Source organism: Camellia sinensis, chromosome 2, assembly GCF_055761805.1.
Source record: "Camellia sinensis isolate YWXY chromosome 2, ASM5576180v1, whole genome shotgun sequence".
Taxonomy (NCBI): domain Eukaryota; kingdom Viridiplantae; phylum Streptophyta; class Magnoliopsida; order Ericales; family Theaceae; genus Camellia; species Camellia sinensis.
This window is the reverse complement of record NC_138962.1, coordinates 205,045,724-205,117,812: the sequence shown is the minus strand read 5'-3', so window position 1 is coordinate 205,117,812 and position 72,089 is coordinate 205,045,724. Positions and strand designations below refer to the sequence as shown.

General features: G+C 35.9%; 5 protein-coding genes across 8 annotated transcripts; 3 read left to right on the top strand and 2 right to left on the bottom strand.

Moving 5' to 3' along the window:
- Positions 1-9,596: 9,596 nt before the first annotated feature.
- LOC114310679 (2-methylene-furan-3-one reductase) lies at positions 9,597-11,882 on the bottom strand. 2 transcript variants are annotated; one of them, XM_082916631.1, is made up of 3 exons: positions 11,725-11,882; positions 10,565-11,051; positions 9,597-10,073 (listed from the first exon to the last, which is right to left on the bottom strand). In XM_082916631.1, exons 2-3 carry the CDS (start codon positions 11,031-11,033, stop codon positions 9,730-9,732), a joined length of 813 nt encoding a protein of 270 aa, XP_082772757.1. In that variant the 5' UTR covers positions 11,034-11,051; positions 11,725-11,882; the 3' UTR covers positions 9,597-9,729. The 2 variants fall into 2 exon arrangements, with proteins under 2 accessions (XP_082772757.1, XP_028112558.2); XM_028256757.2 differs by lacking the exon at positions 11,725-11,882 and having other exon boundaries at positions 10,565-11,260.
- Positions 11,883-25,053: 13,171 nt separating this feature from the next.
- LOC114314805 (AAA-type ATPase family protein) lies at positions 25,054-36,912 on the top strand. Of its 2 annotated transcripts, none has more exons than XM_028261294.2 (14): positions 25,054-25,238; positions 25,327-25,642; positions 27,308-27,399; positions 27,532-27,551; positions 28,263-28,503; positions 28,610-28,705; positions 29,795-29,910; positions 30,015-30,095; positions 31,526-31,649; positions 32,434-32,483; positions 33,424-33,514; positions 35,505-35,540; positions 35,718-35,815; positions 36,518-36,912. In XM_028261294.2, exons 2-14 carry the CDS (start codon positions 25,329-25,331, stop codon positions 36,632-36,634), a joined length of 1,476 nt encoding a protein of 491 aa, XP_028117095.2. In that variant the 5' UTR covers positions 25,054-25,238; positions 25,327-25,328; the 3' UTR covers positions 36,635-36,912. The 2 variants fall into 2 exon arrangements, with proteins under 2 accessions (XP_028117095.2, XP_028117096.2); XM_028261295.2 differs by having other exon boundaries at positions 25,080-25,238; positions 25,399-25,642.
- A 2,297-nt stretch (positions 36,913-39,209) lies between these two features.
- AUR3 (ataurora3) lies at positions 39,210-47,145 on the top strand. Of its 2 annotated transcripts, XR_014362367.1 has the most exons (7): positions 39,216-39,494; positions 39,571-39,813; positions 44,434-44,529; positions 45,228-45,442; positions 45,898-46,006; positions 46,659-46,731; positions 46,837-46,899. XR_014362367.1 is itself a non-coding variant. In XM_082916630.1 (6 exons), exons 1-6 carry the CDS (start codon positions 39,366-39,368, stop codon positions 46,945-46,947), a joined length of 867 nt encoding a protein of 288 aa, XP_082772756.1. In that variant the 5' UTR covers positions 39,210-39,365; the 3' UTR covers positions 46,948-47,145. The 2 variants fall into 2 exon arrangements, 1 of the variants encoding a protein (XP_082772756.1); XM_082916630.1 differs by lacking the exon at positions 45,898-46,006 and having other exon boundaries at positions 39,210-39,494; positions 46,837-47,145.
- A 418-nt stretch (positions 47,146-47,563) lies between these two features.
- LOC114314811 (retrovirus-related Pol polyprotein from transposon TNT 1-94) lies at positions 47,564-59,545 on the bottom strand. Its single transcript, XM_082913369.1, has 5 exons — positions 59,411-59,545; positions 53,957-57,833; positions 49,134-49,656; positions 48,151-48,170; positions 47,564-47,801 (listed from the first exon to the last, which is right to left on the bottom strand). Exons 2-5 carry the CDS (start codon positions 57,829-57,831, stop codon positions 47,564-47,566), a joined length of 4,656 nt encoding a protein of 1,551 aa, XP_082769495.1. The 5' UTR covers positions 57,832-57,833; positions 59,411-59,545.
- Positions 59,546-68,211: 8,666 nt separating this feature from the next.
- LOC114314801 (fasciclin-like arabinogalactan protein 10) lies at positions 68,212-69,724 on the top strand. The gene has a single exon (XM_028261284.2). The coding sequence runs from the start codon at positions 68,247-68,249 to the stop codon at positions 69,540-69,542; it is 1,296 nt and encodes a 431-aa protein (XP_028117085.2). The 5' UTR covers positions 68,212-68,246; the 3' UTR covers positions 69,543-69,724.
- The last annotated feature ends 2,365 nt before the right edge of the window (positions 69,725-72,089 follow it).

Genomic DNA, 72,089 nt, shown 5'->3' with positions numbered 1-72,089 from the left:
GGGTAGACACCCTATCCAAGTTAGAACACTTCAGGCAGGAGTTTGACATCCCGGCCGACATTCATCTGAGGTTGGTCGGGGAAAACGACTCCATCATGCCCGATGAAAACCTCATGCCTTTCTCTGTTGTTGCCTTTATAGAATGTGGACTTAGGTTTCCTTTAGACATCCTTTTTCCGAGAAGTTCTTCATTACTACAAATTGAACCCGATGCAGCTTGCCATTAACTCTTACCGAGTTATCAATGGTATAATAGCCTTAGCCAAACAAGAGAATGCTTGGGTAACCTTAGTCGATATCCAATACTGCTACACCATGTGTGGCCTCAAGTTAGAGAGAGGCTACATTTACTACCTCAAATTCAGGTCCACAAAGTATAAAATCGTTGCCGACCTCCCAGACTCCAACAAGGGAGCCGAGGACGATTACTTCATTGTCTCGGTGAATTGGGAGTTCGCTCCAGATGATGACCTCCACCTCTACCCTCTTAGCCAAACAGTTTTTGTAGAGGGTAATAGTCAGAGCCAAGTTTTACACAGACTTACTTTTCAAGCCGTTTAAAACTTATTCTTTCTGTATGTTCTAACGTCTGTGTTCTTTCGTGCAGCTCTTCCACAGCCACCAAAGGATTTTCGCAAGTCCTTTTTTTCGAGCAAAGGCTTGAAAAAGCTGTTAGACCTACGAGTTCACAAGCGGAGAGCCCCCCTACTACTCAACTTCATCCCGACCTACAAGTTGGTTTTCCCGACATTCCGAAGAAAAAGAAGAGCAAGTTTCCTCCGTCTGCCACTACACATCCGACAACTTCATCATCTCGGCCAGATCAGGGGTCAACCTCTGATCCAGCAGAGCAGCCATCTTTCTCGGCCCCATAAATGATCTCACCATCCCAACGCCGACGACAATGCCGAACTGCAATCGCCGCTGAGATGGGCCGCAAAAAGGCAGTCACAGAGGATCTTTTGGCCGACATCCCTACCACTATTGACGCTCAACCAACACCATCTCAGCCTCAACCAAAGCCCAAACAAAAAAGGCTGAAGAAGGCTCAACCAAAAGCAACGGTGACTCATATTGATACTGAGGACACCTTGCCAATTTCAAAACTAGCTGAGAGTGAAAAGACCCCTTCCGCCGCCGAGAAGAGGCCCGCCGAGGCTAAACCATCCCAGTCCACACGGTCAAAAAGGCCAAGGTCTAAGTCGGCCACAACCTCGGGGCCAATGAAACCAGATGCCCCTTGGGCCCCTCCGATCACTATCGAGGACAAGCCGGTCAGAGCTGGCGACAGTGCGACTGACCTTGAAGTCGACGTCGCCCTATCTACGGCTTTGCTCCTTCCAAACAATCTTAACCGAAACGTCGAGATGAATGAGTATGAAAACTTCGCTTTGATGCTCCAGCATTCCGTTCAAGTAAGTCTTTCACACTTGGTATTTTCCTTTCTCTATTCTTTCATACTCAGAGAATTTTACTAACTTTTGTTCTGTTCATTTTCTTTCAGGCGATCTAGCACGCCCACTCCTTCTCAATGCAAGTTTTTGAAGTGAGGAAGGAGTTGGCCGACAAGATTAGGGAGGTCAACACTTTGCAAAAGTCCTTCAACAAGGCCAAGGACAAGATGAAGACCTTGGCAGATCAGGCCAAGGCAGCCATTAAAGCTAAAGACGAGGCCGAAGAAAAAGCTGACGCTACCGAAGCTATCGCCAAGGTCCTCATGGCCAAAAAGAAAGAGGCTGAGGCAAAGATGGTCGAGGCCCAAAAAGAACTACAAAATGCCCTGGCCACAAAAGATGCTGAGATCAAGGCCGTAGATGAAAAGCCATACGCTGAGGGGGTGGCCGATGTCACGGCAGACTACAAGAGTCAAGTGAAGCAGGCATGCAACAAGGGTTTCACCCTTGGTTGGATGGCTGCTCTCAAAAAGCTTGACGTCGCTGAGGATTCCCCCCTCAAGAATGCCGATGTCCTTTCCCTGCCATTCCCCCCAACTCCAAGCCAATCCGATGACGATTCTGAGTCTGAGGAGGAGGCTTTGGTGAGGAAAACAAATGAAGCTGTTGGGGCCAAGTCCCCTACTCTGAATGAGCAAGTCGTAGACTTGTCTCAGGATAAGAAGGGTGAGGTCTCTAAAGATGCCTCCTCTCAGAAGACAGACCCCGAGGTGCCAATTGCCGAGAAGAGCCTCGATCAAACTCTTTAGGAGATTGATGCTGAGCTCGTGGCTGAGAAGGCTGCTGAGAAGTCTTCCCAACTGTCTTCTGGGGGTGAGACACAACCTGGCGCCGATGCTGAGTAGTTTATTCTGATGTTTCCTTTTTTACTTTTATACCTTGTACTTTACCCTTCTTTTTGGAACAATGTAAGCTTTAAGTTGGCCGACATGCCCCTTTTGCAGTCTGAACAATTACTTTTCAATGTTAGGCTGAAGTGCCTTCTTTCTTCCCTGAATGCATTCTCTAATCTCTTCTTTAAATGTTTGTCTTCAAAGTACACCTTGACTGTGTAATCTTCTCGGGCTGATGTACCTCGGTTATACAAAGCAACGCTTTTATCTCGGCAAGTACATAAGTACTTCTTTTAATATAACTTTGGTCTTAACTTGTAAATTTTTTCTAAAAAATTTCAACAAGTGTTTAGACCAATCTTCTTTTAGTCATGACCTCGGTTTAACTTCAACTTGCAAATTTTTCACAAATTTCAACAAGTGTTAAACATGACCTCGGTTTAACTTCAACTTGTAAATTTTTCACAAATTTCAACAAGTGTTAAACATGACCTCGGTTTAACTTCAACTTGTAAATTTTTTGTAAATTTTAACAAGTGTTAAACATGACCTCAGTTTAACTTCAACTTGTAAATTTTTCACAAATTTCAACAAATGTTAAACATGACCTCAATTTAACTTCAACTGATAAATTTTTCACAAATTTCAACAAGTGTTAAACGTGTTTCCAATTTCAATTCTCAAGCATCATTCTCCAACCCTTTGCCCCCTAATGTAAACTTAAGTTCCACTTGGGTTCTCATTAAGCCTGTGGCTTGTGAAATTATTGCCGAGGTCAGATTCGAACAAAGTCTGGTCGAGGTGATCATCCTTGGTCTCTTTGTTAATTTGACTGACATGTACTGAGTTCCAGTCTGTGTTTGAATCTACCGATATGTTAAGTCTGTATTAATCTAGCTTAGTTCAACTCTATTATATGCAAGTATAATTCAACTCTTCCATATAATAAGTCTAAGTTATTCGCCATATTTTAATTAGAAACATCGTCTTGGTATTATACAGATTTAAAATCGAACAATCGAGCTAAAATTTTATTAATTACTTCGACTAAAAACTTAAAAAACAAGAAAATCTAATGATAAAAGAACTTCAGGTTGCAAGTATTCCAGGATCTTGGCAACTCTTTGCTATCACTGTCTTCAAGCCGATATGCCCCATTGCGTAATACCAAAGATAATTCTGTATGGTCCCTCCCAATTTGGGCCAAGCTTGCCCTCTCTGAGATCCTTCTTGTTGCCAACGACCTTTCTCAGGACGAGGTCCCCAACCTGGAACTCTCTTGGGTTGACCTTTTTATTGTAGGCTCTAGCAAGCTGTTATTGGTATGCCCCCAGCTGAATTGTTGCTTTCTCCCTTCTTTTCTCTAAAAGATCTAGATTTCGGGCTAAGAATGCCTCATTGGTCCCATTTTCCACTCCCTGGGTTCTAACCCCTAGGATGCCGACCTCCAGTGGAATGACTGCTTCTGTACCATAAGTCATGGCGAATGGGGACTCTCCAGTTGATCTTCTCGGCGTAGTCTGATATGCCTAAAGAACATTGGGCAATTCTTCCACCCACCTTCCCCTTGCTGCTTCCAGCCTTTTCTTGACTCCATCCAATATAACCATATCGGAGGCTTTGACCTGACCATTACTCTGGGGGAAGCTTGGGGTAGAGTAATAGTTCTTGATTTTGTACTTTGCACAGAAGCTCTTAATTAGCTTACTGTCAAACTGTGTACCATTATCAGCTATTATTGCTCTTGGGATCCCAAACCTAGTGATGATGTTCTTCCAGATGAAGCTCTTTACATCAACGTCTCGAATTTTTGCAAGGGGTTCAGCTTTTACCTACTTGGTGAAGTAGTCAATTGCTGCTAGCAGGTACTTCCTTTATCTAGTTACTTGAGGCAGTTGCCCGACAAAATCCATGCCCCACTGGGCAAATGGCCAGGGACTGGATACTGGGTTCAAGTCAGCTGCTGGTTGGTGTATCAAAAGTGCAAACCTCTAACACTTTTCACACTTCTTGACATAGGCTTTGGCATCTTTCTGCATATAGGGCCACCAGTACCCCTAAGTAATGACCCTGTGAGCAAGTGATCTGCCCCCAGCGTGGCTTCCACATACTCCTTCATGTATTTCATACAAAAATCTTCAACTTGTGAAGGATGTACACACCTCAAAAGGGGCCCATTGAAGGATCTTTTGTAGAGATGTCCCTCTGCTGTCAGATTGAATCTTGCCGACTTCAGTCTGATCTTGTGTGCCTCCTTGTGATCGTTTGGCAGTTTTCCTTCTTTCAGGAATGCTATTATTGCATCCATCGTTGCTTCACGTTCTGGGTCAGTGGTTCGATGCTCAAGCCCGACAAGTAGTCAACCATTATCGTCCTTGCCTTTCCAGGTTGTATTGCACTAGCAAGGTTGGCCAGGGCATCAGCATGACTGTTATCATCTCGGTTAACCTGCTGTAGTCGGCAATTCTAAAACCAGGCCACCAATCTGCCGACCTCCTTTACATAGGTCGACATCCTTTCGTCTCGGGCTGCGAACTCGCCTGTTGCCTGGTTGACTATAAGCTGAGAGTCACAGAAGACTATCACCTCGTCTGCTTCTACTGTTACTGCCAGTTTCAGTTCTGCAATCAGTGCTTTTTACTCTGCTTCACTATTTGAGGCCTTGAACCCCAAACGAATGGATTGTTCTAGTATCTGTCCATCTGGAGATACTAGTACTACTCCTGCCTCCACTCCTTGTCGGTTTGAACTCATATCAACAAACAGTCGAAAGGAGTCGCCGATGTAAATGCTGCAGGGCCTGAGTTTTTCTTCCTTCCTTTGTTCTGTTGCCCTCGGCTGGGCTCCTCTTTGCTCACTTGGACATCGTTCACCTCGGCTCAACGGAGCCCGATGTATAATGGATCCTAGTGTGAACTCGGCCACGAAGTCAGCCAAAACTTGGCCTTTGATTGCTATTCTGGGTTTGAATTCCAGGTCACACTGGCCCAAAGCCACTGCCCATCTGGCTATTCTACCTGTCAGATCTCCCTCCTGCAACAGGGACTTCAAAAGATGTTCAGTTAGCACCACAATTTTGTGGGCTTGAAAGTAATGGTTCAGTTTCTTTAAAGCCATTACTAAAGCCAGTGTTAACTTCTCCAAGGGTAAATACCTGGTTTCTGCATCAGCTAGGGTTTTGCTTACATAGTAAACAGTTCTTTGTTCTCCTTTTTCTTCTCGGATTACCACTACACTTACCGCATGTTCCGAAACTGCCAAGTACAGGAACAGCTCCTCTCCAGGTTCTAGATTTGAGAGAACTGGAGCCGTGGTCAGACACTTCTTCAAGTCGGCCAAGGCGACTGCACTCTTCTGTCCATAAGAAGTCTGTGGCCTTCTTCACTAAGCTGAAGAAGGGTTTACATTTGTCAGAGCTTCTGCTTATGAACCTATTCAGGGCTGCAGCCCTTCCAATCAACATATGCACTTGCTTCGCCGATGTTGGGCTTTTCAACTCTAAAATGGCCTTAATCTGATCTGGGCTAGCCTCAATGCCCCTTCTGGTGACCAAATATCCTAAGAACTTACCAGACCCTACTCCAAAAGCACACTTCGATGCATTGAGTCGGAGCCAATATGTTCTAAGGATGTCAAAAACTGCCCTCAAGTCTTCTAGATAATTCTCAGGCTCCTTGGATTTCACGACCATGTCATCTATGTACACCTCCACTGTTTTGCCAATTAGATGTTTGAACATTTTGGTTACCAATCTCTGGTAAGTTGTTCCTATATTTTTCAACCCAAAAGCATTACTCTATAGCAATACAACCCTTTCGGGGTGATGAATGCAGTCTTCTCCTCATCTGGGGGGTACATGGCTATCTGATGGTACCGCCTGTATGTATCAAGAAAGCTCATCCTTCCATACCCTGAAGTGGCATCTGTCAGTTGGTCTATCTTGGGTAATGGGAAGCTGTCTTTGGGACAAGCCTTATTCAGGTTGGTGAAGTCCACACAGACCCTCCACTTCTCATTTTTCTTCTTCACAACTACCGTGTTTGATAACCAGGTTGGTAGTTTACTTCCCGAATGGCTCTTGCCTTCAGAAGTTTGACGACTTCTTTCTCTACTACTTCGACATGTATTAACATCGGCCTCCTTGCTCACTGGATGACAGGTTTAGCCGACCTATCCACGTTCAGTCTGTGGCAAATGACCTCGCGATCAATGCCAGGCATCTTGTACGGCATTCAGGTAAACACCTCAAGGTTTGTCCTCAAGAACGCCTCTAACTCTTTTTCTTCCTTATCAGCCAACCCCGAGCCGAGAATAAAGAAGCGCTCCTTATCCCCTTGCTGGACAAGTATTTTCTTTAGTGCCTCCTCACTCTTCTCGGCTGGTTCTTTGCCGACGTCCTCCAGGACTTCCATGTCCTCTTCCTCAACCTCTGTTGTTTCTGGTTCTCGTATGTTGCAGGTGGTTTTCATTGCTGCCATGGAGCAATTTTTTGCTTGTACCTGGTCCCCTCTGACTTCTTCAATTCCATGCTCTGTTGGGAATCGCAACAGCTTGTGCAACGTTGAGGGAACAGCCCCTATTGCATGCAGCCATGGCCTCTCCAGAATGGCGTTGTAAGGGAAGGGGGTGTCGATTATGGTGATCTATGTTTTCACCTTTTTGGTGCCAGCCTGCACCTCCAAACTTGCTACCTCCAAGGGCCATGTTGGTGTTCCATTGAATCCAACCATTGGGCCATTAGATTGCTCTAGGTCCTCCTGATGACGACCAAGCTCCTTGTAACACCTAACATACATGATGTCACAAGAGCTGCCTTGGTCAATTGAGATGCGCTTCACTTGACACTCCTCAATCTGGAGGGATACTACCAAGGCATCGTTGTGTGGATGTTGCACCATCTCAAGGTTGACTTCAGTAAAGGATACTACTGGTCCATGGCACTCCTCGGCCCGAGGTCTTTTCTGCCGGACCTAGTACACATGCTGCAAGTATTTTACCTTGTGGGTCTCCCCCTGTGTTTCGTTTTCATTGACCTTCGAGTGAATTACATTAATTACCTGAAGTCCGCCTGCCTGCGGTTATTGTGCTGTGGGAGGTGGAGCTACTGGTGCCTGAGGCAGTCTTGCCTGCTCTTCCCTTGTCCTGGTCTCATCTACAAGGTCCCTTAAATAGCCTTGCCTTACCAGGTCTTCCAGATATGCCTTCAGGGCTCTGCAATCCTGAGTCAGATGCCCATCTTCATTGTGGTAAGCGCAATGTTTACCAAGGCCTCTTCCCATAAACTCTCCTGGTACCCTTGCTGGTGTTCTGAAATAGGGCTGGGTTCGGATTTTATCCAGGACTTTGTGAACTGGGATTCGGAATATAGTTGTGACTGCCTGTACAGCCCTCAGTCCTATCTCTTGCTTGTTGGATTCATTGTTACCTCGGCCTCGCTTCGACGAGCCGTTTCCTTTCTCTTGCTTTGCCACCTTAGTCCCTGGCGTGTCTTCCTCGGCTCTGGCATATTTCTCAATTCTGGCCATGAGCTCCTCCATGCTTTTTGGCAATGTCTTTGCCAATGACTTTCGTAGTGGGCAATCATCTTTTAGGCTGTTCTTGAAAGACACGACCGCCACCTCTTGGTTGCACTCGGGTATTCGGTTGAACACCTCATAATACCTTTTAGCGTAGGCCTTAAGGCCTTCATCCTCACTGATTCTCAGAGCCATCAGGGAGTCTACCCTCAATGGCTGTAATTTGTTCGTTGCAAATCTGGCCACGAACATCTCAGTCAGGACCTCCCAGGTCTTCACGGTTCCTTTCGACAATTTGTGAAACCAGTCTGATGCAATCTCCCCAAAGGACGAGGGGAACACCTTGCAGAGCAACGGCTCATTCCCGGTGTACAATACCATCGAGTTCAGGTATAAACCGACGCGAAAGTTGCGGTCCGACTTACCATCGTATATCTAGAACCTCAGCATACTGAATCTTTTCGGGGCCTCAAATTTGTCCAACTCTACCGAGAACGGTGTTCTCGGCTTAACCGGAGAATTAACCTCGGCATCTTTCCGCTTCCTTTGGAGGTAATCCCTCAGATCTTCCTTTGTCCGTCCAGGAGCTCGGCTATCTCCAGATTTCAGCCTTTTTGGTGCACTGCTTCCAGTGTCATTGTAAGTCCTTTTGGGATTTTCTCCATTAGTTGCATCGAAGTACAACTCCTGTCCTTGAACATACCGGCGTTCTTTGGGGTCGGCTTCCTTAGTGCGATGTGTCCTCCTCGATTCTTCCCTTCTTGACTCTCCTCGCCCAACCTCCCTTGAAGGCCGGTGAGAGTGTTTTTCGGTCCTGGTGTGCTGGGGGACTGTAGGGACTATTTTCTGCCCCTCTTTTCGAGCATCCTTCTTTGCCGTTGGAACCAGCGTATCTTGTATTGGGAACGATGGCTGCATGACGTTATTCTACATCATGAAATTGACCACTGTTTGTAGGTCCACCAATTTGTTTACCATGGCATTTACCTCATCATCCCTCCGTAGGCATCTTTCTTTTCATACCTGGAGGTCGCCTCGTTGTAATACCCGCTTCGGTCCGTTTTCTTTGGTGCGTCGCCCTCCTGGCCGACATCCTTTCCTTCGTGATTCTTCTCGTGAGTCTCTTTGTGGCAGTTGTCCTCTTCGACGTTAAGGTCTACAGGTTTCCCACCCCCAGTAGAAGTGTCGTCCCCAACCTTCTCTTTCTGTCTGTCGTTGGCCATCTATTCTCATTTCATTCGCACAGACGACGCCAAATTGTGTGTGTTGATTTCCGACCACACTGTCAACCAAGTACTCAGCTGGAGAACACTGGCAGAATAGATTAAGCCCGAAGGACCTACAACAGAAAGAAGAGATTCTAGCGGTGGTTCGTCCACCCGGGGGCACTCCGACGATCAAGTCAGTTATCTCTCAAAGATAGCAAAAGTGTTTAACTCACTATTTAGAATATAAATTGCGTACCTTAGACCTACGAAGGTGCCTCTCTTTTATAGCCAACATAAACCTAGTCCAACTAGAAGCCTAGCTCCAATGGACTTAGGATTACTGCTAATCTTGGACTCCCAGTAGGATTGGGATAAACTCTCTAAGAGTCTTATCTTTATCCAAACTGAAGTCTTCTCCCATTCTAGGACTCTTGTCTCTTATCCGCTTATCCCAAATTCTGGTATCTTCGCAAATAACCTCAACCTAGCTGAGATTACCTCGGCGTCATGACCAGGACACACTTTGGCGACACATTGGCCACGTGTTGTCATTCAAAAATTATGCCCCTACACTTCAAAAGAAAGTTACCAAACAAGCCCTTAAGAATCTTATATCCAAATGACATACAGTAGATGATTACAAATTTACAATTACTGGATAAAAAGACAATTCATACAATGCTACTCTTGCACTCAAAAAAAATAAAAGGGTTTCATTCTAATATGCAACCTGGGAAACTACTTGAAATGTAGCATCATTCTGGGTAATGCAGGAAGAAGAGGGAAAATACTGGGCGGGGAAGGGAGAAATTACCACCTTACCCCTGGCTCTTCCAGTTTCCAAATATCGAAAAGCTTCAATAACATCAGAAAAATGATATGGACCAGTTGGATCAATCACTGCCTTGAGTTTTCCACTCTCCAAATATTGCCTAAGCTTCTCCAAGTTATCCCCAGAAATTGTCAAGCCTGAATAAGTAGCTTTTGGATTTGATGGAGGCCACGTTATGTCGATGATTGGTGCATCATCCTTAGCCACCACAAATGAATTTTCAGTGTCACCTGAAGATTTTCGAATAACATTTAACGAGTAACATAATTTCATATATACAAATTTTTGTACTAAAACTAAAATAAGAATTATGAGTCAAGTAGGATATTTTGGAGAAGTGTTCTTTTGCGTAGTCCAACCCTGCTTTAACAGGAATCTCGTGAATTTGTCGCTCTGTTATTCTGTTAAATATAGCCCTTCTTCCCGGAGAGGACCTAATAAATTCTTTCACCTGAATCAAATTACCCATTTGACCCTTACGCTTCGTTTGGTGATTAGGAAAGCAAAGGAACCGAAAAGTGAAAAATTAGACAAATTTAGAATTCGGAATTTTCTCTCTTCCTTTGATTTTCCTCCATTTTCCTTGGAAAAAAGAAACAGAGGCTTTGTATTAGTGTCATTCAATTCCCAATTCCCTTATTCATATGCCTCTCTCACTCTCCAGTTAAAGTCATCAGAGTGCAAAGGTATGATAAACACGGTCTAAAAGTGAGAAATTTACCAATTGTGTCATAAAGGAGATCAAATTTCTCCTCAACCTCTTCATATCTAGTCTTCCTGTAGTCAACAACCTTATCGGCTCCCAAGTTCTTCACAAACTCCACCTTCGGTGTGCTAGTTGTTGCCACGACATGTGAAGCCTGGTAAAATTGTTTCGCCAGTTGAACTGCCAATGTTCCAACGCCACCGGCCCAACCAACAATAAAAACCGTCTGTTCCTCTTTAAAATTTGCAGTCTTGAACCCTTCCATTGCAGTTTGAACCGCTAAAGGTAAGCTAGCTGACTCCTCAAATGAAACGTTTTCTGGCTTCATCGCCACCAAATTCTCCTCCACTACGATGAACTCTGCTAGTGTCCCGAACTGCTTTAGCTTTTCATCCACATTGCTATCTTGGATGTTTCCATAAACCTTGTCACCTATCTCGAATTTTGAAACGCCGCTGCCTTTAGAAACCACAACACCAGCCATGTCGCAGCCCGGTACCACCTGCATTGAGATTTTATATACATTTAATAATAGATGAAATTATGTGATTTCAACATCTGTTTACAGGAAAATTTTACAACCCACATTTTAATAAACACTAAAAAGTTGTTTTTGCACAAACAAAAAAAAAAAAGAAAGCAATATTGGAAGCGATGGATGTATTCGAATTTTTCTTTATTTTTGTTTCCAAAAACACAAAATTAAAAATAAAGAAAATGAAAACACAACGAAAGATATCGATATCCTTTATTTTTCTTTTTTTTTCTTTATTTTTCTTTATTTTAGGTTGATATCCTTTAACAATAATGTTAAAAATTATCCAGTAGTCTTGAAACAGCACGGTAGTACACACACATTGTGCCATGCTACCGATCAATGAAGCTGCGAAAAAAGGGATGGATGGGGTCAAACTTTATTTCCCACTCAACCAACCAAGGTAGTTAGTGTTAAGAATTGATACACTTAACCAAAATTTGTGAAACACGAAAGACAAACAAGAATAAAAGAATAATATAAATCAAGCACATAAGAATTTAAAAATTTACGTGATTTACTTCAGAATAAGGTTGCGTCCACAATTAGTTTCACTATAATCTAAAAGAGTTACAATAAAGTTCAGAAAAACATGATACTTATTAAGATAACATGGCAAAACTATAAAATATCGAAATACCTTTGATTCAAAATTCACGATCGAGTACTTAGTGTTCACTACTTAATCAGAATCCACTATATCCATATTGACATTTTCCTTCTAGTGATGGAGGATGATTTCAAGGTTACCAATGGGTAAGATTAAATGATGAGTTTGATTTGGAAAATGCCAATCCAAGTGGTGCCCATATGGGTTCATGTGCTACCAACAGCATCAATTTGTCCAAAAAAAGCACACCACACATCACGAGGTCATCATCCCAACAAACGAATAATCTAGGCCTAGATATCTTCCTAACAGCAATGTCAAGAAATAATGACCATGAAAGAAATAATGCAGTGATTGACAACATCTATGATAGATGAGTTTTTCAAAGACAAAAAAACCATTTAAGAGTCATGAATTCAAATCTCATAAAGCGTTTGACCCCTTCTTTCTTTCTTTCTTCTCTTTTTTTTTTTTTTTTTTTTTTTTTTTTGATAACTTAGGCATCTCCAACCCTTTAATTTTAAAGGAAGTCAGGACTAATCCCGAGAAATATGTAGCCGGTGGGAAGCCGAACACCTTTTTACAAACTGCTGCAGACACTCACCTAATGGGGAATCGAACCTGGGTCATGCGCCTTACCCACAAAATCCAAACAACACCCTAACCGCTGTGGCAACCTGCCCCACCAAAGCGTTTGACCCCTTAGGACTATTCCAAGGTTTGTAATTACTTGGGATGACTACATGTGCCCAGGACCAGTCGGGAGATATTCATAATACCCTCGTTATAAAAAATAAATGAAGGTAAAGCACAAACACAATTTTAGGATTGTTTGGTAAATTTTTTATCAGTGAAAGTTAATAATTATAAAGTAAAATTAAAAGCATTTCTTTCACATCTTCTCAACATTTATTTTTTTTAATTTATTTAAATTATCTTTACCTAATAAACGATGAATAAGGATGCACCAAATAGGCACAAATTTTTGAAGTAGCAGTCTCAACGACTCAAAAGAAAAAAAGAAAAAAAATTGCAATTTCACCCCACAATAATAATGTAGTAGATAAGTGTTAATTTCTAATTTATCACCTATTCAACTATATAAAATTTAACTCCCTTGTTTTATGCAAGTTTAAATTATAGGTAGCGTTTCTGTAATGTTATATTTAGCTCATGAATTTAAAAATAAAAAAAAAAATGCTTAAAATATAAAAATGTATCATTAATATTTCAACCTATTTTTTTACGTTCACTTTCCAAATCTACTACCAAATATATGAACAAAACAAAATAGGTATATAAATTGGATTTCCAAACATCAGGCAACCAAAATCAAATTGGAAAAATGTTGATTTCCCCTGTAGCATGAAGTATGCCCACAGGTTTGAATCCAAAAAAAAAACAAAGAAGTATGCCCACAGGTGTCTCTGCTGCAACTGGTCCAGACATGGAGATGGAGGAGGAAGAGCAATTGATGAAAAAGAAGCACCCCCCAAATCACAAACCCAACCCATATCTATCGCATCCATTACAATAATGCAAGTTCAAGATCCTCCTAACCGAGTCAACTCGGTATCGATAGAGGGGCAATCATTGCTAAATTCGGTGGTTATGAGAAGCCGAGTTGACTCGTTGACGCTATGCTCCAATAAAATCGGCGAAATTAGCACAAGAGAGAAGGATTGGAAAATCGGCGCGGTGCTTTTTTTGGCGAGGTGGAAACTAGACTAAAAATTAAAGGCAAATTTCATTTCACCTCTGTGATTTAGATTATGTGCGAGTTATCTTAATATTTGTAAATGATCACATAATTTTCACGTAATTTATGAATTAAAGTGTATCATTTCGTCTAATTTAATAGAAAGTTTGAAATATATGACAGACATAAAAGAATTATATATTAATTTTAAATTTTGATAAATCACACAATAAGAATAAAGTACATGGGTTAAATTGCATATAAAATAAAGTACGATAGGTTAAAGTGTACTTTGTCTTACAAACAAATGGCAAAAATATGCGGGTATTTTAGTATTTTTTATTAAATCATTAATAGATCTAACGATGCACATCAATTCACAAATCACAAAAGAATTATGTGCTTATTTCTAAACGTTATAGAGTAAATCGCACATGACCAAAACCATAAGGAAGTAAAGGGAAATGTGCCCAAAAACAACTGTAATTCTAATAAAGTCCATCCTAATTATAATAAAATTTCACTTTGATTTTCATAATTCTCATAATTATAATTTGAATAATTTAAAACTTATATTTTTAAAGGATCTCCTTCCATAAATTCATTTTATGGACTTAAAAGCCAATAAATACACGCGATTTTTGTTTGGGTTCATAAGGACAGCTGGAGGCCATAGATTCATGCTTTTCTATCTGTTCAAATTATAAGACAAATTCAAAATTACTATTACATGTCATCTATTCAAATTGATGTGTCGATATGTCCAAATTATAGGACAAATTCAAAATTAATATTATGTATTATTTGTTCAAACTGACGTGTCTATTTGTCCAAATTATAAGACAAATAATAAGTTAAAATAATTTGTACAGATAAGCAAAAATACTAAGATAAATAGATTCAATTTGGACAGATAAGCTGCTCAAATCAACTTGTCTATCTGTCCAAATATGAAACAAATAAGTTTTAAAAAATTGTACAAATAAACAAAAAAAATAATGATAGGTAGATTTAATTTGGACAGACAAGCAAAAATATTAGGACAGATAGATTTGATTTTGACAAATAAGCAAAAATACTAGGATTAATAGATTAAAATAATTTTGACAGATAGATAAAAAAAATATTAAAATAATTTGGATAGGTAGATTAAAAGTATAAAAAAAATAAAAATAGCATAGATGGGTTAAAAAAATATTAAACTAATTTGGATAGGTAGATCAATTTAATGTTTAATTTAATAATGATTGGTTATGGTAATTTATGTGATGGTTTATATAAAATTACCTTAAATCATGAGTTTGCACAATCATTAGTAACTCTACATTCGAATATTGGTTTAAAATGTGGTCTAATTAATGAAAAATTATCAATTTTGTGGCATAGATGGTTGGAGCATATCTCTAGAAATAGAGTTGAAAATTTGGTAAAGAATGGGATTTTAGAAAACCTAGACTTCACTGACTTTGATATATGTGTGGATTACATCAAAGGAAAGCAAACTAAACATACCAAGAAAGGTGCCACAAGAAGTAATGAGATTCTTGAGATAATTCATACAAATATTTGCAGGCCACTCAATATCCCATGTCTTAGTGGTGAAAAATATTTCATCACATTTATAAATGATTTCTCACGTTATGGATATGTGTATCTAATTCATGAAAAGTTTCAAGCTGTTGACATCCTTGAGGTGTACATAACTGAAGTCAAGAGACAATTAGATAGTGAGATTAGACAGGGGTAGTGAGTATTATGGTAAATATTACGAGTCAGGTCAAAATCCTGGTCCATTTGCCAAATTCTTAAAAAATAAAGGCATTTGTGCTCAATATACAATGTCTGGTACGCCACAGCAGAATGGAGTTGCTGAAAGGTGTAATCGCACACTTAAAGATATGGTTAAAAGTATGTTAAGTTACTCAATTGTACCCATTTCACTGTGGGGTAACGTTTTAAAGACTGCAATGTATATCTTAAATAGGGTTCCTAGTAAGGCGGTCCCAACAACTCATTTTGAGTTGTAGACTGATAGAAAACCTAGTTTGAAATACTTACATATTTGGGGTTATCCAGCAAAGGCAATAATCTTCAACCCACAAGAGAAAAAGTTGGACTCAAGAACAATATCTGGATATTTCATTGGTCATCCAGACAAGTCTAAAGGGTATAAATTTTATTATCCTAATCACAGTACGAGGATAGTGGAGACTGGTAATGCTAGATTTCTAGAGAATTGTGAAATTAGTGGAAGTGAGAAAACACGAGTGGTGAATTTTGAGGAAATTATGGTGGATATGCCAACATTTGACCCTTATCGAAAATTGTTGTTCCTCAGACTATTCCACAAGCTGAGGGAAACGAACAACATAATGAAAATCATTCACTGCCTTATGTTTCACCACTTCATGAAGATACCACTATTGAAAATATTGTAGAACCACCACAACCAGCAATTCTAAGAAGATCTCAGAGGAAAAGAAAGTCTACCATTCCAAATGATTACATGGTGTATCTACAAGAATCTAATTTTGATATTGGGATTAACAAACATCTAGTCTCATTTTCACAAGCCATGAATAGTGATGATTCTACTAAATGGGTCAATGCTATAAATGAAGAGTTAAAATCCATGGAACAGATGGTGTTTAGGATCTCATCAAATTGCCTAATAATTGTAAAAAGGTCAGGTGTAAATGGGTCTTCAAGACCAAGCGCCACACAAAAGGTAGTATCGAACGATTTAAAACCAGACTTGTTGCCAAGGGTTTTACTCCAAAAGAAGGCATAGACTATAAAGAGACCTTCTCTACAGTATCTAAGATGGACTCACTTAGAATCATCTTAACATTGGTAGCTCATTTTGACTTAGAGTTGCATCAAATGAATGTGAAAACTGCTTTTCTAAATGGAAATTTAGATGAAGAAATTTATATGGAACAACCAAAAAGATTTGCAAATAAAGGTAAAGAACATTTAGTTTGCAAATTAAAGAAATCCATATATGGCCTTAAACAAGCTTCCAAGCAATGGTATTTAAGATTTAATGATATCATTACCTCCTTCGAATTTAAGAAAAATGCAATTGATTAGTGCATATATCTAAAGGTTAGTGGGAGTAAGTTCAGTATTTTGGTACTATATGTGGATGACATTTTGTTAGCTAGTAATGACCTTGGCTTATTGCATGAAATCAATGAATATCTCTCCAAGAACTTTAAAATGGTCAATATGGATGAGACAAACTATGTTATTGGCATAGAGATCTTCAGAGATCGATCTCGAGGATTGCTAGGACTAACTCAGAAAGAATATATTGGTCGTGTTTTAGAGAGATTCAATATGCAGTTTTGTTCAGCCGGTGATGCACTCATCACGAAGGGTGATAAATTAAGTGAAAAACAGTATCCAAGGAATGACTTGGAAAGAAAACAAATGAAGAGCATTCCATATGCATCAAGAGTAGGGTGCTTGATGTATGCCCATAGATGTACCAGGCCAGATATTAGTTTTGCAGTTGGAATGTTGGGAAGATTCCAAAGTAATCCTAGAATGGAACATTGGAAAGTAGTAAAGAAGGTTATAAGATATCTTTAGGGAACAAATGACTATATGCTTACCTATAGGAGATCAGAACAATTGGAAGTGACCGGATACTCAGACTTAGATTTTGCTGGTTGCCTTGACTGTAGAAAATCTACATCAGGTTTTGTTTTCTACTAGCTAGTGGAGCAATTTCATGGAAGAGTGTGAAGTAGTCCACTATTACTTCATTTACTATGGAGGCTGAGTTTATGGCATGCTTTGAGGCTACAAATCATGCTTTATGGTTGCAAAATTTCATCTCAATACTTGGTGTTGTTGACTCAATTGCCATGCCACTGAAGATTTATTGTGTACCACAACAATTTTCTTCTCTAAGAATGAAAAGTGCTCCAATGGTTCCAAACACATGGAAGTAAAAGTACTTAGTCGTTAGAGAAATAATCTAGAAACAACAAGTGCTAATTGAAAACTTAAGCACCTCTCTTATGATTGCTGATCCATTCACAAAGGGATTACCCCCAAAGACATACAAAGAGCATGTTATCAGGATGGGTCTTTTAAGCAACCAATGATGTGTATGGTTAATCTTGAATGCTTATTTTTATTTGACACTATTTGCACAACAATAATTTTGTTTCTATTTTTCCTGTTCTAAAAGTGTATGTACACATTAATTTGAATATTGATAAACACAAAATGTCTTAGCAAGACAAATTACAGAGGTCTTTCAGGTAAATAATTACATATCCCGATAATAGACTGGGTTATTAAAGGTTATCGATAGTGTAGTGCATAGAAGAAAATATGACATAAATGTTATGTAACCGCTATGACTCACATTGGTGATCTGAAGTAATCACGGTATTATAGTTTCTAATATATCTGAACTTATTGACTATTTTTAAAATTCGTGATCATGTGTCAAAGTTTTTAGTATGGAATCCAATGTGTCAATTTTTTTTTTTAAATTGCATATTTTGAATAAAAAAAAAAAAAAAAACCTCATAATTGCATCATAATCGACTTAATGGCCCAAGTGAGAGAATGTTGGATTTATTTTCTGGTGTGGCCCAATAGCCTATATATGTTTTACATGCTTTATTTTATTTGGACTCCACAATTAGATAAAGCCAATATTTGAGATAAAGTTTAGTAATTAGAATTTTAATATAATTACTCTTCTATAATAAGAATGGAACCTTGATGGATTGGAATTCTTCTGATAAAATTTATCTGGACCTCTTCTCTCTTCTATATAAGGATGGATGACTCCCCTTTCATGAAATAAGTATTTTTCCATAGTCATCCCAATTAAGAGAGACAGAGAGAAGAAGGTGAGCCAAGAATTCAAGGTTCGGTTATTAAGGGTAATTTCTCAACTTCTCTAATTCAATAGTTGATAAAGGTATGTTCGTTTTATTCTTGAGTTGTATTGAATTCAAAATCCTGTAAAGTTTAATTCCGCATTATTACTATGGTTACATGTACATTAATTACTTACACAGATAGGTTAAAAATATTGTAAGATATATGTCAAAATAATTTTAATAGGTTAAGATACATAGGTTAAAAATATTGAAAAATATAAATTAAAATAATTTGGATAGAGAGGTTCAAAAAATTAAAAGTTTAACATGGACAGATTAACATACCTAAGCTACTAAATCTGTCAAATCCTTGTACCATGACCTTGGGGCTTTTCCTAAATCAAGGCAAAATAGCAACCTATTTCCCAAACTAGGCCTAGTTTGGACGGAATTCCCAAACTAAGCTAAAACGCTATTACAAACCACGCTTTCACCGTTTTTGTGGTCCTCCCGCGGAAAATTTGTAAAATCGTAAAAGCGTGGTTACAAACCACACTTTTAATTAAGAAAGCGTGGTTACAAACCACGCGTTTAAGGAAATTTGATTTATACATAAAGCGTTGTTAGAAATCACGCTTTTAAGTAAAATTTTGTTTTTTTTCAAAAAACGTGGTTGCGAACCACACTTTTACTGTTGCTATTAGCGTTGTTAGGTCACAATGTAAAAGCGTGTTTTCAAAACACGTTTTCAATAAATAAAAAAATCAAACCTAGCACTTACACTCTTCTTTCTTACACTCACTCACTCACACACACACACTCTCTTTCTCTCTGACACACACACCCACAACACTCACACACTTACATCAAACATATATAATTTTTAATATATATAAATTTTATTTTATAAAATTGAGACCAATATTAAATATATATATATATATATAAATAATAATTTATAATAGCAAATAATAATCAACTATATAATTTTTATAATTTTTGTAAATATAAATCATTTTTATATAATTTTTATCTTTCGAGTGGTTAGAAATAATTTTTTACAAATTAAATTGAAACAACTATACATATGTATATAACGTGCCCAAAAGTTAAAATGATAATTATTTTTTACTCTTAAATGATAATTATTTTTTATTTCTTAACCAAATTAATTCTTAATTTAAAAAAAAAAATTCTAAAAATCAAACCATATATAGCCTAAAAATCTTTTGATAAGTCATTTCTTACGTTGGTAACTTATTTAATTATTTGTTAATTTTACGACATTTTTACCATCTGAGGCATGTTTGGTAACCATTTCGTTTTCAGTTTTCAATTTATATTTACAAAATTTAAAAAACTATCATGAAAACTTGTTTGATAATTTTTTTGGTTTATAAATGGTTATCTCAATTTGTAAATTTGAGAAAAAAACGTAAATTAAAAAAAATGAGTTTACGTTAGTTTTTAAACAAAAATTTGAAAAATTTATTAACAAATTTTTTTTTCAAATAACTTTTTTTGTTCAATTAATTTTTTTTTTTCAAATAATTTTTTTTTCCAATTAAATTTTTTTTTTCAATGAATTTTTTTTCCAACTAGTTCTAACCGAAGGGCGATTAGTAATGCTATTTTAAACCTTAGGGAGGGGATTGTAATTTCTAAAATGTAATGGGTGTCAATATAATTTACCCAGTGAGGAAAAAATTGGTATTTAAAAAAATTAAATTGCTGAGGGGAATCTGTAATGAAACTTTAAACCTCAAAGGAGAGATGTAATTTCGAAAAGGTGAGGGGGGAACTGTAATAAATATAAACCTCAGGGGGTGTCAGTGTAATTTACCTAAATAAAAATAAATAAATTTTAAGAATTAAAGTAAAAAAAGTAATCATTTTATATAGTTGATTATTATTTGCTATAATAAATTATTATATATATGAGAGGGTAATTTGTAAACAAATTGGGCCAAGCTAGGAAGAGTCTTCTTTGGAAGTTGGACCGCGTAATGGGCCGAGATAAGGGCTGGTGTAGCTCAGTCTTAGGCAAGAAGACATCTCATATTTTGGGTTTGGGCCGAACTATGGACCGAGGAAATCGGTAGAAAGAGGACCGAGCTAAACAATAGCTCTACAAGGCGTCATCTCGAAGTCAAGACTGATAGTAGTGCTTAAAGTATCACAGAGCCGAAGTAACTTGGCTGACCGCAATGTTAGCCGAGGTAAAGATGTCAGCCGAAATAAGTGGGCCTGGTGGTTAGCCGAGGTATTGGTGAGAAAGGATGTCGGGCTTGGCATAGCTCGGCCGGTCTTGGTATAACTCGGTCGGGCAACATCTACATCATTACTTAAGCGTGTGACCGAGGTAACTTAGCTCGGTGTGGTTGCAGCAGCTTATTAAAAGGAGGTAGCATCAATGGCGAGGGCCGAGCTGTGTATAGCTCGGTAGAGTGGCATCCGTTAGATCGGCTTTCGATCACACGGTCCGAAGGGTAAGGGATCGAGATAAATCAGTTCGGGCAGGAATGTATAACCGAGGTAAAAGGTTCAGCCATCTCACTTGGCTTGCAGTGATGAGACTTCTAGTAGGACTCTACTAAGAAGAGTTAGAGTCCTACTGGGATTGTGTAAACCATCTCACTTGGTTGGTAGTGAGTAAGAGTATGACTCCTAGGAGGACTCTGCTAAGGAGAGTATAGTCCTACTAAGATTGTGCAAAACCATCTCACTTGGTTGGTAGTGAGTAGGGTGTGTGATTCCTGGGAGGATTCTCATAGGGAGAGTTGGAATCCTACTAGGATTGTGCCAAAGTAAAGTCTATAAAAGCTCATGACCAGACGTTTGTACAGGTATCCCAATTCTTACTCTAGAATACACAGAGCATATTGTCTATTGTCTAGTTGCTGACTTCGGCATCGGAGGGGTTTCCGGCACACACCCGCCGGTTAGCTCACGTTTGTGTTTTCAGGGAGTAAAGCGACGACGTACAGAGGAGCGCAGACTTGATCAACAGGATTATACGAGAAGATTTATTTCTTTCCCGTACAATAAAATATAAACCTCAGGGGGGTGTCAGTGTAATTTACCTAAATAAAAATAAATAAATTTTAAGAATTAAAGTAAAAAAGTAATCATTTTATATAGTTGATTATTATTTGCTATAATAAATTATTATATATATATAATATTGGTCTCAATTTTATAAAATAAAATTTATATATATTAAAAATTATATATGTTTGATGTGAGTGTGTGAGTATTGTGGGTGTGTGTGTCACAGAGAAAGAGAGAGAGAGTGAGTGAGTGTGAGAAAGAAGAGTGTGAGTGCTGGGTTTGCTTTTTTTATTGAAAACATGTTTTGAAAACACGTTTTTACATTGTGGCCTAATAACACTTATAGCAACAGTAAAAGTGTGGTTCGCAACCACGTTTTTTGAAAAAAACAAATATTACTTAAAAGCGTGATTCCTAACAACGATTTATGTATAAATCAAATTTCCTTAAACGTGTGGTTTGTAACCACGCTTTTACGATTTTACAAATTTTTCGTGAGAGAGTCACAAAAACGGTGAAAGCGTGGTTTGTAATAGCGTTTTAGCTTAATTTGGGAATTCCGTCCAAACTAGACCTAGTTTGGAAAATAAGTTGCTATTTTTGACTTAATTTGGGAAAACCCCCCATGACCTTTTCACCAACAAATTTAATAAATTGGTCTTTATGTCCTCAAAATAACCACCTCGTCTCCTCAATGACTTATACGGTTAAAAATATGAATTTATGAAGGATTTTCTTTATTTTTAATTTTGTTGAAAGTTTCACTTAACCTGGATGAGCTTGCAAAAAGGGCCACCAAGTTGGCCCGCGAGATTTACCCAACTGCGTGCAATTTATGATTTATTTTTTTTCATAATTTTTGTTGAGCTTGCCGATTGGATTGGTGAGTAAGCCGATGAATCAACTCTTGCAGCCAACAAATAAGATTTTAAACATTAGGTTTAAACCTTGCCTAAGTTTTATTCAGACTAGGGATGACAATTTGAAACCGGCCCAACGGGGACCCGACCCCCCGACCCCAATTAGAGCTGTTTTTTTCCCGAAAAATATCCCCTACGGGCAGAGGATGGTACTTAAAAATAAATCCCCGATGATTTCGGGCCGAGGATGGTGATATGTTTTTCATCCCCGGCCCCGGGCCGACCTCGGCCTCGACCCCGTCCCCGTCCCCGTCCCCGTTAGCCCCCCGAATCAAAGTTACTATATATGCCCCTTAATATATAACATGTAACTATTATGTTTTGTCTCTCTCTCACTCTCTCTCTTTCCTCTACACCCTCTCACTCTCGCATCTCTCCTCTCATCTCCTCTCTTTCACTGTCGCACCTCTCATCTCCGCCTCTTCAGCGCAGCCGTCACTGTCCGCGACGCTGGAGTGGTTGTTCACCTCGCACCGCCGTAGCGCCGCTCCACCTCCGTCGACTCCGCCGTTCGCTCCACCTCCATCGCTGCCCTCCGTCAACTCCGCAGTCACACAGAAATCTCAGATCTGTGTTGATCTCCTCCGTTGTCGCCGCCGATCAGCCGATCTCCTCCGTCGTCCTCTCTATGTGTGTATATATGTATGTGTGTGTCTTTGTGTGTATGTATGATGTATGTGTGTGCTCTGTGTGAATGTATACATGTGAGTATGTATGTATGTATGTATGTGTGTGTGTATGTATGCATGTATTTGTGTATAATTTTTTGAGCATGTTGCTGATGATGTTGATGGTGTTGAATATTGAAACAGATTTGGATCGGGAAACTTTTGGGGTCGGGGAAACCCGATCCCCGTTGGGGGCGGGGATGGGGACCGTGATAGGTTCCCCGTCGGGGATAGGGGCTGGGGAAGTTTTGGCCATCGGGGATCGGGGACGGGGAGTGGGATCCCCGGCCCCGACCCGCCCCGTTGTCATTCCTAATTCAGAGTGGCCATTTCGTCCAAAAAGGACTTAAGCGAGGTAAAAATTTCAAGGTCACAATCATTATGACCAAATAATAGTCCTTATAATTAGGGAGCCACTATTCTTACTATATTTTATTCTAAATATATTTTATTTTTTATTCTTATTATACATAGTTAATACTTTTAAAATTTTAATTTTTTCAGTGAGTATATTTTTTGTAAAAATATATTAGTATAATGATGTATAATAAAGATAAAGAAATGATCGTATTTGAAGTAAAGTAAAATGTGTAATTATGCTTACAAATTTTTTAGACTTAAAGTCAAATGGGCATAAGGAACAAATTAGTGCCAATAAATTAAGATTGTAATTTGGGAATATGAAAAAATAGTAAAAAAATAAAAAAATGGGAGTTTTTTTTAGTAAATTTTCTTTCTAAGAGTTTTATTCCATCAAACCCATATTCTTTTTTACTATTCCATTAGGACCTATTTGAGGTAAAAAGACCAAAACACCCCCAATCTCTCATGCCCCTTATTAATGTTGATATTTAATGTTTATTATCATTATGTTTTGGTAGTTCCCATGCATCAGGATGTTGACTGTCATTATATTCATATTAATTTGAAATGAATTTTTATTATTGTGTTGTCAATTACATGATGTGAATATCACATCCTGTAATTAAAATGAATATTCACATTAATTTAAAATGAATTTTTGTCATTGTGTTGTCAATTACATGATGTGAATATTCATACTAAAACAAACGAATGTGAACGTTCACATCACTATATGTTGTGAATAAGAATGTATTATCAATTAAAATATGATGAATGTTATTTTTAATTTGGTGTCAAAATAAGATGGTTCACATGTTGTGAATGTTCACATCATTACATTAGACGAAGGATAATTTTTTAGAAAGGTGTTGTGAACGTTCACATCAGATGAGAGAGAATGTTCACATTATTTTTAATGTATTGTCAATTAAAAATATATTCACATCATATAATAATATAAAATAATAACATCAATATTATTTAATTTGTGTATGAAATTTTCTATGTCATGGTCCTTTCTCTTCTCTCTCCTACACCAAATATTAAATATTAATATTAAATATAAGGGCATAAGAGTTTAAGAAAATAGTATAAATCAAGAAAAATGATTTTATGAAATAAAAATATAAATACATAAGATTAAGAGAGTTAAAAAATTCTTTCATTCTAAATACGATTTATTAATAAAAATCCATAAAAAAATCCTACCTATCCTCCCTATTTATTTTTGCACATTTGTCATAAAAAGAATTAAACTCATTATCCAATCACATTAATTTTTTCCATTTTATATTTTAATTAAAAAATAACTTTCCAATCAAACCCTAAGCCGTGTTTGGTTGGGGGATTTGAGTTGAGATTTGGAAAGAGAAAAGGAAAAGATGTGTGAAACTAGGTGAAATATAGGCATGTTTTATTCACATTTCACCTACCTTTTCCATTTCCCTTTCCAAATCCCTCTCCAAATTCCCCAACCAAACACAGCATAAATAGAATGACAACGATCTTTCAAGTCAGATATGAAAATATTTTCTCCGACTGATTCAACTCGGCCCGGCCTATAATACATAGTGATGTGTTGAAAACTTGTAATTCAAAACAAATTTCTCTATTTTTTTTTTTGCACGTTCATCATAAAAAGAATTAAACTCATTATCCAATCACATTAATTTTTTTCACTTTATATTTTAATTAAATAATAACTTCCCAATCAAACCCTAAATAGGCTAAATAGAATGACAGCCGCTTTCAAGTTGAATATGAAAACATTTTCTTGGGCTGATCCGACCCGGCCCGGCCTATGTATTATAGTGATGCGTCGGAAACTTGTAATTAGAAACAAATTTCTCTGTCAACCCCTTCCGTATCTCAAATTTTCGATTAAACACCTTCAAAAGTTCAAACTTCGATCATTTGTTTCTCAATCTATAGCCAGGCTTGAAATTCAAGCAATCCAGACATGAATTTCTTCGCGATCTCTCAAAAAATTGTAAGCTAAATCACTTGCACAACACTCTCATCAATCTCTCTTTTCTCTTTCGCAATTGACTAATTCATTGTTTGAATCCACTTCTCAGACATGAGTTTCCTCAAAAGCCTTGTCGATTCCTTGAACTCAATTCTTTCTGGTTCTTCTTCTCCTTCTTCAGCATCATCTTCGTATGAGACTCAGCAAAACCCTAGCTCCGCAATGGAAGGTGTTGCTGGGGCTCCGAACGAGCGAACTGCGTATAAGCTCAAAGGCTACTTTGATTTGTCTAAAGAAGAGATCGATAAGGCTGTTCGAGCTGAAGAGTGGGGTTTGGTTGATGATGCGATTGTGCATTACCAGAATGCTCAGCGAATATTAATGGAGGCCACTTCAACACCTGTCCCCTCATACATCAGCTCTAGGTATCAAGTATTGTGCTTGACTGAATCATTTTTTCACTACATATGTTCATATTTATGTGTCTATATGTATGTATGTATATATATATATATATATATATAGTAGTGTTGTGCAATTCAAATAAGGAAAACATAAAATAAATGATAAATAAAAATTAAGGTAAACTATAAATAGTTCCTAATAGTTGGATTTAATTATCAAGTCCTATCGAAAATAAGTTTTATTAAAATCATCACTAGAGTTAATTTTTTTGTGACGCTTTTTTTTGCATATGTTGCTAAAAATTAACAATTAGTGACTTTTTTTTGTCATAATTTTTTATAAATTGTCGCTAAAACTTATAATTAGTGACTTTTTTTGTGACGAATTTTTCAAACTGTCAATAAAACTTATAATTAGTGATATTTTTTGTGATAATTTTCAAACTGTTGTTAAAAATTAACAATTAGTAATGTTTTTTTAATAGTGTTTAATAAAAAATATCATTAATTATCATAGGATTTATTGAACAATAAATTTATTTATTAGGACCTACACGTAAGTGTCCCATTTGCTATGTAACTTTTTTTTGTTTTTAATAGAGAAACCCATGTGCCAGGTGGCATGAACCTTTGCTTTCTATAATAGTATAGACTAGAAAGGCTAGGTAATGCCCTTGTAGAAATGAAAGATGATTAAACTCAATGTACATGGAAGAAAAACAAGTTGAACTATCAAAACTTGAAATAAAAACTTGAGCAGTTACATAGAGATAATTTGGGCAAGAAAAAATATTTGATGTATTTTGCCAAGGGAGTTGTGTGCTTTATATAATAATAACAAAAAAGATGTATGCAAGTTTACTGTCTAAACACATAACATGTTGTAAACATTCCCTTCATTGGATGAAGAAGCTCTTTATCAAATTTCTAGTAACTTAGAAGTAGATAGTTTAAGCTGGAGCTGATTTAAAGTATGTGGTTGGGCAATTGATCTGCTCATGGAGCCACTCTGACTTTTTTGATTTTTTCGTAACTGCTATATTCCATTCGTTTTTTCGCCGGTGCAGAGATTGATTATTGAGATAGGATGTAAGTTGTTGGCTTTTTCCACTTGACAAAACTGGTATTGGGATTATGTTGTAATGGGGCTGGGTAGTTTAGACACAGGGCTGAGAGTGTGATTGTTGAAGACCTCACTTGGCTATTAAAGGCATCAGAGGCCTCCGCTTTGTCATCCTCGTAGAGTTGTAATTATGTGTATATTTCATGTTGATTGCACCCATGTCACATATCGTCCTAAATGCTTTTATCGAATCTATTTTGAGAATGATGGGGCTTGCACTGGACTTATTATTGCAAAATTTTCAAAATTTTTGAGTTTTTTTTAGATTTGCAAAGGCCATCTCTAGTGAAGGGCTTGAGTCCCCTAGTGGAGTTGCAATTGAGCTCATTTAGAAGCGATCGAGCTCTATTGTGCGCTTGAGTGACCAAGCACAGTTGTGACTTGGTTAGCATTGATTTTTGTTTGCCAAATTCCAGTGTCTAGCGCTTGGCACCTTAAGTTCTCGATCGACTGTGGTCAAACTTTTTCAGTGCTCACGTTGTCTTTTCTTATCCAACCAAATGGTGCATAAAGGTAGTTTTGTTGTATCTTTCCCCTTCAACTTTATGTTTTTTTGTGAACAGTGAACATGAGAAGGTGAAAACTTATCGCCAAAAGATATCAAAGTGGCAGGGCCAAGTTTCAGAGAGACTTCAAACTCTAAGTCGCCGAACAGGTTCACATATAATATTCTTCACAACTTAACCAACATTATTGTTTTCATAGTCTGGCATTGATCTTGGGAAACTGCTGACATTTGTTCTGTTTCGTTTTTGTTCACGTCCTCTTTCTCTCTTTTATCCTCCAGGTGGCATTACCACATCGAAGGTATGGATTGGCTTGACCATGGTGTATGTATTATGGTTTCTTTAAGTCCAAAATATGAATTATTGGTTGGTTTTATCAAACCTGTTTGTCATCGAATAGTTGTGGTAGCTCTCCTTCCCCCTAGCAATTAGGATTAAGCTTGTTCAGTTTAGATGAGGATTCTCCTAGGAAAAAGACAATTCAACAATAACAAGTAAATAGATACATAGGTAGACACTGTACACTGTCTAACTCTATACACGTGTAGACTTCATATCAGCTGATGATATATAATTAGGATATCTATTTGTAAAAAAAGTGTTCAAAGAAAATTTGATATCCTCTTCTTGAGCATTGAAAGAGCATGGAAATGAATAGTCAATTAACAGGTTAGCAGTGCATGCTGTCTGTCCGCAATACTTCTAGAGGACTTTTTCTTTATCTCAAGTTACTTATTCTAGCCAAATAAGGGTTTATGAGTTTCCACTGAAGCCTAACTTCGACTTTTTTATTACTTATTTAAAATTTAAATGCTAATTTAAGTTGCTAAGATAAACTATTGTTGGGGGGAACACGCAAAAGGAAGGTGTGAGCATCCTCCCGTGCTTAGTCTGGTACATTAGCAAGTTCATTTCCTACTTTTTTCCATGTTTGTAGTTTCTGAATGATTTAACAATGTTGTTAACGTCCATTCCTGGAAGGCTAGAACATTGTCTTAAATATTCTCTGCAGAACACCTCTACTCATGCACAAAGTGCAGCAGTTTCATCGAGGACATCTAATGCTAGAAAAGGTGCAATCCAAAAGTCTACTAGCTTACCTAGATATGGTTCAGTTGTGAGAAATCAGACCGATAAAGTCGTAAGCTCAAAACCTGTACAAGAATCTGGTTCTGGTGTTGATGCAAAATTGGTTGAAATGATAAATTCTGTCATTGTTGACAGGAGTCCTTCTGTTAAATGGGAAGATATTGGTTAGAAACTACAGCATACTTTCTTTCTTATTATTTTTTCAGTTTCTTTTGCTTGTCATTTCTACTTTAAGAGGCTATAGTTTTACTTCTCGAAGTTTGTTTGCAGCTGGCCTTGAAAAGGCAAAACAAGCTTTATTGGAGATGGTAATCCTCCCTACTAAAAGAAGAGACCTGTTTACTGGTCTTCGACGGCCTGCTAGAGGTAATGTCTTGGAAGCAAGGCTTTGAAAAGCGGTTGCGGTTGGAGGGTGTAAAGGTCGTAGCATAACAGTTGCGGTAACCAGAATCGTGAATTTTTTAATTTTTCGCACAATTTGAAAAATTTTTACGGATATGCATATATATATATATATATATTTTTCAGAATCACATTTATTAGGGTTGAAAATAGATTTTAATCAATTTTTGTTCGTTTTTAAGTATGATCCAATATATTTCATATTTTTAAATCATTATAAAATGAGCTTTTTACATTTTATTTTAATAGTTAATGACTTTAAGAATAATTAATTTTAAATCTCTAAAAAATTATTTTTGACCAATACTTGAACTAATTAAATAAAAAATATTTACAATTATTAAATAAAATGATTATAAAAATAAAAATTATGCTATAAACAAAAATTATTTTTGAGCTAATGATTTTTTTTTTAAAATACATTTTTTTAGACAACACTTTACAACTAACTAAGTAAAATTATTTATAATGAAGTATTAAATGAAATGATTATAAAAATAAACATTGTGCCATAAAAATTATTTTTGAGCTATTTGATTTTTTTTAAAAGACATTTTTTAGACAACACATTACAGTAACAAAATAAAAAATATTTACAATTAAATATTAAATGAAATGATTATAAAAATAAATACAATCATTGTTTATTTTATTTTACATGCTAACGTAATGAAATAAAAATTAAAAAAAAAAAAGTTATAAAGAAAAAAAATCCATACAAGGTTTTTTCTTTTGACTTGGATCACTTGATTATTCGTCCGTTTTTTATAAGATTTTTTTTTTTTTTTTTTGAAAAAACTATTTAGAATATTATAAAGGTGTGTAACAAACCGTTATGGGCTGTTACGTAACACCAAAATGGTCGTTACACATGTGCATTTCCGTCACATCACAAAAGCGGGCGTAACGGGTAACGCCTACCACCGCAATTGTTACGTAACGGCCGCTAACACCGCTTTTTGAAACCTTGCTTGGAAGCCTTTACCTTCAAATATTCGATGCTGTTTCACTTAAACAGTTTCTTTATGAAAAAAACTTGCATTTGTTGTTCAGGTTTGCTACTTTTTGGTCCACCTGGAACTGGGAAGACCATGCTTGCCAAAGCGGTATCTTCAGAGTCAGAGGCAACATTTTTCAATGTTTCTGCTTCTTCCCTAACATCAAAGTGGGTATGGCTCTGTCTTAGTTTCCATATTAAATTTGCACTGTTAGAGGTTTTCATTTTGTATTTCCTTTCACAATTGAAGCTGTTATTGACTTCATTTTGAAATAGGTAGGGGAAGGTGAAAAGCTTGTTCGGGCACTCTTTATGGTTGCTGTATCCAGGCAGCCATCTGTAATTTTCATGGATGAAGTAAGCTACTCTCTGTGCAGAATAGTTGTGAGGATTCACCAGTGCCCTTGATTTGCTGTTTTATGTGCTAGTTCTGTGTCGTATATGCTCTCGGTTGTATGTAGAAGTAGACCTTATCTTTCATGGGCAAGAACGAAGCATAGTTCAAAAGACTTGATTAGCTTCAAATCATTTCATCCGTTTTATGGTACTCAAAATGGCCTACATTGATTCTCATCACTTCTTAACTAGAGGCTTCATGGTGACTAATAAACTGTCCATGGTTGGTTCCCTCATGGTTATACTTAGATCTAGAAAACAACCCACCTGTGCATGACAGGGTTGAGAATTTGGGGGCTGTCCCCTATCCTCATCAGTCTAAGCCTTGCTATGAGAACTGACGCTTTCTAACACTCTATGAGGGCCTGGCCCTACTTCAATTAAAGCTTGCAACTACTCATTCTGAGGTTGACCAACCTAAGCTGTTGCCTTACCTTTTGCTAAATGAAATATTTACTTAACCCAAAAAAAAAAAAGAAAAAAAAAAAGAAGAGATGTGGTTGCTTTACCTTTGCTTCCACAAAAGACCAAAGAGGAATCAACCAAAATTATTAACTTTCCATGGTCCCCAATGATGGAAGCCACCATGCAATCCGCATACATTCATTCTACTTGGAAAATATGGCTTAGTTAGTTCTCTACCCATCTATCTATTACTGATAGGCTTGGTTGGCTAAGTAAGTACTTCTCTTGTTAGGTTAGCTAGTAATTAACTTAGACATAATTGGCAAGGCTTTCACGCTAGTAAGTACTTCCACTGGCCACCACTCTTTTTTTGGTTAGCTAGTAATTAACGTAGACGTAGTTGGCAAGGCTTTCGTGCCAGTGCTTGGTATACATCATGTGTATAATAATCCTGTCTCCATTTGGAAATGGAACTTATTTGGAGAAAAGAATGTTTATTGTGAGTTGATAAACACCAAATCTTGCTTATTCAACAAAAATAGAAGGTAAGCATTGTTCTTGACGAACCTAACTAATTTGTCCTATAAACATCTCTGAAAATTTTAGGGGCCCTGAATAGGTAGCCATATTCAGAAAGGTTCAAATTTGAGAATTTTTGTGGACTGGAGGTTGGAATCCTATTGATTAGTGCTAGTTGGCTATGGCTGAATGTCTTGAGTGGTGAATAATTAATAATCATATGATGTCTGCTATATGACTGTGTTTAACTATGTGAATACTGCATGTACTTGCAATCTAGACCAATTTTACCATTTTGGCTTTCTTCTGCTGCCTCTCCAAACTTCCCACAAGCACAAGAGGCATGGTAGTGTACTTTGTTTTCTTACAATTGTTGGTATCTGTTTCTAGACTTTGCCTGATTATTTCTCATCCTTGTGCGTCACAATATTCACAAATGAATTTTTTCTTGTTCATATTGTTAACAGATTGATAGCATCATGTCAACAAGGATGGCAAATGAGCATGATGCAAGCAGAAGGTTAAAGTCGGAATTTCTAGTTCAGTTTGATGGGGTGACCTCAAATTCCGATGATCTAGTAATCGTCATAGGTAATGTCGTATTTATCCCAAAATTGTCTATTCGGGATCAGTCATATAAAGTTGTAAACTATTTTATGCTATTTCTTTATCTATACTTGTATCGCTTAGAAAATTTTAGGCGCCATGTCTTTTAGTATAATGTGATTCTATAAGAGGACGACTAACTGCCGCAAGAGGTTCGTTCAGCTGACTTGGTATTGTCAGGCTTATCTGAAGGTTTTAGGCATTTGGGTTTGAACTGTCCACTTGAGTTTAAAAATGCTTCCTGATCTGCTTACCTGTGGAATCGTAACAATTGAACCTTAGTAGTTAGTAGTAAAAGAGTACGTATTCAAATAAACACGGGAATTGGTAGTAATGTGCATGTCCTTCGGCTGCATTTCTCTAGTCTACAAATGCTCATAGAATGGAAAGGATTATGGGAAGAAGCATACGTGCTTACCATTGAATGACCTTTTTTATTGTACTTGCAGTATTCTTTCAAATTGATACTGAAATCTTAATTGTGGAGGATTTAATGACCAATTGATATAAATGTTACCTCATAACGCTAAGATCACTCAATGGATTTCAACATTGCCTTTTTGAGGGATGGATGGATGACATATTCATGTGAATTTTTTTTATGTCAATTTATTTTTGGGATTTAAGGAGAAGAGAACCTTCATATAGTTTTCTGAGGTGGAGCTAGCAGACACTGGTTTATATTAGTGAATGTTAATCAATGTATTATGCCCGGTTGTATTCTACCCTCATCTTCCGCTTTGTTAACTCTTCTGTTATGTTAATGCAGGTGCAACTAATAAGCCACAAGAATTGGATGATGCAGTTCTTAGGAGATTGGTTAGTGTCCTATCGCATGAACTTTTTGCGATTGTTTTAGGAGCTTTAAGTAGGAATATGTGATAGATTTTACTGAAAGGAATGTATCTTATTAATCGATATTAATAATTTAATGATATATGGTTGTGCAATATCTCATGAAAATATTGTAATTGTTGCAAGTAACTGGAGTCTTGTGTTTGAAACTTTGGATCTAACATTCATTGATTAGGCCCTTTCTTTTAAAGGCAAATTTTACTTTCTTCTTTTTCTGGACCATCTTTCATTCTTTGAATGACTACTAGCAAGTAGAAACTAGTGTGAGATGCATAAATTGCCATGGACATTGTGCTACTGCCTAGATAAGGACTCAGATAATGAGAACCTAGGAAATCATGCCAGAGCCAATGGAATCCTTAGCCTTGTACCAACTGAACGAGTTGAAAATTTTGGGTATATTGTTGTGTTTGAGATGAATGGTGGGAGGAGCTAATTCCATGAGGCATGCTTAGGTTTGGTCCAACTCAAATTTCTATTGCTTTGTTATCAGGATTGAGGTAAAGCGTTTTGTAGGCATTAAGACTGTTTGTGATGTCTGGATTTTGCTTCCAAATTATATCAGCCGGCTGGATGAGTTGGGCATTAATTATTAATTTTCCAAGTCCCATACTACCTTGCCTTGAGAAATGGCTAAGCACTTGTTGCTTGTCTGATGGTTCTATTGAATTATCATTATGAATCTCTATGCTTGGTCATATAGTAAAAATTACTAAAATAAACACAGAAAAGGAAGAAAGACATGGCAAACATCTGAACAATACTCTTGTCTATATCTTGGGTTGAAACTTCAATATATGGACGATACAAATTCAACTAGTTTTATTTATTTATTTATTTATTTTTTTTAAATGTGAAATTGATTTCTGGTTGTACTAAAGATTGATTTGGAATCCTGAACCAGGTGAAGAGAATATACATTCCTTTACCGGATGCCCGTGTTAGGAGACTTCTATTGAAACACAAACTCAAAGGCCAAGCTTTTTCCTTGCCTGGTAAGACCATGCTCAAATTCATTAACTGAATTTTCATTCACATAATTTTGATCTGAATGATCCTATTTTGTTGTTGAGTAACTTAGTTTCCTTCATCAGGCAGATGTTATTTGTAGTTTGCTTCATAGTTGTAGATTTGCCTTTTCTCTATGAAGCACGGATACTTCAAAAAGGGTGACGTATCCGTATCGGATACTTATCGGATACCGATTCTCCTCGGATACTTGCGGATACGCATCGGATACTTCTTAAAAGTATCGAATACTTCTTAATTAATTTTTTATTAATTTTGAAGTATCGGATACTTTATTTTGAAATATCGGATACTCGAAGTTACATATTACTTATAATATTTTGTTTAGTTCTTTGATAAGAGGAATATAGTGAGAGTTAAAGTAATAGAATTTGTCAAATTGATGTATCCTTGTGGTCTCTCTCACTTCTCTCTCGCTTTCTCACTCTCTTACGTTTCTTCTCTCTGCTCTCATTCTTTTTTGGGTGTTGGCATGTAAGGGTGATGTTTAATTTGCATTTGCATTTGCATTTGCATTTGCTTTTGCTTTTAGTTTTGGATGTTTTATGAATGTTTGAGCACTTTTAGGTTAATAGGAATCCCTCTCTTTATTTATTAATTTACTTTAAGTTTTATTTTCATGCATATTACATTGTTAAAATTATAATTTTTTTTTTTTTTTTTACGAATGTATCCCCGTTGCACCCGTATCATACTTTTTTAAATTTTGACATATCGCCATGTCCACATCCCCATATCACCATATCCGTATCCGTGCTTCCTAGGCTATCATTGATGACTTAAAAAAGTATATTTGTTGAAATTTTCATTTAAAAATGGTTTTTTGGCTTTAGCTAAGGTCTTGTGATATTCACTGATGAAGGCGAACAAGTTGAAGCTATTGACCTTGAAGAGTCTTAGTTTTATAGGAATTTTTCTTCTTTATGAAGCTGTCTTTTGCTTCAGGTTTTATTTTTATGCATACTGCATTACTAAAAATTGTTAAAATAATATTTTTTACGAACATATCTCCGCCGTACCCGTATCCTAGTTTTTCAAATTTTGTCGTATCGCCGTATCCGTATCGTATCCGTATCCCGTATCTGTGTCCGTGCTTCCTAGCCTTTTCTTGTTTTTTCCTTAGCTTTCAGTTTCAAAAATGATTTAAACTCATAAAAAGCATTTTAAATAAGTTTTGAAGAAGACTACTGTACAATAAACCCTGTAGAAAGTTCAACGAAATGGTAGATTGCCCCTTAACAGGGGGCACAACTATTGAAGGTATTTTAACTATGACAAGCATAGATTGGCATTCTTTTAGAACAATGTATTTCTCTTGGTTACAAGCAGAATTTTTTTTATACTTAGCATGTCTCTGATAAGTTTAGGTAAGGTTGAATAGTTGTTATCTTCTGCCAATTTGAATATTTGGATATGAAATGAAACAATAAATCCTTGTGATCGATAACTTGTTTTTTTCACCCATTCTATTATTCTCACTTCTATTTATTATTTTTATTTGCACATTTTTTTAAAATTGTTGTCTTAGGACTTAACCATGCCAAATTGCACAAGAAAATATGTGCTTTGGTTCTGTTGGTGCAGATTTTTTCCCCTCCCCTTTCACATTCACTTTTTGCATAAGGAGTTTTTCTCCTTTATTTGGCATGGGTTGCAATGGTGAACAGAGTCCTAAGTACCAAGTAATGGATTTCCAGGAATTTGACCATTTGCTAATCATTACCTTGTTGATGTAAATAATATTGCCACGGCGGGGAAAATAATGCAAATTAACCATTTGAGTGAAATTTTTTCTGGAAGTGACAAAATTCTATTTGGGAGTAATCTTGTGCTTTTTAATAATAGAGGAGCTATGCAGGGTGTCTTTTGGATGCACTGGCTGTGTATGCTTTTGATTGCTATTGAGAAAGATGCAACTTTTAATGGAGTAACTTTAATTCTTGTTTCTTGCAACAGCTGGAGATCTAGAAAGACTTGTGGAAGAGACAGAAGGTAAGACAATTTTCAATATCACGGTTGCTCTGTACATGTAATGGTTGGACACTAGCAAACTCTGTTCTCGAGCCACTTGGGGGACTCTTGGCAGTATTGAGGCTTGATTGCCAATTATTGGATAGTATTTCTAGCAACACTCACTGACCTTATTGTTTGGCTTCTCTCAATGCATAGGATATTCTGGAAGTGATCTGCAAGCCTTGTGTGAAGAAGCCGCAATGATGCCAATTAGGGAGCTTGGTGCAAACATTCTCACCATCGAGGCAAATCAGGTATCCTGGCTAGCAATTGTCAATTTCATGAATGCCATCTAGTTTATGCGTCATTCTTGAGTCACTGTTATACTTTTGTTCTAGTTCACAAGAAAGTAATCCAAGTGTGTGGTGGATGCAAAAGTAGATTGTTAGAAGTCCTGCACGACGGTCATTTTGTGTGTTCTTTTATGCATGTTTCCAAGATGATTGAGTGATAGAATCCTTAGCTAATCTGAAATGGATTTGACATTGTTGTATTCTTCTTCTTCTTCTTCATGTTTGAAGCAATTAGTGAAAACGTTGTCGTACTAAGCTGCATTCAGAAATTTGATGTGAGGATTTCAAATTCTTCCTCCTACATGTTTGAAGCAAAGCCACTTAGAATTTATTTCAAGAAAATTTCTTCTGTGGTGTGGCAAAACTCTTCCAATAAAGGGGGTAAATTGTCAAAATTGCCCCTTCTCTGTTAAGATTAGGTAACTGATACAGATGGATTGGTTGTAATTGGTTTGAAATTGAAGAAAATTGAAAACCCTGATTTTATTTGTTACAAGGGTTAGACCTTGGGGTTTATTTATTTATTTTCCTTTTCTTTTTCTTTCCCCAAAAAATATGGGGCTCAGTTGCTGGCATTGTCATTATCATTTTCTATGTTGTCTTTTGATAAACAAATGAAGTACTGCAGACTTTTCTCTTGAACTCATTTCTTTTCTATACCAGGTGAGGCCATTAAGGTACGAGGATTTTCACAAGGCAACAACTGTTATTAGACCCAGCCTGCATAAAAGCAAGTGGGAAGAGCTTGAACAGTGGAACCGGGAGTTTGGCTCTAATTAGCTGCCTATACGACCTTTACATTATTTGGCCATGGAAAACAAATACAGGATACAATGTGAAGGGTAAAAGGAAAAAGAAGAATGGATCGGCTTCAAATGTACACATGTAAATGTGAGACGTTATAACCTGTATTTGTGACCTAAATTTAATCTCTTCCCTTGTATAAACATTGATTTGGAACATTTTGATGCTACACACTAGGGAAGCTTCTACATTTGTTAATAGTGAAAATATGATTGGTTCAAGTGGAAATAAATGTATCTTGTATGTTGTTACAAGTGATGTTGGTGGAAACAAGTAATTTGTGCAGCAAATATAGGGAAAGACTCAGGTAAACATGCGAGTCATAATTAAAAACAAAAAAAAGTAAAAAAAGGAAGGTAATTTGTGCATCTTATAATTATAGAAAAAAATTATATAATTTTACATTTTATAAGTCATAACTAAAAAAAAAAAAAGGAGTCATAATTAAATATTTTAAAATAATATTATAATTCAAAAAGAAAATTGGTCATAATTAAAGAAGAAAATGACGTTATTTAAAGTGCATTGGATATGAGAGTGTTTTTTCGTGAATATATCAGGATAATGTACCTCTTAATTTTACATCAACAATAATTGAGACTTCTTTTTTTGGGATTTTTACAACTCTCTTTGAATCTTAATCATTGATGGTGTGAGTCCCACACATGGTGAGCTCCATCTTTGTAGGTCTCACATATGAGAGAAAATAATATGCTATGGTGGTGTATCTATTATACAAAATTATTGTCCCACATTTGTTGAATTTTGCACTTTGACTATGGAGCGTGAGATAAAATATTTTGGTATGTAGTAAAAAAATGTGATACATTTTATGTATTTTTTGGTAATAAAAATATAGCTTCTAAAATACATGCAAGGTGACCTATACATTTATGGCGAAAGTCACCATGTTTTCTTTTATTTATGTTAGTGGTTGTCACACACAATGCATGTGCTATTCAAATAAATAAAAATAAAATAAGAAATTTATTATATATTATGTGTTAGTCAAGAGGTAGTCTTATTCATTTGTTATAAGTCTAAGGTTCAAGTCCCCTCCACTCATTTATCTAAATTTTTTTTTAATTTTAAATAAGAAAGTGGACACGTGACAGCATAAGAAACAAAGCTTCAGGACACCATAAAAGTTGTTCACTTTATAATAGTATAGATAAAAAAAAAATTAAAATTAATTAAATATTGATAATTATTCTATTCGTAAATTTTTTTAATAGAATGTCCAATGATTTTAAAACAGCAATGCTCTAACCCCAGCACCCCCCACCTCCACGTGCCCTACTGTGAGAGCAAGCCTACAAAGATAAAAAATAAAAAAATAAAAAAATATTTGAGGCAATGAAAAAATAACGGGGTGGTGGGGTCTCACGCTTTTTCCGATTTTAAAAATTAAACCTTAAGCAATGTTCATTTTTTTGTTATCAAAGCCCTAAAATGAAAAGGAATTATTTCAAGGGTTAATTACACAATGACTTTCTTACCTATTAGTAAATATTATTGTATCTTTTCATCTACAAATCTGTCCATATTGACACTTCAACTATAAAATTCCTACAAATATATACCATTTTTTTGAAGGTGTTTTAGAGGGTGAAAGTAATGGGTATGTTTGATTTGTGTTTGAGAGATGTGTTTTAGAGATAAAAAGTACGAAAAGTTGTTTGGTTTGATTTTTTTCAAAAGATGTTTTGGAAAATTATTTTGAGAGAGAGTTTTGGAAAAAGTGATTGATTTGATGTGTGTGAGAGAGAGATTTGTTTGGAAAACTTGTTTGGTTTACAAGTTTTGAGAAATTTTTTTGAGAAAATTTGTTTGGTTTGATTACTTTTAAAAACTTATTTGTAGAGAAAATACCTTTTCATAATTTAATAGAAGCTAAATTACACTTTGGCCCCTTTATGTTTGGCCATTTTCTTATTTTGGCCATTCATGTTTCAATTTTTTTTCAATTTACTTCTAAAACTAACTTTTGTTTAAAATTAGACAAAAATGTAACGTTAATTACTACATAACATAAAAAATATATTATATTGAGATTGGAGTTTGCGTCAGAAATGTGAGTTATATATAATAAAATATTTGTATATCACGTGACTATTAATATGTCATTTTCTGTTTGATTTTTTGGATATAGGTTAGTTTTTAGAGTAAATTAGAAAAAAAAAATTAAAATATCAAGGGTTAAAGTGAAAAAAACAAATTTTGAGAGACAAAGTGAGAAAATGACCAAACATAAATGGGGCAAATTGGCTAAGGCTTTTTTAATTGACTTTTTTGAGTTGAGACGTTTTTAACTTGAGATTAAAAAGTTTGTTTGTGTTAGTTTTTTTTATTTTTATGAGAATAAAAATAAAATGATTATGATTTAAATGTGATATTTTGTCTTATTAACTTATTTTGTCTTTTGTACTTTTTTAATCCCAACCATAATTGCCAAACGAAGCTTTCTCTTAAATGGGTCAAAATATATTGATTCATAAATAAAGAGTAAATTAATATTGATAAATAGTCAGGGATTAGTGTAACTTAATTCAATTTTAAAGGAAGAGAATTTGGGCTCCATGAAATGCAGACCGAGTTATAAGGCCCACATTTTTTTCACACCCAAAACCTTTCCCTCCGTTTGGAATTCAAAATCCTCTGAAATTTTCCCATTCCCAATTCTCTTTCAATCCCTCCCTAACAAAAAATGCATTCACAAACTCGAAGACAAAATCAAAACCCTCAGAAGAAACAATGGTCATTGCAAGACTTCGAGATCGGAAAACCCCTCGGCAAAGGCAAATTCGGCCGCGTTTACCTCGCTCGCGAACTCAAGGTACACATCTACATCGTGCCTGATTTTGTGATTTGTTGATTTGAATTTGGGATTGTGATGTTGATTGTGGTTGCAGAGCAAGTACATTGTGGCATTGAAGGTGATATTCAAGGAGCAGATAGAGAAGTACAGGTTGCATCACCAGCTGAGGAGAGAGATGGAGATCCAGACCAGTCTTCGCCATCCCAATGTCCTCATGCTTTACGGTTGGTTCCATGATGATGAACGAATCTACTTGATTTTGGAGTACGCTCACCGCGGTGAGCTCTATCGCGAGCTCCGAAAAACAGGTCATCTTACCGAGAAACAGGCCGCCACTGTAATCCTCTCTCTCTCTATATATATATATACACACACACATATAATGTTGGTTCTCAAAGTATACAGTGATTTTCATATTGGACTCTTATATTTTAATTGCGTGAATTTGATCCATTAGAGCATCTTCAACACTTGGTCTCTCTTATTTTATTTATTTTTATTAGAGCATCTCTAATGGAGGCTCTATATCTTCAAATATAGAGGATTCTGTGAAAAAATTCACTCCAACCCATCCTCTATATCCTCCTCCATTTGGGAGGATGGATGTTTCATCCTTCAAATTTGAAGGGAGTATGAAAAATGAAGGATCATCTCTATGACACTATTCATTCTATAATTTTTATTATATTACAAATAACTTTTAATATGTAAATTTAATTTTTATAAAATTGACATCATTAAAAAATGTGAAATCATACCTTTAAAATGAGTATAATATTAAATATGTTTTACGAAAATTTTAAAATTAAATATTTGTTAATGAACAAAAATTACTTTTTGATGAAGGGAGGATGAAGAGTTTTGAAGGTTTGTGGTTGGAGTTTAAATGAATAGTAACATACTCTATATTTACTTTTTGAATAAAAAAAATTATTTTTATCTTCTTGGTGAGAGGATTGGGTTAGAGATGCTCTTAAATATGATTGAAAATTTCGTTGAAAGCTTGATATGATATAGAGCACTCCAATCATTGATGTTTTTGAAAATTTTAAAACTTGTCTCTTAAGTCTATTTTAACCATTTCCGATGAAAGAAAACCGTCTCCAATCTTTACTCTTTTTAAAATTTCATCAAATTTGAGTAAAAATGTAACTATTGGGAAATTGGTGAATGATTTGGTTTATCCTTGATTTGTAAATAATTTCTCTCCTTTGATTTGATATAGATTTAATGAAATGGTTGGAGCACACTTTTAGCCATTTTTCATCAAATTTGAATTTGCTGAAGGATTTGAGATACTTGAAAATTTAGACAAAAATGCTCCTATTATAAAATTTGGATGAAAATGGTGTTAATGACTATTTAAACACAAATTAAACATACTGGGGACTAAATTGACATAATTGAAAATTGGACCAAAATGACGGATTGCATGTTTTAGTCACCAACAATGTATTCATATGTATATGTGAAATTTGGTATTCTCTCCCATTTTCTCTTAAATTGTGATATTGCTTAATTTGGGTTTTGGGTTATTTTGTTTGGTATGCTTTTAGTTGTTCTATTCAATTTTCAAATTAGAGTAGTCTTTTTTGTGTCTTTTGTGTTAGAATTTCCCATCTTTACCTTCACCTACTCCACTACACACTCCACTTCACCTACCTCCACTTCACCACACACTCCACTTCACCTAACCCACTATCACCTCCACTACACCTACTACCACATTTTCTTCTATATATATAGATTGTATAGGAATTGTAATCTATCAATCAATAATACATACAATTTATTCTCTCTCTCTTTCTCTATACATTATTTCTTACATGGTATCAGAGCTGGTTTAAAACCTAGTATTTTCGCTTCCCCGGCGGGCGGCAACCTCACCTTAGCCGCCCGCCGGACCTCAACCTATTCCGCTAATAAAATCAACAAAGATTTGTGCAACTGTAGTCATGTGTGAGGCTGATGGAGAAGAATTCTTCACCTCATATGACGAGACAGTCTGGAACTGGAAACACTGCAACATTCTGCTCTGGAATTCTGCAGCAGCTAGATTATAGCTTAGTTGAGTGCCAAGCTTTGGTTCTTCCACCCACTCTTGAACTTGCCCAGCAAAGTGTGAAGGTTCATGCTTGTGTTGGAGGGACTAGTGTGCGCGAAGATCAGCGCATTCTCTCCAGTGGGGTTCATGTTGTTGTTGGTACTCCTGGTCGTGTGTTTGACATGTTGCGGAGACAATCACTTCGCCCTGTTTGCATCAAAATGTTTGTCTTGGATGAAGCTGATGAAATGCTGTCACGAGGTTTTTAAAAATCAGATCTATGATATTTTCCAGTTGCTGCCACCCAAAATCCAGGTTGGGGTGTTCTCAGTTGCTGCCACCCAAAATCCAGGTTGGGGTGTTCTCTGCCACAATGCCACCAGAGGCTCTTGAAATCACCAGGAAATTCATGAATAAGCCTGGAAAGAGAAAAAGCTCATGCTAGGATTTGCGAAGTGATTCGCTGCAGGAATTTTGGCTTTGGATGAAACCCTTACCATACTCCACTCATTCTCTCCAACTGTTCTAACTTTTTATTTTTATTATTATTATTATTATATCAAATAATCAATGCACTCATGTTCCCCACTAACAGTGTCCACTTTTGACCTAAACCATTTTCAATCCATCATTTCTCCTTCACCTTTTGCACCCCACTCACCGACTCTCTCTCCACTTTATCACATGGGTTTGTCCCTCTCTCTCCTCCATTTGATTTCAAAAATCACTTATTTTTATTTATTTTTTCCAAATCACTTTTCCTCTTTTTTAAATACCCCACTTTATTTTGAAACAATCGCACTGATGTTTTTCATATAATCCATCTATAAATATTTTTTATCTATTTTCTTTCTCCCTTGTTTTCTTTCATTTTATTTTTATTTTTTCAACAAAACACTCCCAAAACAAAAACAAAAAAAAAAAAAACAAAAAAAAACAAAAAAAAAAAAAACAACATTTTACAAACTTGTCATTTCTTCATGCCGGGGATCAACCCCGATCAGCATTTTACACCATAAAAAAAATAAAATAAAATAAAAATAAAATAAAAATAAAAAAACACAAAACAAAACAAAACACAACCAACACAAATCGGAACAGTGGGATTTTTCTTCTCGCCTATTCCGCTGGTCTCTTCTTCTTGCCTCCGTCTTGGACGGCCCTTGCCGGTGTTGCCTCCGTGTTTCTTTGTCCACCGAGCACGTTCACTCCCCCATACTCCTCCACTGCAGCATATGGTGGACCTCCAAAACGGAACATCACGGTGGCCTTCCGCTTCAGCTCCTTGTTTTCCGTCTTTAGCACGCTTATCTCTGCTCGCGCATCCTTATACATGCGTTGGAGCAGAGCCAGCTGGGAGTTTAACTGTTGCACTTCATTTGTCCTGCTCTGCAGCCGGTGCGACAAGTTTGTGACCGCCGTCATGGTTTCCACACATAACTTCAGAGTATACTGATTGGCCTCAATATCAGTTTGCACCGCCATTTTTTGCTCCACCGACCGCATCGGAAAGTTCAAAGGAGCAAACCCAGAAGTGTTTGGTTGGGGTTCACTGGCCACCGCACCAGTTATTTCTCTTGTGGACTCGTTCAGTTCTGGAAAGAGCGTAAGCAGACCACGGGAAGAGGAGGCCATGTTCTGGGTAGCTGGACGGGAAGAAGAGGCCATGTTTTTGGGTTGCTAAGTGTTTCAGCGAAATAGCAATTTCAGACTGGTAATGTTCGGAAGGGTTGGTGACAGAATGGCAACAAAGTGTTCCACAGTTTCTCTCTCCGCAGAGGCAGAGTTTTTTCAGCGAAGGGTTGGTTTCAGAGGTTTCAGAATGGTATGCCTCAGCCTCAGCCTTCGTCTTGGTTAAATAGCCGAGGCAGCCACGCGTATCGCGCGCCTCTTGCCGCCCGACAAACTGGCACGCCTTTTCATGGCACATCTTTTGACAAAGTGGACACGCCTTTTGATGGCACGCCTTTTGATGAATTGGGCACGCCTTTTGATGGCACGCCTTTTTTGACAAAATTGGGCACACCTTTTGAGGGTGCAACTTTACAAGGGTCCGACAAGACTCTGTAAACTGTCCCGACATTGATTCCGGTTAGCTCCTTTATGGGTCCGACAAGACTCTGTAAACTGTCCCGACATTGATTCCGGTTAGCTCCTTTATGGGTCCGACAAGACTCTGTAAACTGTCCCGACATTGATTCCGGTTAGCTCCTTTATGGGTCCGACATGACCCCATAAACTGTCTTCTACAACGGTCCGACATGACCCCATAAACTGTCTTCTACAACGGTCCGACATGACCCCATAAACTGTCTTCTACAACGGTCCGACATGACCCCATAAACTGTCTTCTACATCGGTCTGACACCACCATACAGTGTCCTCTACCACGTTATGACACTCCCATACAGTGTCCTCTACACCGTTATGACACCACCATACAGTGTCCTCTACAACGTTATGACACCACCATTCAGTGTCTTCACCAATGGTCTGTCACGACCATACAGTGTCTCCTATCCTTTTTTATTTTTATGTATTTTCTTGTTTTGTTACTCTCTCCAAACTCAAGTTGGTTAGTTTCTCTCCTCCTTGAGTTTGCGGGGGGCTGTTAGAATTTCCCATCTTTACCTTCACCTACTCCACTACACACTCCACTTCACCTACCTCCACTTCACCACACACTCCACTTCACCTAACCCACTATCACCTCCACTACACCTACTACCACATTTTCTTCTATATATATAGATTGTATAGGAATTGTAATCTATCAATCAATAATACATACAATTTATTCTCTCTCTCTTTCTCTATACATTATTTCTTACATTTTGATTTCTGTTCTTTTTTATATTTAGGTTTCTGGGTGTAGAAATTTTATACTTTTATTTCTTTGTTGGGAAATTTTAGTACATTGCGAGCCTTGCGCAAGCCTTGGCGTACTGTCACGAGAAGGATGTGATTCATAGGGATATCAAGCCAGAGAATTTGTTACTTGATCATGAGGTATTCTGCAAAATATTTTATAATCCCATTGTAATTTCATAAACTGGAATTGTATGTTTTTAGTTTGTTGAACTAGCTTGATGCAATTCCAAAATGAAATATTCCCCAATAATGCTACATACGCAGAAAAAATGTACAAAAAAATTAATGTGTGGCTTCACGTAGGATGACTATATTTCCAATTGCATTTTCATTTGTTTGGCCTTTCTGAAGATAATTCAGGTTTTGCTCAGAATCTTCAGCCAAGTTTTTCTAGACCTATCAATATGGTCTACTCTTTTCAATTTTTTGCATATTCATGGACAGATTGGAACTGTAAAGTTATTTCTACCTGATTTTGTGTGGTATTCAATATGGTCATATACTGAATCCAAAGTAGCCCTAACTTTCGCTTCAAATGGATTTTTAACCTTGCTTGGATGTGCTTTTTGAGTGGCTTGTTTATCTAACTCAATCAGAATTTGTCACATACGTAAGAAAGAACTGTTTTAGGCATCATTTCTACAATCCACTTTTCATTATATTGGCATACAAGGCTAAAATTATTCTCTCATCCTAGTGTGTTGAGTAATTTGGCTGAAGTGCTTGAAACTTTAAATTGTCATATCCGCAGTTACACAAAGTCATGTTGATTTTAGTTCAGAACAAAGAATAAAGTTAATGTTCTATATTGATCAACTATTGCATTACAATGGCAGGGTCGTCTAAAGATTGCAGACTTTGGGTGGTCTGTACAATCCACAAGTAAGAGACACACCATGTGTGGAACTCTGGATTATCTAGCCCCAGAAATGGTGGAGAACAAAGCGCACGACTATGCAGTTGATAATTGGACTTTAGGTATCCTGTGCTATGAGTTTCTGTATGGTGTCCCTCCATTCGAGGCTGAGAGCCAAACCGATACATTCAGAAGGTATGCAGATTTTTTATTTCTGCTTTTTTGCTTTGTGTGGTTTGTTTTGATCAGTGCTATTAAAGGCGTGCCTAGGTGTGCGCCTAGGCCCAAGTCCCATCCAGACTCAAGGTTTGCGCCTTGTAGTGTTCCAGGTTAGGCGACTTCGATAAGGTGCCTGATTGGTCCAAGGCATAAGGTTCAAGGCTTGTGTCTTGAGGGTTTTTTTTATTGTTGCTTTAATTGGTTTCGTTTAAAATTTGACCATTGATTTAATATGGTGAAGTTACAGAAGATCTCTACTCTTATTACAGATGCCAATGCATTGGGCATTCAATCCCAAATCAATGATAGAAAAAGAAATTAGCCCTAATTCCTAATCTCCGAATAACACTAAATGTTTAACATTTCATTTTGTTTATGTTGAATCCTAAATTATTTATTTATATTAAATTATATATTTGTTTCTGTACAAGGTGTGCCTCACCTCAGCGAAGCCTGTGCCTTGAGTCTAGGCCTCACGAGACATTGGCGCCTTAGTGTGCCTATCGCCTTTAATAACACTGGTTTTGATCATATTGTCAGGTAGATAATGAAGTAACTTTTGTTAGAATTCCTACAATCAAATTACAAAAAACCAACACTAATGATAAGAGTCCAAATGAATAAACTGTGAACAATAGAATAATGACACATAATCTTGAGCATATGAATTTGATAACAAAATATTATGTAAAAATGGAATACAGAGACCTTGGTTTATGAGTGACTGAGAAGTGTGTAGTCACTCTATTTCTAAAATTGTTCCTTCCCACGTGAATGTACAAGCAGAGATGGAGTGCAACAGCTCCAACATTAACCTAATTTGCTTAGAGCTTTTTTCGGCTAGTGTTCACATCCAACAAGAGGATATGAGCGAGTTACAACCAAAATTGCTGGTAATATACAAAAATAAAGTGATCATAAGGTTCTTTGTATTTTTGCTATATATATGCTGCATAAAACTCTACATCTCTCTTTTGTAAAATCTCAACAAGAGCATGCACATGTAAACTATCTGCGTGTGCCCAACTTTTGTAGGAACACGTGTGCATATAGGATGAGAAGTAACTTATGAAAAAATCTCAAAATTAAAATGAGAATTGTTATATATTAATTTGTATAAATGAATAGTAATTATATACAATATTTAATGTGAGGATTAAATAATAATTTTTTTATTTTTATTTGAATACAGGATTATGAAGGTGGACCTCAGCTTCCCTTCCACCCCTCAAGTTTCTGCAGAAGCTAAAGATCTCATTAGCCGGGTAAGCTTGTTTATCAGCATCTTGTAATTGTAACGTGAGTCTGGAACAATGGTTGCAGTGAAAGATTCAATTGCTTTTCTAAAGTGTTTCCTGAAAATTGTGCAGCTTCTTGTGAAGGATTCATCCAAAAGGCTCTCTCTTCAGAAGATAATGGAACACCCTTGGATAATGAAGAATGCTGATCCAATGGATAAGTGCTCTAAATTGGATCTTTAGATCTGGTCTCAAGTCCATGACTCCAAGGAATCAGTACATTTGAATTCTAAAGTATATTGTCGAAACAATGTGGTAGAACATAGACACTACAGGTAATTTTGCAGCCTCCAACTCTAATCATGTTTTGTACTTTGCACAATGGCCAATATAGATTAACGGGTTGTGTTGAGTGTATTTGTGCAAAATTCCTTTAACTTTAACTTTAACCTTACCCGTTTAGTTTTTTGTATTATAGTCTTATGTCATTTTGAGTTAGTGTCTTGCTAATGTGTAATGGGTAAATTTCACTTTATACTCTCACACTTTAGCTTGAATCCTACTTTAACCCTTGAACCTTTTCGTACTAATTTTTCTTTTCTTACAATCAGTAGGATAAGAATAGGAAAATAAAAAATTGCGTTTGCAATTATAAGACTCAAATTTCCATGTGTTGTTAAAAACACTAACAAAATTTCTCTTCCACAGCCACCTCCCTCTTGACACAATTAGGAATCATGCTTCACTAATTTAGTTAGTGTATTTTTATGCTGATTTCCAAAATTAAATCTACTAAAAAAGTCAAGAAATAAAAATAAGAAATCACTGTTTAGGCTATGCTTGGTAGGTCCTAAATAAATCAAATGAAACTTGTGACTCCTTGGCCACTTTTAACTTCCTTGTATATAGCCACTGCTTTTTGCATAACTTTAGGTTTGTTCAGCTTCTCTGCTCTCTTAGAACCAGATGGATGAGTTGCAGATAGTCCTCTATCCTCATCTCCGAGCCGCACCTCATAAACTTTCGGGGCCTCCTGTGGGTCGTACCTGGCTGATGCCATCAACATTAACCCTATGTAGTCTGCTTCAAATTCCATCCTACACCCAATAAAAATATAATAATTTAAATAAAAATTACTAAGTCAATTTCAAAAAAAATTAAAAATGGCGCTTATACATATATTTATGAATTTCAGTGGTCAAATATTGTTTCCTTTCTCAGGCTATTGTAAATGGGAGCCTTCTACAATAGGTATAACTTCCGAGCGAGAAAAGAATCGATCAGCTGGATTAATAGAAAATCAATACAAAATGATATGATGAGCCTTATTCTTATCAATTTCAAGCTAAACGACCATTAATGTGACTTAATTTTCTAAAATGTCATTGTATCATTCTAATCAACAATTCTAAAAATTCTGTAAGCATTTATCTTTTTTCTTTCAACATTTGGTATCCCAAAGCATTCTGCAATGGGAAACAAAATTAAACACAACTCAGGGAATCTCACAATTGAGTACGAAATCGATTATCTTATCAATTTCAAGCTAAATGTCATCGTTGCATTATTTTGATCAACAATTCTGTACAAAAGTTTTATAAGCATATCATTTTTCTTGTAACATTTAGTATTCATGGTCTTGATAGATTGTGAATTGCTACATTACATGCCCCACATAAACATGGCTAGAAAAAACAACTGTGATAAATCATCCATATACCTATGAGAAATATTCAGAGAACATTTTTCAAACAAGTCAAGTGCATTGAAGTCAAGCCCCAATGTATAGATAGTGATTCTATTGAATAGTGATACATACAACACACCAAGCATTTCAACAATGGTGAACAAAATTAAACACGTAATTTGGGAGATCATAGAATCGAGAACGATACCTCCGGGAGTTGAAAGAAAACAATATTTCATATAATTTGAGGGTGAATTTAGGGTCTAGAGGAAAAGGAATGAGCAACAGCAGTGCCAAAATCCAAGCAAGCTTCATGAAGTGTTCTTGTGCATGCTGACCTATGCCATGTCCAACCTGCTCCCCCCTCCCCCCCCCAAAAAAAAAATAAAAATAAAAATAAAAATAAAAATAAATAAAGAATTAAAGAAAAGAAAAAAGAGGTTCAAAATGTATTATCAAATTTGAGTAAATCAAACCTCATTTTGTACCTCTTTTCTGAGAGAATTTTGAATCTCAATTATATGAGAGGATTCAAAAAGAGGTTCAAAATGTAATCATCAAATCTGAGTAAATCATATAATTGAGAGGATTTTTACTCATAATAATAAATTTGTATGGTGAAGATTGAATTAATATAGTGTGAGGTACAAGTGTAGAATAAATTTAAACTATAGATTGATGTTTCTAGGTAAAAATTTGAAATAGAACTTCTGTACTATAGTATTACTATATTGAAATTTACCTCATGAGCAAGAATAGTTGCTAGCTCCGCATCAGATTGGAGACAATCAAGCAACCCTGTAAACACCACAATCCTGCCCTCAGGGATATAATAAGCATTCTTGGTATATGATGAATCCACCAACATCACTTCCCAATTCAATCCATCCAAGTGCTTTGTAGCGAATCTTCTTCCCAATTTTCCTATCCTTTTCACATCGTTTTCATTACCCAATTTCTCCACTCTCACCTCAAAGTCGTGTTGTTGCTGTCCTGACCCATCCACGGCCATAATCACCTGTGGATTCTCACTCGAGCACATGTTAACACTGCAATTCTTTTCAAGTCTCAACCCATTATGCATTGCTTGAACTATCTCTCCTAATATAGATTGCACGCGAATGCTTTTCGCGCTTGAGGGTGGTAATATGGACTTTTTGTAATACTCCTCTATGTTCTTGAACATGAACTTTCCTATCTTTCTCTCCAACATGTTACATGACAAAACAAAATGGTACCTCCTTGAATATGGAATTCTCTCCAACCTACCAAAGCTAACCGCTATCCAAACACATAAACCAACAAGAACGAATCTAGGGTTTTGGAGCCATTGTTGCCATGGAAGCTTGGAGAGCTCAACAAGGTACCGGTTAGTGCCGGTAACAAGGCTCCTTCTTGAGGCAAGTAGAAGTCTTGAATTTGTGTGTTTGGCTGATGAGAAAAACATGACAGAGGAGAACACGCAAACCCTACTTACGTATTTGAGTAGATTGAGGGGATTTTTTTGTGTTCTTGGGCTTTGCAACTTGAATCCGCCACCATTGATGATATTTCGAAGAAAACCTTGATCATGAGATACAATCTTGTTAGAGCAGAGTGTTTGGGAATTGAGAAAAATAGGAAGCTTTGATCTCAAGTAAGAGAAACCCATGATGTGATGTTTAATTGCTGCACAAACTAATAATATATTTGGTTAAAGCTTCATCAATCTAGGGTTTATTTGAATTTTTTCTTTCTTGATAATTTCGGAACTAGTGTAAAGAAATGCAATGCTGATAAAGAGATGATTTATCGGCAATGTTAATTGGTGAGGGACTAGTTTTGGGTTTCTTGGCAAAGAAGAAATAGCAAAGGCTCTGTTTGGAGCCATTTTTTTTTTGACAATAAGTTTATGGACACAGGTAGGTGTAACAATTAAGTTAAATTATATCTTTTTATGGTGGCCCCACAATGTAATGTGTATAATTATAATTGTTTTGTGGTTTGGGTTATGTCTATAATCTTATTGCACTTGAAAATTTCTCTTCAGAAATCCCATTTGGCATAGCTACGAATGATTTTTTTTTTTTCCTGCTAAAAATAAGAATATGAAGCCCATTTTAATTGTCTTGAATTTACTTCGAATGAGTATGTGTAGTGGATATTAAATTTGTGTAGTGTGAAATTTATGTGTACGATTAATCTGAATTATACGATGATAATTTTAAATAATTTCTAAATGATTAAATCTGAATTTGTATTATTATTGTAAAAATAAACCAAACAGAAAAATCCTATTTGTCTTTACTTTAAAAAAGTTTTAAAAGGCCAAATTTTGTCAATAATAATAATAAAAAAGCGACTTTTTTAACAATTATTAAATGTATTAATTTTTTAAAATTATAAAAATGAAAATAATAAAAAAAATAATTGCCAAAGTCCATCCAGGATGTACAATGAGTTGACAAGTGGGCTTTGCAGTGGCAGAATGCTGTTTTTTGTGGATAAATTATAGTTTGCTCTGAGAAAAAATTCTAAGTGATATCCCAACTTCAATTTTGTGAAATAGTGGATTGTATTATTTATTTATTTTTTTATATTTCTTTTTGGGAGATAATTATTGTGTTTGGTTTTAATTTTTTGAATTTAATTTTTAAAAATTTGATTTTTTTTGTTTTTCATATTTTTTGATTTTTAGTAAATATTTTTAAAATTTTAAGTAATTTTTTATTTACTTTTTTAGATGCATCTTACTTAGATATATCTAAAAAGTAAAATTTTGTAAAAAAATTATAAAAAATCAATAAATACACAAGGATACAAAAAATATATTAAATTTTTTGTATTTTTTTAATATATTTTTGGTATTTAATGACTTTTTTTAAAAAAAAAAATTCACAAATATTATTATTTTTAAGTGTATTTATGTTAGGTGTATCTAAATTTCTTTTTTTTAAAATTGCTTAAAATATTTTAAAAAAATTTAGTGAAAAAAAAAACACGGGAAATAGAAAATTTCAATTTTTTAAAAAATAAATTCAAAAAACTCAAACTAAACAAGCTGAATACAATAGTTGTTCTAACTAGTGATGTTTATGGGTCGGTTTGACATTAAATTTAGAATCAGTCCAATTATGATTGGTTTTAAATTTTTGAGCTCAGAGTTAAATCAATCATGCATTAGAACCAACCCAATTTAACTCAACTCAATCCAACCCAACCCAATGTAGCTCGGGTTGGAACCACAATTCCATTATATTAAAAATAAACAAATCAATCAATAATAAGTAATTAAAATAAACAAGTTTTTGACATTTAAACATAACATAAATAAAAATAAAAATATTATTTATTACAACCTAATGTAAATTAAATTTATGGCAAGTTTAAATATAATTAATACAAATTAAATCCACTAGTACAACCAATACAAATTAAATTAATTGCGAAATTTGAATCAAACATCTAGTACTTTTTATTTTTGGGGCCAATATTGTAGGATGTTAGTTTGTTAAAAAAATTATATTATAACTAAAGCGATCGTCATTATTCTATCAATTTGAACTTTTGTCTTTCTTTCTCATCACACCTTAAGGTGTGGCTACAAGACCACTGGGTCAAATCCAAGATCTCATTTAGTACTTTTTTCGTTTACCTAAAAATTCTTGTATATAAAAAATTATTAGGTATAATCAAATCCATTATAATAGAGTAATAAGGTGAATACATGTCAATGTAAATAAAATTTTAAAATATATATACATGTATATAAATAGGTTTGATTCTCAAGTTAATTCGATTTAAGCAAGGCCTAAACCAAGAACCAACTCAGCCTTATTGGTTTTGTAAACTGAAAAAACACAGATTATGCAGCGGATTAAAATGATCAGATCATACCTTCTTGATGATAGAACCTTCTTGGATAAATCACGTGCTTCCAGGAAACTTCTTGATGAACCAACCTAGCAGTGGAGTGATATCACAGATTGAATATCACCCACACTAACCACAGTGTCAAAGACTTGATCGTTGTGTTTTTGGGAGAGAGTCAGAATGTGGGTAGAAAAAAAGACTACGTTGTTTTTCCTTTTTCTCTGATTACCCATAACCATATCAGATATTTAATATATTATAATATCTATCCATATCAGTTAAGATACAGATAATATCTAATATATATTATATCTATCTATATCAGTTCAAACTGATAACGTCTGTTTCAAGAGTGGTTATCCTAAATAGGTTTGATTTCAAAATCAAAACCTATTTGGATAAGGATCAAATGTTAAATTTAAATGGTCATGCCACATGGGCGCCCATTACTAACATCTCCCACTCGCACATGAGTTGGCATGACACTGCCACATCTCTATCTCAATCTCCCCAAAAACGAACAATCTCATACTAGCCAATGCACCGTGCGACCGCTGAGAACACCTGCAAGTGGGAGCTCTATACTAGAAACTCAACATGAGTCAGCATAGAGACATCAACCCAAAAAGAACAGAAATAGTGTCTCATGTACCCAGACCCATCTAGCTACATCAGTCTAAAAACATCTCTAATCCCTCAAAGAGCATGTTTGACTTTCCTAGGTCCCGCATTATATTCACACCCAATCAGCATCCTATAAAGAGCGATGTGAGTTGTCGACAGTGAATATAGAGCAGAGATGTAGAACTAGATGATCTTCCCTTCACCCTCATATCATTCAATTTGAAATTGACCGCTTTCCCAGTAATGTCCCTTAAAGCCGAATCATACATGACCGCAGGCAACATACCAAAGTAGCTGAACATCAACTCCTCATCTTATGACATAGTCAAAGGTCACAAAAGGCACAAAGTAAAGTCAAAAAAAGACTTTTAGGACTCACACGGTGAAGAAGCAGGGATCCATTCTTTCACCTCGCTAACGGGTCGATAAGCACATGCAGTATGAATGCATGTTATAGTGGAGTTACTCTTCCAAAGAGTGATGTTAAACTCACACACCATACAGATCTTAGTCTAGTCGCTCTTAAGCGCACGAGTCGCTTCCTAGCGTCTAACTCGAATTCTCTATTTGCTCGCCTCTCAGGCATCAAATGAGATCTCGCATCTGGCTATCCATAACAGACATATCATGGAAAAGTGGGTACTCTCATATCCATGGTCGGTCTCTAACAAGACCTCATCTTGGCTTCAACCAAGGCGACATAGCTAGTGGATAATTTTAGCTTCTAGTCTCATCCTTACTCGCTACCCAGCGCTAAGGGCGATTGCTCGTGTGAGTGAGCCAATCTTGCCTGCTAACATCAATTTAATTGTTTTGTGTATGCTAATTCACAAACCATTACTAAAAGTAGTAAACATAAATGTGTGATAGAAACAAGTATGAATACTAATGGCATTAATATCCCCAAAAAAAGAGTTCAACTGAATACACATAAAAAATCACCACCTACGTAGTCCTAAAGCCCTAACATGAGTAAGATAAACATCTCTAGCAATGGGCTTAGTCAAAGGGTCCGCAACCATGCGACTTGTAGGGATGTGCTCCAGGATCACTTCTTTCTGCGCCAAAATATCTCTGATAAAATTAAACCTCACATCAATGTGTTTGGTTCTGCCATGGTATTTAGGATCCTTAGCGTAAGCGAGTGTAGCCATGCTGTCACAATGGATAGTCACAGGATCTGAAGTGTGTGTGACAACATCCAAATGCTGAAGGAATCTCCTCAACCACACGGCTTCCTGAACGGCAGATGAACAAGCCACAAACTCAGCCTCCATGGTCGATAAGGCGATGCAGGATTGCTTCTTACTGCTCCAAGAAATAGCACCATCGCTAAGCATGAAAGCATATCCTGAAGTAGACTTACGCTCATCTAGGTCTCCTCCCCAGTCAGCATCACAATAGCCAACTAGATGTAGATCTGAACTCTGGTAGCAAAGTGTGTAATCTGCAGTTCCTCTAAGATATCGTAATATCCTCTTAACTGCTTTCCAATGAGCTGGTCCTGGGTTGGATTGGTAACGACTCACCAATCCGACTGCATAACAAATGTCAGGACGTGTACACATCATAGCATACATCAAGCTTCCAACAGCATTTGCATAGGGAACACGGGCCATCTTTTCATTTTCTTCTTGAGTCTTAGGACCCATATCAAGGCTTAGGCTCTCGCCTTTTGCAACAGGAGTGTCAATGGGTTTGCAGCTCTGCATCTGGAACCGCTCTAGAATAGTCTTAATGTAAGTCTCTTGAGACAAACCAAGAAGTCTCCTAGAGCGATCCCTGAGGATCTTAACACCGAGCACATAGCTCGCCTCACCCATGTCCTTCATTTCAAATGTAGAGAACAACCACATTTTAGTGGCGACAATCATCTCCTTGTCATTTCCAGCCAATAATATGTCATCTACATATAATGACAATATCAGAAAAATGTCCTTGGACCGCTTAACGTACACACAGTGATCTTCATCAATCATCGTAAACCCATTTGAAATAATGGCTCGATGAAATCTCAGATTCCACTGTCTGGATGATTGCTTTAAGCCATAAATAGATCGTTGAAGCTTGCAAACTTTGCGCTCCTGACCTACTGCCACAAAGCCTTCTGGTTGATCCATATAGATCTCTTCATCCAATTCTCCATTGAGAAATGCAGTTTTAACGTCCATCTGATATAGCTCTAAGTCCAACTGAGCTACTATGGCCAGGATTAGGCGAATAGAGGCAAACCTTACAACTGGTGAAAAAGTTTCCTCATAGTCCACACCCTCTCGTTGGGTGTAACCTTTCGCCACTAGGCGAGCCTTATACCTTTCTATGGAACCATCCGCCTTGCGCTTGATTTTGAGAACCCATTTGTTCCCAATAGTCTTGCGCCCTAGCGGCAAATCAACCAAGTCCCAGACATGATTTTTCTTCATAGACTCTATTTCTTCTTCCATTGCAGTACTCCATTCTTTACTAGCAGGGGATGAGAGAGCCTCTTTGAGATTCTTAGGCTCCATCTCATCACTCGGAGCAATCATGAATGCTTCCCCTTCAATCTCAAAACGACGACGGGGTATAGCTCCACGTTTGCTTCTACGTAGTTGAGAATCCTCATCCATTGGATCCAATCCATGGGTAAGTAGATCGCTCCCACTGTCCCTAGGAGCTTGAGGAATTATTTCCTCATTCTCTACTAAGCTACTAGGTGCGCCTTCAAGTAGATCCTCCATCTCGTAGAATTCTACTTCTCTAGTTACCTCACCTCTGCTAGGGAAATCCTCCTCTAGGAAATCCACATCTCGCGACTCAATTTCAGTCACACTTCCATCCGGATGCTCCCCAACAAACACATAGCCCTTAGAATGCTCACTATAGCGAATGAAGATACACTTCTTTCCTCTAGGGCCCAACTTCCCAAACTTATGAGAAGCGTTGTGTATGTAAGCTGCCGAACCCCAAGGCCGCAAATTGCCCAAATCAGGCTTTTTGCCAGTCCACATCTCATATGGGGTGGAAGGAACTGATTTGGAGGGCACACGGTTAAGGACGTAGGCAGCAGTCAACAAAGCATCTCCCCAATAAGAAATTGGAAGATTAGCTTGCGCCATCATTGATCTAACCATGTCAAGCAATGTGCGATTCCTTCTCTCCGCTACACCATTTTGTTGCGGAGTCCTAGGAATTGTCAATTGCCTGATAACTCCTTTTTCCTCACAGAGCACTTTAAATTGCTCAGATAGATACTCACGTCCTCGGTCAGTCCTTAGAGCTTTAATGCTCTTGTCTAATTGATTCTCAACCTCATTAACATACCGTCTAAAGCAATCCAATGCTTCTGACTTGTGAGAAATCAGATAAACATGACCAAAACGTGTGCAATCATCTATAAATGTGATGAAATAGGGGGCTCCATGCCTTGCCCTCACATTCATTGGTCCACATATATCAGAATGAATAAGTTGCAATGGGATAGATGCCCTTATGGCTTTCCCAAATGGTTTTCTTGTTGCCTTTCCAGCAAGACAGTGCTCACAAGTAGGCAAAGTGACTCTAGCGAGTGGGCCTAAAAGACCTTCTCTAGCCAATCTAGTCATCCTGTCTTGCCCTATGTGGCCTAATCTAGCATGCCATCTCATAGAATCATTATCACAAAAAGATGCAATATTAGAAATAGAGCCATTGGCATTTTTATTGATACTAGAATCATCCACATCCAAAACTAAAAAACCATCTGAAAGATAACCAAAACCATAAAAAATTGTTCCCAAATAAATGCTAACACCATTATTCTCAAAACAAAAGCTAAAACCAAGGCTCATCATGCTAATAACTGAAACTAAGTTTCGCCGAATATCCGGAGCATAAAGAACATCATGAAGATACAAGGTGCGCCCTCGTCGCATTTCCAGCTTGAATGTGCCTATGCCAAGCACCTCCACACTGGACTCGTTCCCCATGTAAACTTTTCTGCTCCCAGCAGGTACTCGACGATACTCAACGAACCCTACTCTGTCCCTCGCGATGTGGTCTGTTGCTCCGGAGTCTACAACCCAAAAATGAGGAGAATGAGCAATTAATGCTTGACTAGACACAAAGCATTGAATGCGAGAAATTAAGTAAGGGAGTACCTTCTTCTGCTCAGGGCAATCCCGAGCGAAGTGTCCTTCTTTGTTACAGTTAAAGCATGTCAATTTAGCCTTTGCCTTCTTACCACCTCTCTTGCCCCTACGCTTGAAATTTCTAGCGCCATTGGGCTTAAGCGCAGCCGCTGCTTGCTTCTTGGGGGCACCTTTTGCTTTTCCACGTTTGAACTGAGAAGTCCTACGTGAGCTTGACTCAACCACCATAGCAGAACCATCAGACTTAGCCGCCTCAAGGCGCTCAGCCTCTAGCTCCAAATGACGCGATATGTCTTCGAATGTTTTCACACTCTCATTATGCATCATGTTCTGCTTCATCTGCTCCCAAGAATTTGGCAGAGAGCGTATCACAGCCTGTACTTGCTGCTCTTGAGTCAAATTATGCCCAGCAGCCGCAAGCTCACGTATCATGGCTGACATGACTCTCAAATGCTGCTTCATCGAGTGATGCGCCCTTTTCTGATATGAGTCAAACTTCATAGTCAGCCCACGTAGCTTTGCCAAAGAGGTAATACCAAACTTTTGCTTGAGAGCTTCCCACATCTCAAATGCAGTCGGGCAATGCTCAAACTCACTAATCAAGTCGTTGTGCATGCTGCTCAACATAGTAAAGCGCGCACACCGATCTTTGTTACGCCAAGTCTGAAAGGCTTCAAGATCACGACGATGTTGAGCTGTATTGCCCTGCTCTGGCTCAACCATCACTTGTTCAAGTGTGGTCAACACTTCTTGCTCATTGAGGAGGTATTGGATCTTACGGCGCCATATGTCGTAATTGTCGCCATCCAATTTCTCTCCCTTAGTTAAGTCTGCCACCACTGACTTAGCAGCCATTTCTACATACAGAGTAAATAAAAATGCGCAGGGGATATTAATGATAGCAACACAAAACAAAATATTTTGCAGCAAAAAAGAATCTAAATTAAATAATGATAATTTTACACATGTCTCAAGATCGAAAATTTGCTATGCTCGTAATCATCTCTTGCGCCTCTAGTGATAATTATCAAAATTTAATTTCATTCCATGCGCAAAAAATAATCAAACAATCTCCCACTATTTATGGCATATACAAAGCATGATAAATTCCATACAATAGCATCTCAATATAAATTTGCAAACAACTCATGCTATATTTATTTAATGATGGAATTCAAATAAATAAATAAATAAATAATCATGCTTTAATTGCAACATATTAAAAAACCAAAAAAAAATTGTATTTAATATGCAGATTATGCCATAATTAAAGTGTACATCATTTTTTGAAATTTTCTGGAATTTTCTGAAATTTTCTGGAATTTTCTGAAATTTTCTGGAATTTTAAATAACTAATTAAACACTCATAAAATTAGAAATAAAAAATCCAGAAACTAGCAAACAGAAACAATATTCAGATTATGCCATAATTAAAATGTACATTGTTCTGAAATATTCTGAAATTTTTCTGAAATATTCTGGAATTTTAAATGACTAATAAATACACATAAAATTAGAAATAAAAAATCCAGAAACTGATAAAATGAGACAATATTACCAGTAAATAATAAAACCTTTCAGAAGTCTACAATAAATATTTCAGCCCCAGAAAATTATTTATGCAATACCAGAATCATTTTAAAGCATAAAAAATGAATTATTAACACAGGAAAAATAATTTATATTTTCTGAAAGTTTTCAAAATTTTACAGAATGTAGAAAACTTAATTCTGAGTCTAACAGTATAAGCCACGCATAAAACAAATATGTAATGAATTAATTATGATCATTTAACGCAGTTCAGAATTAAAAACAAAACAAACAGTGCCTAATCGCCAGCAGCCAAGCCAGCCGAGGAAAACGGCGCGGCTCAGCACGCGGCTCGGCTCGAGGCTCGGCTCACGGCTCGGCTAGCGGCTCAGCGCGCGGCTCGGCTCGCGGCTCAGCGCGCGGCTCGGCTCGCGGCTCAGCGCACGGCGCGCGTGCGTGGCGCGGAGGGCGCGCGCGTGACTGCGCCGCTGACGCGCGCGTGAGAGCGCGTGCAAGCGCGTCGGGTGAGCAGCTGGCGCGTGGAGGCGCGTGGCTGCGCGTGGAGGCGCGTGGAAACGGCCCACGGCGTCAGGTGGCGCGTGCAGGCCACGCGCCGCCTTCCAGGGTGTTTTCTGGTCCGATTTTTGTACTGCCGGACTCCTTTTTTCAAAATAAAACTATTTATGATATGAAAAAAGACATTAAAGAACATAAAAAAAATATTTTTATGCTCCTAATCTGAAAAAAAAAAAAATTCTACAAATATTCATGTGTATAATATATACATATACATATAAAAGTATACACATGAGGAAAATACGAAAATATCCATTAACAGGCTCTGATACCAATGTAAACTGAAAAAACACAGATTATGCAGCGGATTAAAATGATCAGATCATACCTTCTTGATGATAGAACCTTCTTGGATAAATCACGTGCTTCCAGGAAACTTCTTGATGAACCAACCCAGCAGTGGAGTGATATCACAGATTGAATATCACCCACACTAACCACAGTGTCAAAGACTTGATCGTTGTGTTTTTGGGAGAGAGTCAGAATGTGGGTAGAAAAAAAGACTACGTTGTTTTTCCTTTTTCTCTGATTACCCATAACCATATCAGATATTTAATATATTATAATATCTATCCATATCAGTTAAGATACAGATAATATCTAATATATATTATATCTATCTATATCAGTTCAAACTGATAACGTCTGTTTCAAGAGTGGTTATCCTAAATAGGTTTGATTTCAAAATCAAAACCTATTTGGATAAGGATCAAATGTTAAATTTAAATGGTCATGCCACATGGGCGCCCATTACTAACAGGTTTGATAATTTGAAGTCGATTGGTTTGGTTCTTCGATTCACTGGTAATTTGAACACCTTTGATGAAAATTTGATGAAAACAGTGCTCCAACCGTTTTATCAAATTATTATAAAAAATCGATAGTGCAGGAGCACCGGGACAACCGGTCCGGACATCCACTTCTTTGTAATTTACATTTGCCGGTCGACCAGTCAGACATCTTGCTGATTGACCGATGATTTGATAAAAATTCACAATTCTCTATTAGAACGCTCAATATCATATTAAGCTTTTACTTAAATTTTCTTTTAAAATTTATTTATAAAAAAAAATAAACGTTAAAGATATTTTTAATTTTAACATATGTGGTGTGGAGCAATGCTCACCAAATAACTATGGAGAAGAAATCCGCCAAATAACTTTCTTTTCCTTTTTCTGTCTCTTCTTCTCCACAATTATCAATATTTTTCTTGGGTTGGTCTTGGAGTAAGCAACTGATAATTTTAAGGTTTAGTAATCGTTTGGCAACTTAGTTCTTTTAGTATTTTTTTTAAGTTGTTTTGTTGTTTGGAATATTTTTTTAGTTGAATAGATAATTGTAAGAGAAAAAGTGATTAATTGATATATATGATATGACATTTTAATTTTGTCATTTTTTAAAATTATTTTTAGCCAAAAATTCACAAACCAAATGGCCTAAGTTTAGTTGTTTAGTATAAATCTAGGAATTTCATAATACTTTTTGTGTGTTTTAATAATATTTGTTAGGTAAATTACACTAACCGCTCTTGAAATATAAAATATATATATAATAAGTGTTACGATCTTTACCTATTTATATTGACATCTCTTTTAAGAAAGTTAAATAGATTGAAAATTAATACAAATTGTGTGAATACACAGAATAAGCAAGAAAAATCATACATTGTAGTATAAAAAATATTATTAACGAAAAATTAATGAAAAAGGTGACTGAGTATTATCTTAATTAAAACTTTAAAAAGGCTAATATAATTATATAAAATTATAAGATTTATTTTATTTTTATTAAAATTTAACGGAGAAGAATCTAATTTACCTATTTGTTATTACATATTACACAATGTTCACTCAACTCATTCGTTTCCAAATAATGTTTTTAGTCTTGTTAGAAAAGCAAAATGATAATTACAAAAAAGAAAAAAAAATGTACAAAGATTCTGATATAAAAAAATGAAATAATCATTTTTACTACTTGTATTGCCCTTTATCTTCAAAAGGAAATTCGGAAGGCAATTCACAAAATAACCTCAATTGGACGTTGTTTCAACAGAATTTTTGTCTAATTGAGACAAAACCATACAAGGAATTTTTTCCCTATTTGACAAATTCAAGAATAAATTACAAATATACTCCTTGAGATTTGCTTAAAATATAAATTACTCATTGTGATTTAAAAAATTACAAATACCCCCTTATTATAATTTTTTATTTAACAGAATTAACTAAAAAAATAAAATTTATAATTATTCTCCTATACAATAATAAAATTACTTAAATTATTAATTGAAACATATTTTTAATCTCATTAAAAACTGTTAATTGATTTGATGATTTATTAATAAAAACAGCAATTTGTTATGAAATTAGAAATCTTAGGGGGTGAAATGTAATTTCCAAAATCACAGGGGGTGATTCGTATTTTCATCAAACCTTAAGGGGTGTATTTGTAATTTACCCAATTTTTAATTATTTCAATTTAAACTGTGAAATTTTAAAATGATATTAATTTTAACAATCTATTTATATTAATTAATTATAATTAACAAACAATTTAGATAATTTAATCATTTTTTCTCCTCAGTATTTTCTCATTATTGTTAGCAGTCACCTCTCACCTTTACAATCGTCTATTAATACCCTTCATTTTCTCTAATTCATTGTCTTCTACAGTAGCGAAGTTAGAAAATTAAATTAGAAGGGCATTTACTAATTAAAATTTTATAAAATAAATGGTTTTTATTGATAAATTTCATTTGGAGGTGTTCTAACCTAATAAGTCTACCAAGGAAAATTATAACCTAATTAGTCTCATGTATTTATACTTTTATTCCATGAATTTTTTTTTTCCTGATTTATATTATTTGTTGGACTATTATATTCTTATATTTATTGTTGATATGTATTACATAGAAAAAGGATATACACATTTCATATATATATATATATATATAAAATTTCACAGCACATCACACACCAATTCCATCGTCTCAAATTGCTTCAAAGAACTTCACAGCACACTAACTCTATAATGGAGCAATAACTTCATGCCAAATTTGAGCAAATTCTCAACCAACTCACAACCGCCTCCACTTCTCTACAAGCTCCATCTCTCATCCTCAACCCTTCCACCTCCGACTCCACCATCTCTTATTTTCTCAAAACCTTATCTCTCTCTCTCTCCAACCAAACCGCGACCCTTTTCTCTCTTCGCCACACACTCTCTCTCTCTCTCCTCTCTGACCTCATTGCACACCGCCACTACCTCTCTTACTCCGTTTTCCACACTATCTGCTTGTTCTCTGTCTTCTGCAACCCCACATCAACTCGCATTCTCGCCGAAATCATGATAATATATAGATAGTGTATATATTTTTATTGTGTTCATTATCACTATGCAATTGTGATGTTAAAGTTCATACTAGTCTGTTGTATTCAGTTATCCACAATGTTTATTTGGACACAAAAATGATGTGAATATTCACAATGTAACAAATAGATATAAAGATTCATATTAATTCTAGTATATTTGTGGATAGATCATACACCTTATTTATATACAATGTGAATATTTAAATTTATAATCAACTATAATAAACATAGGGCATAATTAATGTGATTGAAAATGGGCTTTAACATAATTACGATGTGAATATTGACACCAACTTCAACATAAGAGACCAGATATGGATGTTCACACTTCATATTGTTTAGAACATTGTTTGGTCAACTATTATTGTGTGTAGTCAATATTCTTTTTTGATATATTTGTGGATGAATCATATACTTTACATATGTAAAATGTGAATATTAACATTTGTAATCAATTACAGTAAACATAAGACATTTTAAAAATTCACATTAATTGAAAATGGGCATTGACATAAATTACGATGTCATTCACACCAATTTCTGATATGTTTGTTCATGGTTCGTACACCTAATTAATGTATAATGTGAATATTAACGCATGTAGTCAACCACAATATGATGTGAATATTCACAATGCAATAAATAAATGTGAAGATTCACATTAATTCTAATATATTTGTGCATAAATCATACACCTAATTATTGTATAATATGAATAGTAACATCTGTAGTCAACCACAATAAACATAGGATATTGTGTGGGTGAAAATCTGACCACACTGCAATCTTAGTATCCAGCTGGAGAGCACCGGCAGAATAGATGGCACCTGACTAACTTGCAACAAAAAGAGAAGACTCCGGTGGTGGTTCGCCACCCGGGGGTACTCCGACGATCAAGTCAGTACTCAATATCTCTCAAAGATAATCAATAGTGCTAAACTCACTAGCTTGAACATAAAAAGACATACCTTAGACCCATGGAGGTGCCTCTCTTTTATAGCCAACTCAATCCTAATCCCAATGAAAGCCTAACTCCAATGGACTCAGGATTACTACTAATCTTGGACTCGCAATAGGATCAGGATAAGCTCTCTAAGAGTCTCATCTTTACCCAAACTGAAGTCTCCTCCCATTCTAGGACTCTTGTTCTTTATCCGCTTATCTCGGATTCCGGTATTCTTGTTGATAACCTCGGCCTAACCGAGATCATCTCGGCATCATGACCAGGACATGTGGCACCTCAGCTGGCACTTCGGTACACCTCAGCCACGTGTTGTCATTCAAAAATTATGTCCCCACAGATATAATTTGAACATTCACATTTGTTGAACATAAATTACGATGTGAACATTCACACAAACTTCAACATAAGAAAACAAATGTGAATGTTCACAGTTTATATTGTTTAGCACATGCAACACATCAACACCAAATATACCATCAAAACACATAGGTTTGTGAGAAGTATATCATTGATTTATATATATGTTGTCAAGTGTTTTCAACTATAAGTTACCAAAATTACAAAAAAAAAAAAAAAAAAAAAAAAAAAAAACTAACACTGTATTTTGGTATAGCTAGTGTATGGTGGACAACCCCAACCATCGAACAACAGAGTTTGCCTCAAATAGTCTAGCTAAGGATCCCAGAACTTGATGCATGTCATCAGTTTTACTAAGCCTGTAACATTTGATTGATAATTGACATGCCACATGTCAATGTGGGTGTTGCTCTCTAGAGGCATGCTCTCTTCTTTGACATGATACTCCTTCATCTTCCTCTTTGTGCAAAATTTGGATGCAATATCTGTTACATAGGCATGTACAAATAGTGAGTGTTTATATGAACATTAAATTTGGTTTCAATAGAATTGGTAGGGTAGGCATGCACATTGACATCAATACATCATTAGTCAGTGTGGATGTTCACATTCAACGATATTCATATAAGCCAAAACAACAAAGTACTATTTAGGTGACAAACATAATAATGTGAACATTCACATCATTAGAGATGCGAATATTCACATTACTGCTAAGGTATAAATAGGAGTGAGACAGCACCAACAAATGTTGATTTCTCATATTGATAGGAATAAAATTTCACAACATAAAGAAAACATTTGCATATTATCTCAACATCAATATTCACATAACCACATTGACCAAACCCATGTGACCATTATTTTAGCAATAAGTATAATGTGAATGTTCACACTAATATTTACATGAATCATGTTGTGAATAATGTCATACCTTCAGAAAACTCTAATTGAGTCACAATTACAACAAGATAAGGCCATTATGTTAAAAGCAAGTTGGCTTGCATAGTGTCAATACAAAAACACATTGAGCAATGTGAATATTCACACAAACATTTGAGACTACGAAACTGAGAATAAAGCCGATAATCAACAAACACCATAATGTAAATTTATAAAATGGCTAGCTTTAGAATATGAATGTTCACATTAGTTCTTACTCAATAACAAGGGAAACAATAATATGTTATTATTTGTAACATGCCTATAAGAATTCACATTAAATTAAAACAGGATTGGCAACCATCCAAAATTGGGGCTGTAATTATTTGACCACCATGAATAACCAACAACACTAACAAGTCCAACATTGACATAAGGGGGGAGATACAACAAATACCATAATATAAATTTATAAAATGGCTAGCCTCAGAATGTGAATGTTCACATTGGTTATTACTCAATAACAAGAGAAACAATAAGATGTTATTATTTATGACATGCCTACAAGAATTCACATTGAACTAAAACAGGGTTGGCAACCATAAAAAATTGGGCATCAACACCAACAAAAATAACAATCACAAAAAAAATTTGAAAAACAACAACAACAATATGAACAACACGTGCGAAAGTTCACATTGAACCAAATAATCATTTGATGATTATACAAACAAAATAAGAAAAAATATGGTGTCTTATTTTGTTTTCTGGAAAGAAAAAAATGGTTAAAAATGAGTGATTCACATCAACACCAACAAAAACAACCATCATAGAAAAATTGAAAAACATATGCGAAAGTTCACATTGAACCAAATAATCATTCGATGATTATACAAACAAAAGAGGATAAAATATGGGCACTTACTATTTTTTCTGGAAAGAAAAAAATAGTCAAAAAAGGGTGATTCACATCAACACCAACAAAAACAACAATCACAGAAAAATTGAAAAGCAACAACAATAATATGAACAACAGATGCGAAAGTTCACATTGAACCAAATAATCATTCGATGATTATACAAACAAAAGAGGAAAAAAATATGAGCGCTTACGTTTGGTCCGGATCTAGTCAATCGATTCAAACTTTCACAGAGTTGATTTTTCACTTCAGAGTAGGGTTTCAATCGTCGGCAACGATGTGACGACGATGGGATGCAGAGGTTATAAGAATCGCAATGGAAGATTCGAATAATTGGACGGTGAGAACTGATAAGGAAATGAGGGTTTTTCGAAAGCCTTTCCGTATATTTTGCAATTTGTTCCTATGTTTTTGGGTTGTAACGTTTTGAATGGAAATAAATGTTAAAAAATGTCTAGGGTGTTTTGGACAAATTGCTAGGTATGGCACTTATTGGAATAGTCAAAAATATTTTGGGTTAGATGAAACAAAACACTTAGAAAGGGGATTTATCAAAGGAAGCAGCTTGCTTCCAATTCAAAATCGGACTGGACAGTGCTGTTTGGCTCGTGGGGGCCCACCACGGGTCTCGTTTTGATAATCCGAACCGTTCAATGTGTAGAAATCATTGAGTATTATATGTCTGTAAAAAATCACGTTAATCAGATATCGATAGCTATCTCATCAGATCGGTTTTTTGTCAACCGTCATTTGTTCATCGTCTATTTTTTTAATACAAAACTGGTTTGATCACATAGCTATCGATATTCGATCAACGTGATTTTTTATAGACATATAGTAATCGATGAGTTCTACACATTAATCGGTTCAGATTATCAAAATGAGACTCGTGGTGAGCCTCCAAGGCAAGCTACTCCCTTTATCAAAAAAACACTCTAAAAAATATTTTACATAAATATTTATGATTAATTAAAAAAAAGATAAAATGAAAAGATAATGTTATATATAACTGTATCATGGACAATACTTAAAGAATTTTTTTAAAAAAAACTGACATCTATTGTTTTACTTTTATTAAAAAAATTATCAGGAAAGAATAAGAAAATAATGAAAGAAACGCGCGAAATCATTCAGTGACTGAACCCACGCCAAAAATACTGCCAATTATGGTTTTAACCGTTACAAACACATCAACATCATCACCTACACGTGATAGTCTCTCGAATCACTCCGTCATTTTATAGGATAATGATATATATCAATTAATATATTAATTAGTGTATTAATTAATAATGTGATATAATTTAAAAAATTTTGACATTTGTAACGTGATTAATGAGTGAGATCAATAATAATATTATAACTAGTATTAGTACACTAATTAATACATGTAACACCATAATATTTTATATGGGTCACAATTAAATTATTGTTAATATCTATGTCTACATTTAAGTACAACGATTTCTTCCTAAGGTACAAATATTTTTTAGCTGTAAAGTGGCTGTTAATTGTATTATTAGTTGGGACCTCATTTCTTTTTAGTCTGAGATTGGATTAGAATATGTTGTTAGGTTTGTGAAGGTCCATCATAAGTCTTATTTCAATAATTTGAATTGTTGTGTAGAATTCTTCAAGTATTTTATTCTTTATTCTTGTAAAAAATTACATTAACTGGATATCAATAGTTACTTGATCGAATTAGATTTCTATCAACGGTAAATATAATTTTTAAAATAAATTGTTGACAAAAATCTGATCTGATCAAGTAGCTATCGATATCTTATCAATATGATTTTTTATAGGGATAAAGTACTTGACGAGTTCTAAACACAGTTCGAATTATCGAAACAGAGCTTAAAGTGAGTTTCATAGGCCCAACAGTACTGTCCAGTCCATAAAATAAATTGAAGACAAGCTAAGCCCTATTTGTTGTGACCAAAAAACAAAAAACACAAATACAAATAATTGTAATTTTAAAAAAATCACAAATTAATTAATGTGCAACTGCATTTATTGAATGTATTTCTACTATATTAAAATATATCTAAATAGCTCAAAATAAATTTGAGTATCGTGAAAATTATTTGAAAAAAATTATTTACAGTTTAGAAAAAGCATCTTCAACTTATATTTTTTAAAAAGAAAATTTATTTGATTGAAATCTTAAAACATATTTTGACAAAAAATAAACAGTAAAAAATAAATTTTGAATTTGTTAAAAAATACTTTTTTTCCCCCTAAAAATGAGAAAATTATATGGAAATAATGTGTTTAAGTTCTTTATTTTTTTCACCAAACTAATCTTTGAATTATTTTTTAGTTTATTTCAAATATTTTTAGCTGAAAATTCAAATTAGCTAAAAACTTAAATTTTATTTTATTACAAAACACCATCTATTTTTTTGTAGTAATTTTTAAGTTAACTAAATTAGACATAAATTTATCAAAATTTCTATCAAATGTTTTAATTTTTTTTTTTTTTATACTTACACATGTCACTCACCCACTCCAACACAGGTCAATCACCCACCATTAACCATAGTTAACAACCTCCTAAACCCAAGTTAAATCCCAAAACCCCTACTAATTCTCCTACCACCTCTCATAATCTCCCTAATCCTCTCTGTCTCTCTCTCTCTCCCTCTCTGTTGTTGTTTCAGTTTCTGCATGGCACTAGCATACACCATGGGCGCAAGACACTTCATCTTCCTCATCCTCACACTCTCTCTCATCATCACCATTCCCACCATGAAAGCTCACAACATCACAGAGATCCTCTCTTCCTTCCCAGACTACACTCTCTTCAACAGCTACCTCACCCAAACAAGGCTCTGTGACGAAATCAACAGTCGCGAGACCATCACAGTCCTGGTTCTCAACGAAACGTCCATGTCTATTCTCGCATCCAAACACCCCCTCTCAATCGTCAAAGCCGAACTCAGCATCCACATCCTCCTCGACTACTTCGACGCTGCCAAGCTCCACGACCTCGCCACCGCCACCACCACCGTCACCACTCTCTACCAGACCACCGGCGAAGCTGAAAACGGAGTCGGCCTCGTCAACATCACCGACTTACAAGGCGGCAAGGTCGGATTCCGATCGGCGGCTCCGGGATCGGCTCTCGACTCGACTTACACTAAAGAGGTGAAGAAAGTACCGTATAGTATTGCGGTTTTGGAGATCAGCGAGCCGATCATTGCCCCGGGGATTTTGAATTCGCCGGCTGGATCGGCTTCCGATGTGAATATCACTGATGTGATTGTGAAGGCTGGGTGTATAACTTTTGCGTCGTTGATTGTGGAGACTGGTGTGTTGAATGTGTATCGGAAGGTTGTGAATACTGGATTGACGATTTTTGCACCGTCTGATGAAGCGTTTAAGGCTTCGAATTTGCCAGATCTGAGCAAGCTCACGAATGCTGAGGTGATCGCGCTCTTACGCTATCATGCCGTAGCTAGTTACGATCCGATTGGGACGTTGAAGACGATCAAGGATCCGATGGCTACGTTGGCTACGAACTCCGCCGGAAAGTTCGATTTGACGGTTAATCTCGCCGGCGATGAGGTCACTCTGAAGGCCGGTCGAGACTCGTCGCGAATCTCGAGCACTCTGATTGATTCGACTCCTCTCTGCATTTTCACCGTCGATCATGTTCTCATTCCGATCGAGCTGTTCGGCAATGCTTCGTCGCCGGCACCTGCGCCGAAGCCTGTGATTTCTCCATCTCCGTCGACTGCACCTGCACCGTCACCGGTGGTTCCGGCTCCGAAATCTGCTGAAGCTCCGCCGCCAGTGTACTCTCCTCCGGCTCCGCCTACGGAAACTCCGGCAGGATCTCCGGCGGAGGGACCGAACCAGGCCCAGAACAGTACGTCGGGAAATGTCGCCTACGTGAAAGCTCCGGCATTGTTCAATGCTCTCTCAGTGTTAGCTTCAGTAATTGTCTCTCTCTTGTCCTAGATCGTAATTTTGCACCAGGTTTTTTTTTTAAAAATTTAAATTTTCATTTTAGTTTGTTTTTTTGGGAGTTAATTTTATGTTAGCAGCCGTTACTGGTAAACTGGTCTTTTTAATTTAAATTTGACATTTATTTAGCAAAATGTGATTGCTCATGTTCTCCTCATTTATTAGTTGATAAGTTATTATTTGTGTTTATTAATGACTTTAATCATGAGCATATAGCATTTCTCTATAAATTCAAATGAAGATTTCATTTCATTTATGTAATGAGATTGATCAAATTTCATTATTCCCAATAATATCACATGATATTATAATTATAGACAACATTTCTAAGGACATTTATATCATATATATTATCCCTATTGGGGAGTTATATATATATATATATATTTGATGGTGTATATATGTAATTTATAGTGTATATATGGTCATGTTTGTTTACCAATTTAGGTTTGATAAAATTATGAGTATAATAGAATTAAATGTTTAGATTACTAGTTCGATGGTATTAAATTAGAGATATCAAATAAATTATTTTGTGTACTAGTATGAAAATATGAAATTTTATAATAAGAATATTAAAATAATAATAATGAAAATGTGAGAGTCCAAAAGAAATTAGAGCACCACCAAAACTATGAAATAACTTCTACATTGTGGAATGGTGAGAATGGTTTGGTGTTATGGATGGATGGTTCAATCTATCCCGTATTTGAGATCTATCTTTTTGTCAGTGATGATAAATTGAAAAGAATTATTTTCAAAAAATTTATAAAAAGAATTTAAAAAAAACAAACAAACAAACAAACAAATAAACAAAAACTGATGTTTTTATGGAGGAACAGGTGTTTTGCTTGAAAGGAACATTCTTGTGCTGTTTGTGTGTCTCTTTCTTATCAAAGTAAAGTAATATTTGTTATTTTATTTGAATGTTATTAATTAATATACTAATAAATTATAGGAATATGGTTTTAGAATACTTTTTCAATCTAAACAAGCCCATGTAAGATTTTCTTAATTGTCACCCGAAACAGAAATAAAACTCTAATTAGTGGTACCTGAATTAGTACTCCGACAAGCAAGTTAGCTTCTCTAGAAATATTAATATTTTTGATTTCTTAATGTACAAGTTTTCCGCACATACCTACTCCTTAAATCTCCCTCTTATTTTTATAGTCATTTTCCTTGACATTTTTTTCATGTAACTTAACCCTTCATTATCATTCTATCAAAACACATCTCCCTACTATACTTTTTAAAAAGGGACAATCTGATTCCACCTAATAGGACCATCCCAACTTACCTAATATAATTAGTTCTGACGTACGGCACAAGTACCTTAACTCAGCGTTCTCCTCATTGACAATGACTTCAATCCTGCTTTGACTTCAGCTGACCAATCTTGAATGGGCTTAAATATACTTTGTTTATCGTTTCAAGTATATCTCTTTCCAGCTTTCACAATTTTTTATATTATTTTAAGTGGCGCAAACATGAACCTGACAATTAGTAATTAGTGTTGCCTAATGTCCCAAACCATTCAATATTTTTCCCTTACCCACGCACAAACAGGAGCACAAGTTGTCTTCTTTGTTGAGAATGGTGTAAAGTGCCATTTTTTTCAATTGTTAAATAAAAAATATTTCTAGGAGAGTTATGGTATCGACCATGTTTGCTTTAGGGACATAGGTCAAACATCATGCTGGCTTCTGCATTGGGAATGTGTGGAAGCTTGAGAAACTAGTTAGTCTTCAAATATTCATTAATATTTTATACATTATTTCTTCTTAAAATTATAAAATAAAAATAACTTTTAGTTGATAATTACTAATATCGAGCATTACAAGCATCCAATAATTATTGGCAAAGAGACGAGGGAAGAGGAGATAAGTGTTGGTAGGTAGTTCTTGGGTGTGAGCAGGGGTGGTATTATGATTTCATAATCAAAAGAGTTAAAAAAGTAATTTTTTTTATTATATACACAAAATACACATGTATGTATATGTGATATATAAATTATATATATATATATATATATTAAAAAATTAAATATTATAGAAACAATTTCAAATAGAATGAATAAGTTTTTTAACGTAAAATAAAAAGAGAACTCAAGATAAAAGACGAATAACATATAAGTATATTTTTTATATTAGGAAAATCATTTTATGTATAAAATTATATATATATATATATATATATTTATTTAAAATTTTATGACAAACAATAATATTTAAAGAAACAGAAAGTCATGACTCCCATAGTTTTCTCCTAATTTTGTCCCTATGTGTGAAGGTGTCATGGTGGTTGTTGAACTAAGAGAAAGTATTCGGTGTTGTAATGATGAAAAAAGGGGAGGGGGGGGGGAATGGTTGTTGAAATGCACAGGTTGAGAGGGTGGTGATTGATGGCTGTAAAAGTGGTGAGAGGGGTATGATCGTGCGAGAAGCACAGGTGGTGCAAAGGGTGGTGGGTGATGGGTGATGTGTGATGGTGTTCGTTTTTAAAGAGATATGATGATGGTTGTAAAAGTGGTGAAAGGGG

Coding starts and splice junctions, on each gene's coding strand:
- AUR3 (XM_082916630.1), top strand. CDS start 39,366: ATGCATTCACAAACTCGAAGACAAAATCAAAACCCTCAGAAGAAACAA. Junction 39,495..39,570: donor ACCTCGCTCGCGAACTCAAG/GTACACATCTAC, acceptor TTGTGGTTGCAG/AGCAAGTACATTGTGGCATT. Junction 44,530..45,227: donor ATTTGTTACTTGATCATGAG/GTATTCTGCAAA, acceptor TTACAATGGCAG/GGTCGTCTAAAGATTGCAGA.
- LOC114314805 (XM_028261294.2), top strand. CDS start 25,329: ATGAGTTTCCTCAAAAGCCTTGTCGATTCCTTGAACTCAATTCTTTCT. Junction 29,911..30,014: donor CTTCCCTAACATCAAAGTGG/GTATGGCTCTGT, acceptor ATTTTGAAATAG/GTAGGGGAAGGTGAAAAGCT. Junction 30,096..31,525: donor CTGTAATTTTCATGGATGAA/GTAAGCTACTCT, acceptor TATTGTTAACAG/ATTGATAGCATCATGTCAAC.
- LOC114314801 (XM_028261284.2), top strand. CDS start 68,247: ATGGCACTAGCATACACCATGGGCGCAAGACACTTCATCTTCCTCATC.
- LOC114310679 (XM_028256757.2), bottom strand. CDS start 11,057: ATGCAGGTGGTACCGGGCTGCGACATGGCTGGTGTTGTGGTTTCTAAA. Junction 10,074..10,564: donor TCTCCTTTATGACACAATTG/GTAAATTTCTCA, acceptor GAAAATCTTCAG/GTGACACTGAAAATTCATTT.
- LOC114314811 (XM_082913369.1), bottom strand. CDS start 57,831: ATGGCTGCTAAGTCAGTGGTGGCAGACTTAACTAAGGGAGAGAAATTG. Junction 48,171..49,133: donor CAACTATTCTTGCTCATGAG/GTAAATTTCAAT, acceptor TTCCCATTGCAG/AATGCTTTGGGATACCAAAT. Junction 47,802..48,150: donor AATGCTTTGGGATACCAAAT/GTTGAAAGAAAA, acceptor TATTGGGTGTAG/GATGGAATTTGAAGCAGACT.